Source organism: Lycium ferocissimum, chromosome 6 (genome assembly GCF_029784015.1).
Source record: "Lycium ferocissimum isolate CSIRO_LF1 chromosome 6, AGI_CSIRO_Lferr_CH_V1, whole genome shotgun sequence".
NCBI lineage: Eukaryota > Viridiplantae > Streptophyta > Magnoliopsida > Solanales > Solanaceae > Lycium > Lycium ferocissimum.
This window is the reverse complement of record NC_081347.1, coordinates 14,435,582-14,507,670: the sequence shown is the minus strand read 5'-3', so window position 1 is coordinate 14,507,670 and position 72,089 is coordinate 14,435,582. Positions and strand designations below refer to the sequence as shown.

At 35.8% G+C, this 72,089-nt stretch overlaps 3 protein-coding genes across 8 annotated transcripts in view; 2 read left to right on the top strand and 1 right to left on the bottom strand.

The window, feature by feature from the left end:
- The window catches only part of LOC132059391 (UDP-rhamnose/UDP-galactose transporter 4), a 5,440-nt gene extending 4,647 nt beyond the window's left edge, over positions 1–793 (bottom strand). Inside the window, exon 1 of one of the 3 annotated variants that reach the window (XM_059451996.1) lies at positions 552–793. The gene's annotated coding sequence lies outside the window, so the exon portion shown is untranslated. Of the gene's footprint in view, positions 239–551 lie in introns of those variants that run through there. The other 2 variants (XM_059451998.1, XM_059451997.1) reach the window with 2 other exon arrangements.
- A 43,457-nt stretch (positions 794–44,250) lies between these two features.
- On the top strand, positions 44,251–58,518 carry LOC132059390 (crossover junction endonuclease EME1B-like). 4 transcript variants are annotated; one of them, XM_059451992.1, is made up of 13 exons: positions 44,300–44,399; positions 46,945–46,984; positions 48,108–48,263; positions 48,374–48,444; positions 49,865–50,047; positions 50,131–50,284; positions 50,383–50,492; positions 51,868–52,043; positions 53,211–53,274; positions 53,396–53,514; positions 55,921–56,010; positions 56,869–56,983; positions 57,912–58,518. In XM_059451992.1, exons 1-13 carry the CDS (start codon positions 44,394–44,396, stop codon positions 58,092–58,094), a joined length of 1,467 nt encoding a protein of 488 aa, XP_059307975.1. In that variant the 5' UTR covers positions 44,300–44,393; the 3' UTR covers positions 58,095–58,518. The 4 variants fall into 4 exon arrangements, with proteins under 4 accessions (XP_059307974.1, XP_059307976.1, XP_059307977.1 ...); XM_059451991.1 differs by lacking the exon at positions 46,945–46,984 and having other exon boundaries at positions 44,251–44,399; XM_059451993.1 differs by lacking the exons at positions 46,945–46,984; positions 57,912–58,518 and adding an exon at positions 56,280–56,368 and having other exon boundaries at positions 44,251–44,399.
- An 8,745-nt stretch (positions 58,519–67,263) lies between these two features.
- LOC132061144 (uncharacterized) lies at positions 67,264–69,834 on the top strand. Its single transcript, XM_059454008.1, has 5 exons — positions 67,264–67,828; positions 67,987–68,126; positions 68,586–68,825; positions 68,943–69,328; positions 69,672–69,834. The coding sequence occupies exons 1-5, from the start codon at positions 67,264–67,266 to the stop codon at positions 69,832–69,834; spliced, it is 1,494 nt and encodes a 497-aa protein (XP_059309991.1).
- The last annotated feature ends 2,255 nt before the right edge of the window (positions 69,835–72,089 follow it).

Sequence of the window (72,089 nt, the reverse complement as noted above, 5' to 3'; positions counted from 1 at the left end):
AGAAACAATAAAAATCAGAAGTCTATTGCCACTATGTAATCTCCAGTTAAATACACTAAGATTCACATACTTCATTTCCTCAACATTTACATACCAATCCAACCATCAGCAGAGCAAAATCAATCAAATATAACAGATCTTCACAAGAACAAACAAACACTTCAATACTCCTAAAAATCACATAACACAAATCACACAAAACAAAAGAAAGAAAAAGGAAGAATCCATTCCAAAATCAAGAATCAAATACTAACAGATAGTAACTCAAGAGTCCAAATTCCAAGCAAATCACAAGCTAAGTAATGAAAACCCCACAAAAAAGAAAGAAACATACAATTCCAAAAACCAACCTTTAAGGGGAAAAAAAACCCAAAAATCCAATCTTTCAAGAAAATCAAAAAAAAATAAAAAAAAAAAATAAATCAAAAGCTAACTAATGAGAAACTCAAATCCACCCTAAAAAAACCCCAACATCAAATAAATCACAAACTAAAAAGGAAAGAACCCCAACAATTCAAATTCAAGAAAGATAACAACTTTAGTATACATACTTTCAAATGAATCCAAAAAAAAGCGCCAAAAAAAAAAAAGAAACAAGAACTGCTGCAACCTTGAAATGATCAAGTAGTTTTGGTTATATGGAAAGGGAGTTTATATGTGAATTGTTCAATTTGTATAAATACAAAGAATAGAACAAGGAAAAGAAGAGGAAATTTGGTAAACAATGGGAAAAGTTTGGATCTTTTGCATCATTAAGTAAGACTTGGACTAAGCAAAGAGTTGCAATGTTGCATTTTACTTCCTGTCTGCTTTCTTTCCTAAGCAAGCGCCACCTCCAATTACTTTTACTTGTCCATTATTAACTTCACTTACCTTAAAAATTAATAGATAAAATATATAATTTATCATAATATTTATATTAATTAATGTATAGTATCAATAGATTTAGAAAATGATTTAGAAATAAGTAACTAATATTAAAGGTAAAACAAGAAAAAAAAACTTTATGTTTCTCTTGATATGCTAAAGTGAACAAGTAAAAATGAAAAATTATTTTTCATATAATCCATAAAGTAAAAATGAACAGAGTAAGTACTTTTTTTTTTTTATCCTTCCCCTAATTTCTGTAATTAATTAACTAAAATTTATATTTATTACGAGAAAATGATCATTCATGTTTGGGGGTGGGTTCAAAATAATCCCTTAAGTAAGCATCACATAATTTTCTTCCTTTAAATTGTTCAAAAGTTAACACTTTTAGTCTGGTCAATTATTTACCAGACTATGTCTATTAGATTTGACGAGAATTTTGTGAAAAATAAATAATAAAGAAGAGGAAATTAGTGAAAACTCATTTAGAGGAACAATTTTTGTATTTTATGTTATTTTAAATTTATTTCTAGAGTTGGGTACAATTTCTAAAAGTGTAATTTCCTTTTTATATGTTTTTAGTGTCCAAAGGCGGTTTTTTGTGTTGCGTGTTTTAGAATTTGACGGAACTTTCTTTATGTTTATCATTAAATCTCTTTTTTTTCCATTGTTTATGTCAAATTTAATACACACATAGTGCTGTAAATATTTGATGAAGACTGAAAGTGTTAACTTTTGATAATTTTAAAAGGTCAAAACTGTTCAATAAATGCTACTATCTTGAACCTACCCTTAAATATGAGGGACTTTTTTTGTCATTTTCTCATATTTATTACTAATAAAATGATTCCTTTTCCGAACTTATTTGAGTTAGTATGTGAATTTAATAAGCCTTCTATAGATCTAAGAATTTAAAATATTAGTAGTTTTATTTATCCGTAAAGTTAATTGTGATTAAGATAATAGTAGAGATTCCTCTTTGATGTCTTGAGCTTTCTCGTGATCTGAAAATAATATAAATTAATCTACTTTCCCTCTTTAAAAATTAATAGAACTGACACAATACAGATCCATCTTGATATTTTGATCTTATTCTAGTTCAAACTTCATGTATTATTGTTAGTCGGTGAAAACATATTTTTTTGTGTTTGGAATTAATGGAGGTTAAAGTTGTCAATTCATTATGAAATACAAAATTCCACTTTATTTCTTTTTAATTATGCTTCTTCTATTTCATTTTATTAAGTCCTCTTGCTATTAATCTTGAGTCGTTAAGTGTATTACTTCTTACTTCTAAGACAATTAAACTTTTCATTACAATTTTAATATTTCCATAAGGTCTGGTAGTTGAAATTTATAGTGATAAATTCTTTTTTTCCTTTTCAAGCACTAGTAGTATGTGTTATAAAATTTTTATTTAATTATTCGAGGTCTAGTACGTAGTTATCCGATCAATCCAAATTCGTATAAAATAATCCAATGAAAAATATAAAGCGCATAATTGTTTTTTGCATCTAGTGGTAACATAATTATTTATAATATTATATCTCAAGTTTGCCTTTCTTAACAAAGTTCATGACTGAGACATAATTAATCATTAAGCACATAGGTGATCTTTTTCTTATTTATCCTTTTTCCTAAGTTTATGTTGTGAAAAAGATTAAAATGGACGCAGTCTCCCTTTGAATTATTCAAGTAGTGGTGTTATTCTATGAAGATTCCACTTTCTGTCAAAGCGGTCAATCAATTGATTCTTTAAGTTTCAACTCTCAAGTGTCATATAATAATGTGAACAAATGGCATCATTTTAAGCTTCATAATCCAATAAAAAAAGTTGAATTTAATGCCAAAACCTGTCTTAATTTCTTCGTGGTTTCATTAGAAGAATATTCAAATCATCGAACTTTCTTTCGAAGTGCCATATTGTTATTTTCATTTGGAACTTCATATGCCCTTTGATATTTCAGTCAAGCAGCTTTCTTCTTTGTCTTTTCTTTTTTATTAAATCCTATCTATATTCTATATATATGAGTAAAAAAATTAATGTATAGATAACTTTGGGGGGGGGGGGGGGGTTAATTGTATCCCCTTCCTTAGTTTATACTGAACAAATAAGGATTAATTTTATTTTTTTGTATATGTATTTTAGGTCGGAACAAATTAGTGTGGTGACATGCATGAGGGTGACAAAGGAAAAAGGGAAATAGAGTTTCTCATGCTTTTGGGGTAGTGGCCGTCCCCAATAGGAGGCTCGCGCCATGAGATACAATTAGCTCAGTAATAGAGAGTGTCATAGAATCTGGATTGCTTTAAGCTATATGGATAGTTCAATATGCTCATCAGCGTCTGACTCTGATCACAGATATGAAATAAAGAATTAAAGATTCAGATCACAGATACAATACTTACGTGTTTTTTAATTTTTTTTGGATCGACCGCTATCGCGTCGATTCGATATACATTTCATAAAAATACTCTTTCAACTTAGAACCTGTAGTACCTAAGTTCTAAATTTACCAGTATTATTGATGGAGGGGTCTGAGAAAGGACAAATGGCAATCGTTGGAGTCATTTTCTTTGTCAAAATTGGGACGTGAAAGACAGTGAGATGAGGCCCAATTTTGTCATGGTTGGCAAGATCTTATTTGATTTAGTATTTAGTATAACTACAAAAACCAAATGCTGTCAATTTAGAAGGTTGCGCTATTAATTCAAACCATGTCATGTCCTCCTCCGACTGCAATTGATGTTGCTTTTGGATCGTATGCAATTTCTTTGTTTTTATTTATGATCACATAAGAAATTTCATGTCAGGCCCTTGAGTATTACTTCACCATTCGATCTTTGCATAATATTGGAAACTTAAAATTAAAAAAAGAAAGAAAAGAAAACATACATATATAATATCTAGGATTGCATGAATTATTTTTAACTTTCAGAACTATAATAGCTATAAGTAAAGTGTATTCGTACTTTATGTTTGACTTATACAGAGTATATAATTAGTGATCTAGAAGTTCCTTTGTCAAGCAAAGCTCAAGTTGAGTTCATTTGCTATAGTTAGGAGCAAACTAACTCGAAATCTCGAATATTACTCCATGCTTTACTAAAGGAATGAGTGGATTCAACGTATGAACGTCAAATTTTATGATTTTTAGTATCAATTTCTTAATGTTTTTAACAAAAAAGAATTAAATAATTAAAAACTGCATAAAAATCATTACATATTAATATTCTTGTACATTTTAAAGTATTTAAAAAGCAAAAAGTTGAAGTGCAAGAAAAAAGGTTATTTAATCCCAAATAGTACAGTAAAGGGTGATTTCATAGAAGCTAAAGTGCTAGTTATTACCCTTTTTCTTTTCCTATATATTTTGATCTTTGTTTCTCCAGACCTTAAGGGGAAAAAACTAATATTATCGCCTTCAAATATAAAAAAAAACACTCTGACCATTAGTTAAAATGTCAACATTTGTGTCCCAAATGCTTAATTAAAGAGTTACCGTTTCCCTACTTTACTTTTTCATGCACTGTTTTACCCCTTTCCTTTTTTAATGTCTTTAACTATTTAAGAGTGGGGGTTGGGGAGGGGGAGATCACATAATGAGATTTGATTTTTCACCACATGGTGAAGAACAAGGTGTTCACACCATGTTAATGTCAATGTTGTTCTTTATATGCAAAGGAAAAATATTCAAATTGCCCTTGTACTATATGAGTAAACTTTTGATTCATTAATATCTTTGTCATTAACAAATTATTTTGTATTTGCACTTACCATTAATGGAAACTCAAACGTCGAATGGCTGGACTCCATATCCTAATTCTTTGAGAAAAGAGGTTCAATTTAACCGTTGACTTTTAATTATAATTTAAAATTATGTTTCCTTACGTTGAAGCTTTGCTAGGGGGCAAGAAAAACACACCTTTTGATAACGGCAAAGATAATATTATAGTATTAAAAGTGTAATGAAAGACAAAATTACTTAAATTTGACTAGTTAAGACACAAATTTGATCATTTTCCCTAAAACAAACTGCAAACGACGTCCAAAGGAGAAAACAACGCTTTGGAAGGAACTCTGAACCCCCTAAATGCCCAAAAATAATAGATAACAAAAAAGATTGAAAGGAATATCTAGACGGCATTTCAATTTATTTTTCTGTCGATCTGATCCCTTCCACCGCTTTACCTTTTTTTTCCCTGTCTAGTCTTCTTTCTTTTTGATTAAGTCCAGTTAGATGGTATATAAACAATTAAAACAATGCATAAACTCAATCCTCTATGACACCCTTTGTTATACGAACTTCATCCTTTACGCGTAAAGTACTTTAATTCCATATGTTTAGCACCTTTGTAATCTTTTTGACCAAACAAAAAATAACAAGTAAAAGGGTTGAAAAAAGAGAAGAACGCACTTGCCCTAACAAACACACATGGAAATTCTTGGAGAAGAATCATTAGTACTAATCAGCTTTTCTTAGAGTCTGTCTTTGATATTATCACTAATAAATTTTCAATGTCAAATTTGGGACTAATGGTGTCGACAATCCCAAGTCCAGTCCATAAAGTTCCGCAGTATACTTGCGTCATTGAATGCATGAAAAAAATGAAATAGGCATTTTGATAATGGCTTCAAAACATGCCAAATTGCATATTGAAAGATTTGTAAACTTTAAGCTTCCATTGTGGATGTAGAAAGCGAAGATTGCTTGTAGCACTCTTCCACGATATTGCAAAATCCTTGGGTGGAGGGAGGACCGGTTTATAGAAGTTAATAGGAACAAGTAACCAAAAGTGGATTTTCTAAATGTCAACACATCCACTCCCATGATGCGAATCCTAATATCCAATAACTTCCAAAAATAGATCTCTTATATAACGGATCTCCAATACGTGAGCATGTAATCCTTCGTTCTTTTCATACTAGGTACCTCATTTAAACTTTCTTTCTTTTAATATCTCAAAACGATAATGTGTCACGAGTGATCAATTCTCGGGTTACATCTAATATCTCCCTAGCATTACATGAAATGTCCGCAAAACTAATATCGGTTCTAATATGCTCAAGTGACACCCTCTTGTGCAAGTTTGAGCATACATCAAACTTCCACAATAAAAAGTGAGGAATTGACTCCATTTCTTTTCGTTCTACATGATTCTTTGGACAATGACGGTGCGACTAAATTTGTCCCCTTTTTGAATTGGAACAACCCTCTTCCCAAGCTGTTGAACAATTGTTCTTGTTAAATCTCTAAAGAACTCTTTCGATATAGCAAAACTTTTCAAGTTTGAGCATACATCAAACTTCCAACAATAGTCTCCGTTTCTTTTCGTTCTACATGATTCTTTGGATCTATCACGGAATATTGTTCATTTCTATCGCTTATCACATAGGATGCCTCACCCATATCTTTTATTTCAAAATTCTTAGAGAGAAAATCTTTCATCTCATGTAATACGCCCAAATCATTAGCAGCAAGCAGAATATCGTCAACATATATGACTAAGAATATAAACTTGCTCCCACTGATCTTTTGGTATATACACCGATCAACGGTGTTTTCCTTAAATCCAAAAGATGTGATGGTATCATTAAACTTTATATACCATTGTCGTGAGGCTTGTTTGAGTCCGTATATTGACTTCTTTAATTTACACACCATTTGACCTTTTCCTTTAATTCTGAAACCCTCTGGTTGGTCCATATAAACTTCTTCCTCGAGATCTCCATTAAGAAAGGCAGTTTTCACATCCATTTGGTGTAACTCTAAATCATAATGAGCCACCAAAGCCATAATAATGCTTAACGAGTCTTTCTTTGAGACCGGTGAAAAGGTCTCTTTATAATCGATGCCTTCTTTCTGAGTATAACCCTTGGCAACAAGTCTGGATTTATATCGGTCAATATTGCCATTTGAATCGCGCTTGGTCTTAAAGACCCATCTACACCCAATTCTTTTAGAACTTTCTCGCAATTCAACGAGGTCCCAGACTTTATTGTATTCCATGGATTTTTAACTCTTCTTTCATGGCATCAATCCATTTGTCAGACTCAGTACATTCTATGGCTTGTGAAAATGAAACCGGATCTTTATTAAGTCCAATATCAAAATCTGACTCTTGTAAATAAACCACATAATCGTCTGGAATAGCCGATTTTCTTTCTCTTTGAGATTTTCTCAATGGCATTGTTTGTGGCTCATTTGCGTCAGATATTTGTGAGTTAGTTCCTTCCCGGAGTGTTTCATTCAAATGTTGTTCAGTATTGTAAAAGTGCTCTTCGACAACGGGAACAATATTTGTTATTGGTGTGGAAGTAGGCACATTCATGAGCAATGGAACATTAACCCTTACCTCATTTATTTCCACACTTTGTCATTCGACACTCCCACTAACTTCACCATTTTCAATGAATCTTGCATTACCGATTTCAACAATTCTTGAGCTACGGTTTGGACAGTAAAACCTATACGCTTTAGATTTCTCTGGGTAACCAATAAAGTAACCACTTATTGTTCGAGAATTTAATTTCTTTTCATGTGGATTATAAATTCTAGCCTCCGCTGGGCAACCCCAAACATGCAGGTGCCTTAAACTAGATTTCCTTCCAGTCCACAATTCAAAAGGAGTCTTTGGAACTGCCTTACTAGGAATCCTGTTTAATAAATACACAGCGGTACTAAGAGCATACATCCACAAAGATTTGAGTAATGAGGAATTACTTATCATACTCCTAACCATATCCATAAGTGTCCGATTACGCCTTTCTGCAACCCCATTTTGTTGAGGAGTTCCTGGCATAGTATACTGTGCACATATGCCATGTTCCTCGAGGAACTTTGCAAATGGACCTGGACATTGTCCCGATTCGCTATATTTTCCATAAAATTCACCACCTCTATCTGACCTAATGATTTTCACTTTTCTATCTAATTGCCTTTCAACCTCATTGATGTACACTTTGAGGGTGTCCGTTGCTTGAGATTTTTCTTTCAGCAAGTAGATATATCCATAACGTGAAAAATCATCGATAAAAGTGATAAAATATTTTTCTGCAGCAAAAGATGGAACATCAAAAGTTCGCAAATATCAGTGTGTATAATTTCAAGAAGCTGGGTGCTTCTTGTGGCACCTTTCTTACTATGCTTGGTTTGCTTTCCCTTAATGCAATCCAAACATATATCAAGATCAGTAAAATATAGATTTGGGAGAATCTCATTCTTTACTAATCTTTCTAACCTTTCTTTGGATATATGACCCAAACGCCTGTGTCACAAGTAAGCAAAACTTTCATTCAGTGAACTCCGTTTAATTCCGACATTTTGATGTATAGCAAGAAGGGATTCAAAAAAAACATTATCGAGTTTTGATTTATATAAACCATCAATAAGAACACCAGAACCATAAAAAACAACATTCTTATATAAATTGAAACATCCATGTCCAAACTTAAAATCAAATCCAGAAACATCAAGTCTTGAAAGAGAAATCAAATTCCTAGAAACTGAAGGAACATAAAGAGTCTGTAATAGATCAAGGTGACGTCCAGTCTCCAAGATCAAACGATAAGTCCCTATGCCTTCAATTGGATCTTTCATACGATTTCCCATGAACAAGAAATCCTTATTTGGATTTGTAGTTTGGATCGTATGAAATGCCTACAACATAGTGGATACATGAGTAGTTGCACCAGAATCAAGCCACCAAGTATTATTAGGAACTTCCACTAAATTTGATTCGAAACATACAAAAGCACTAAAAGTACCTTTCTTTTCGAACCAAGCTTTACGTTTCGGGCAATCTTTCTGATAGTGTCCTTCCTTTCTACAGAAACGACACACATCTGCCTTGAGTTCCTTATGAGCATCCTGTTGAACTTTAGCAGGTGCTTTCTTCTTCTTGAACTTGTTGGCCTTCACTTTAAGTCCTTTACCAGCTCCTTGACCCATGAGGTTAATAGAATGACTTCCTTGTTTCTTAAGTCTTGATTCCTCTTGAGTAAGCATACTGGACAATTCACTAACATCCCACTTATCCTTAATAGTGTTATAGTTAATTTGGAATGGTCCGTACTCGCGAGGCAATGAGTTCAGAATAAAAGGCGAACCAAGAAGGAGTCATCCACTTTCATCCCCAAGGTCCGGAGTCTTGCTGCAATGTTAGTCATCTCGAGGATATGATTTTGCATACTACGCGATCTATCAAACTTCATGGTCGTGAGTTCAGCCATTAGTGTATCAGCGAGAGACTTATCAGCAGAACGAAAACGTTCTTCCACAAACTTCAGGTATTCCCTGGCACTTTAAATACGTGGAATAGTACTCTTAATGTTGTTGGCAATAGTCATTCGCATAAACATAATGCTCAATGCATGTTAGAGCGTTCCCATGCTTTATGGAAAGACTTCTCATCCTCACTTGTATCGGTAATAGCGACGGGTTTTCTTTCGGCGAGCCAAGTCAATCTCCATCACACCTAAGTGGAACTAGACTTGTCATGGCACTCAGAGAAGTTCAATCCGTTGAACACAGTAACATATGAAGCAAGCGAATGAAGAGGAATAGCTGCAAAATAGATATGCATGCTCATAAATTAGAAAATAATGTGGATTCAGCAAAACAATAAAAGTATATCGTAATTCTCCTTTGGGTGATACTACGACATACTATCATAATTTAAATGCCATTTTCAACTTTAACAGGAAATTAAATATTTTCAATCAAACATATACGACATCTTTGGATATACAATACATATTTGATTAAATAATATTAATTTACCCCATTATGTTCACTACTCATAGAATAATTGATTCACCTTTGGGCAAATCCTTAAGTTCTAGCAATAGTGAAAGTCAATTTATCCATTTATTTTCGATGCGGCATTTCATTAGTCTAATGGATAAATGAAAATTTTATGTATGCATATTTTTCTTAAACATACTAGTTCGGCCACTTTGGTGACTAACAAACTATATTAACATAAATGCACTCATAAAATAAATATCATATATTTTTTTTTTTTATGCATGTGAAAATTTTAAAAATTCTAGTTTGGCCACTTTGGTGACTAACAAACTATAAGCATGCTACATGCACAAAATAAACATAAATATTATGTATGTGCTTATTTTAAACATACTAGTTTGGCCACTTTAGTGACTAACAAACTATATTAACATGATCACATACATAAAATAACAAATGGCTTCAACAACTTAATAGCACAAAATAAATCATTTTATGGCCCCAGAAATAAATATTCAAACAGTCCAACAAATCAGACTATTAACATGAACAGACCATAACCTAAGTTCCGGTTTCTTAAAGGAGTTTACGAAATCCAGTTATAGGGAAAGGCTGATTACTTAAATTAGATAAAATCATCAATGTAATCTAATTTTGCATATGTATAAGCAAACAGTGGGCTCATAAGTATCAAATTCAATTTGTTTCAACTTTCATAATCAATTTAATTAATTTGTACATGATGGTTTGACCATAGACAAAAACCATACGTAAATTTAAAATCTTAAATAGAACTCATATTGAAAATCTTTATTATAAACATGAGTACGTAAATATGAGGAAAACACCCACTGAATATCCCAACAAAGAAAACAAATAAACAGAGAGCAGCCATGCATATTAATCTTTGTTCTTTCCGTAACTACAATAATCTGAAGCATTAATTACATCATACACAAACACACGTTATACTTATATGTGCTTAACATATATACTTTAGCGAAGGTTATCAGTTCAAATCCAAAGCTCTGATGCCACATGTAAACTTTAAGCTTAATGCATACCAGGATCTTGAACATGATAATCTTACAGAGAAATGTTACAGAAAGCGTACCTGATGCGGAAGACATTATCACGAAAGCGGAAGCGTTATTGTAGAAACTGGTTTCTACCTCCTTGCCCTAACCTTACGTTACCACAGCCGTCAATAATGGAAAAACAAAAATATATTGAATAAGTGGTAACCCTAATGGGTGGAGGGAGGACCAGTTTATAGAGGTTGAGACTTAATCCGGTACGTCTATCAAGTAACCGATCTAACGGATGAGATTTATTCTTCATTAAATATTATTATGGGCTTTACATTAATTGGGCCACATAAGAATAATAAAAAATTCTTACAAGATTAACGCAAAAACCTTTGGTTTCAATTTTTTTTTTTTTCCAACTTCAATTCATATACTCTTTTTCTTTATCAAATTTCAACCAAATCATCTCCAAGCGTCTTAAACCACAACCCTATTTAGCCTTACAGTTTAGTTATATCAGAATATCCCTACACATAAGTGTGAATTCGATAATCATTGTATATGATCTTCTTATTTCTCTTTCCCTATTCCTAACGTAATAGCTATTAGAATTTAAGAAAACACCATCTCCACTTCATGACCCCCCTCAAAAGTATAATAATACTCCTAATTAAAAGTAAATGAATGAAAAGAATAGCTAGACGTGTTTATATGTTGCTTATGGCAAATAGTAGGTTAAGAAGTCAACAACACATACATACATGCACACTCTCTCTATCTCTCTCACACACGCATATTATATTGAATGAATGAGCAATACTATAAGTTTTACGTCTGGAAGAAATATTTCTTTTGAAAAAAATAATTATAGTTCTTTCATTCTGCTCGACTCGTCTAAAAACATGCATTTCAATAATACTACTCCCTCCATCTCATATTACTTGTTCACTTTTTCCTTTACACTCCCTTTAAGAACTCATAAATAAAAGCGTATTTACTACATTACCTTTATCTCTCTCCAATTAATTGCATTCTAATTAATATTTATTACTTTAAAAACAATTAATGTTAAGGGCAAAGTAGGAAAAACTTAATTAATTCTATCTTGATTTTGTAAATAGACAAGTATTTTGAGACGGATATTTATAATAATGTGTATAAGTAATATGGGACAGAGGGAGTACGTGCTTAGACCCTAGGCGACTACGTACATGCATGGCGCTTGATAAGTGATAACGAATAATCATGTGTCAACTTTCACATTTAAACTGAAACTGCCTCAAGAAGTTTTTTAAACAAAATAAGATAGGTGATAGAGGATAATTTATATTTGTAGAGATATGTTTAGGAAATTTGGAAGCAGAAACCCCCTTCAAATGTATGCTCTTTTTTTCCCGTGATTTGCCCATAATCTCTTGGTTTAATTACAAAGATACTGAAATGCCTTTGATTTTTGCAGCGAAATTAATCCTCATAAGACGTGGGAAAAAGTAGGGGCTTGCGCTTTGGCTAAAGGCCACTTTCCAAATTCATTTTAACAAAAGGCCACAAGTCTTAAAGTGTTAGGTGAAAGGTTACCATTTATGACGTCAACAATGATACTTTAAAAGTTGTCAATCGTAGCACCAAAGTCTTGTAAAATATAAAATAATCTCAGTCCCAAAGTTTTGAAAAATACAAAAATAGTCTCCAACCCAACATTTTAATTACTCGATGTAGAAATTAAAAAATAATTTTCCCTCCAAAAGCTCTCGATTTCTCCCCTTGTTGATCCCTTTTCCGGCAAGAAATCCAAGCTTTTCATCATAAAACTAGTCCCCATTGTGAATAAAGCTCTCAAAAATCATTGAAAGGAGTTCAAATTAGTTTTTCCATTATTGTAAAAGCTCACTTTTCTGGCACAAATTCCAGCCTTAGCAGTGACATTGAAGTTCGTTTTGGGAGTGTAAATTTCTTGTGGTGTCATTGCTCGATTTTAATAGCACAATTTGTAACTAGTATGAGCTCTATCCCTGTTCTTTCTCATTCTGAATCTGGTACAGTTCATCGAACAGTCATAAACCATAGTCATTGATGACTCATCAACCAGTCATATATTAATCATAGTCATTGTCTAGTATAGCTTTCTTATGGCGTCGATTGCAGAATATGTTATAGTAGGTGGTGATTACATGGGTGAATGGGAGGAGACCCCAAAATGTTGGAATTGAATATCTGCGAGCAAGGTGACAGTGTTGATTGTCGTGCATCGCAATGGTACGTATAACGACTTGGTTGCGAGCGTAATGGAAGGCAGGGAGTTGAATTGTGAGCCCAACGACTTTCACATTAGTTATATGATTAATGTTCTGCCCTCCAGGAAAAAAAAACCATCATTCCTTTCATAATGAATGATAGGCGGGTGGGATTGTATATGCTTGACATTGATGCTGATTGTTCTAGGTCTGTTTTAAGAATAAATGTTGTTAAGAGGTCTCAAGCTTCAACATCAGCAACACCAACCCCACCCCAACCCTACCACAACCTCCAGTAGACGTCGATTCAATGCAACATGAAGGCATGGGTGATAGTCATTTAATGGATATAGATGTTCATGCTAGTGATGACAAAGAGTGTAATGGTTGTGCTGGGCAGCGCAATGGATCACGAACCAACCACAACTTTAATGATGGAACTGGTTTTTTATCATAGACAAACATTCGATAACAAAGGAATATTTAAAGAGTTTATTGAAGAAAGCTTATATAAAGACGTATTCAGTCTATATATCAAAAAGTTTCATTTGAATATACTCAAACCCAAAACAAATTCGAAAGGCTTCATCTCTCAAACCAACAATGGCCAGAAGAATAAGAAGACGAGCAAACAGACACCCAAGATTTCAACAACCATCACCCGACCTCCTATTGCTCCGCAATGACTATGAAAGGCTTTTTAGGGGCTTGGGCTAGGACATGGAGAGGCTGGAGAGGACTCTCCATAGGATCACAAGCTTTTTGCATGTGATTTTGGAGATGAACGAAGTAGATACCGATGCCCTCATCACTCTTCTTGCAACGACCTAGTTTAGTTTTTTAGTTTAATTTTATTTCATTGTACTAATTTTGCATAGCTTTTCATTTGTGAAAGTATTATCTGAAAGCGTTCGAGCTTCCATGTCAGGCCCTTGGTTGTTACTTGACCAATGGATCTTTGCATAATATTGGAAAATAAATCCAAAAAAAAAAAAAAAAAAAAAACAACAACAACAGACATAATATCTAGGATTGCATGAAATTTTGTGTAACAATCAAACTTGTAATAGATATAAGTAAAGTATGTATGTTCGTTATGTTTTGACTTGTATAGATAGTGTATTTAATTAACGATCTGTTTTCCTTTGTCAAGCAAAGCTCAAGTTGACTTTAATATTTGCTTGAGTTAGGAGCAAAATAACTCGAATCCAACTTTTTCCCCTTGGATGTCTTAAGTATTACTCCTTTTGTTACAAAAGGAAGGAAAGAATTCAAAGTATGAAAGTCAGATTTTATGATTTTCAATATGGATTCGCATATCAATTTCTTGATGTTTTTAACAAAAAATTAAATAATTAGAAACTATACGTGACTTTTTACATTATTAAGCTATTTAAGAATACATAAAAGTTTGAAGTCCAAGAAAAAAGTTGTTCATTCCCAAATAGTAGTAGTGCCATATATATAAAACGAAATGAAGTAGAAGCTAAGTGTTAGTGTATTGCCCTTTTTCTTTTCCTGTTTGATCTTTGTTTCTCCTCCTTTAATTTAAGGGGAAAATCAAATTTTATCGCTTTCAAATGTAAAAAACATTCCGATCATTATTAGTTAAATGTCAACATTTGTGTCCCAAATGCTGAAAGTGAGTTACCGTTTCTCTACTTTGCTTTTTCACAAACTGGTTTACCTTTGTTCTTTTTTTAATTCTTTAACTATTTTAATGGGAAGGGAAGTACATAATGAGATTCGATTATGCACCCCATGGTAGAAAATGAGGGGTTGATGGCAAGGTTGTCCTTGTTTATGCAAAGATAAAACAAAGGGAAAATGTTCAAATTTGTCCTTGTATTATTAAAAATTGTTTAACTTTATTCTCCATTACGCTTTTGTCTATTAATATCGTTCATTAACCAATCGTTTCATATTTATTTACCCTTGCCACTTATTCAAGCTCAATAGAGATACCACACATCCTAATTCTTCGAGAAAAGAGGCCCATATTTTATCCCTCAAATTTTGGTTATGATAAAATATCCTTATGGTGGAGCTCTGCTCGGGTCAAAGGTAAAATGTGACGTTTGATTTCCGTAATGACATAAGTGATATTAGACCAAATATTTAAATTAAAGATAAAGTATTGAACAATACAAAGGTAAATTTGACCATTTTTCTTAAAACAAATTGCAAAATACAACATCTAAAGGACAAATACAATGCTTTTGAAGGAACCAAAAACAAACTCCAATAATTCCCCTAAACCACTAAGACTAATCGATAACAACAAAGCTAAGAAGGAATAGCTAGACGGCCATATATATATGCTTATGTCAAAAGAGGAAGTCATAAAGATTAGGGAAGTCTATTGTATTAAAGTAATATCTTACCGTTGATCCCTAAAATGTCAACATTTATGTCCCAATCTTTCTTTTTTATTAAGTTCAATCAGATGGTATAACAATTAAAAAACGTGTAACTGATAGTAACTCGGAATCTCCATGAATAATATCTATAAGGAACATGGAAGCTTCATGGAATTTAATTAAGTAGTTGATCGAATGGCCGACATATATAGAAGCTCCATGGAATTTCTTTACACGCATTTTGTAGTATGATTAGTTATGTATTGCCTATTTTGTGAATGACCAAATATGGATCATGTACATAGAAAGGTCAACTATTGTAGATGCTAGTATTATATAATAATAGTAATGTTTTTTGAGCAAACAAAAAATAACAATTAAGTAAGAAATCTCTTAGCTAGAGTGCTTTATGCCGATTGGATTAGGCTAGTCATTGTTTTACATGCTCTTACTTGCACATGAACTTTGGATGCATTGATGAATGAGCATGAATAAAGGAATAGGCACACTTGAGATGACTGACATACACACACATAAAAAAAAAAAAAAATAAAAAAAAAAAAGGCTAACTATGTTGGTGTCAAACAAGTCACAAGATAACAAGGGAGTAATAATCAGGAAAAATCTTTTTAACTTTTACTAAGTACTAAATAATTTCTAAAAGCACCCGATTCAAAGGGAAAAAATGGTTGCTCAAAGAAACCCAATAACCTTAGTTATTGCTATCTAATTAAATGACTTTCAAACATAAATCTAGTTATACCAAAAACAGAAATATTCACATTCTCTATTTTATTGCAAATCTGATTATATTTTTTCTCTTCTTCCTTTTCTACATTTTTTCTTCTTAGATTTAAGAAAATGTTTTCTCATGTGTGACTATAAAATAGATTACGATAAATCTTGCAATATCGCCGTAGGTGCGAAAGCTTGTGCTCACTAAGTTCTTTTTGTCAATCTTGCAATATCGCCCGCCGTAGATGGGAAAGCTTATTCCCACTAAGTTTTTTTCTTTTCTCTTTTTCGAATCGAATAGTTCAGAACACTTATCGCAGCTAAGAATTCCATGATACTTATTTGCTTTAAAGATTATGTTTAATAATGTTATTAGGCAGTCATTTAATAGATATTTAAACTAATATGACAACGTGTATGATGAAACCACATGCCAACAAATTAGAAAAGATAAAACTATCGAAGGGTTCAGAACACTTATTGCAGCTAAACAATACCATGGTAGTTATTCATTTTAAAGATTATGTTAATAATATTATTGGATAGTCATTTAATAGAAATTTGAACTAATAAGATAACAATTATGTTGAAACCACATGCCAATAAACTAGAAAAGATAAAACTATGGAAAAGTTTAGAAACATTTTAAGAGTTCTATTTAAAATATAAAATATTACGATATATCTTTTAACAATTCTATTGCTACTTCCTCTTTAGCCAAATTCATTTTGTCACCTCAGTTAGGAGAAACATGATTAAAATTTAAACTTTTGTTTGTTATTTTCTCGACGCTTAAATTTCGAATTAATATGGCAGGCTTTCCATATGATATAGAAATCAAGGGGTAGAGAGATAGGTTGTGTAGTACCCGTTTATAATGTGTTGAACGATAAGATGTGAGAAACGAGGCTAAGATGGTTTGGTCATGTGAAGAGGAGAGGCACGGATGCTCCAGTGCGGAGGGTGTGAGAGGTTGGCTATGGACGGTTTCAGGAGAGGTAGGCGCAAACCGAAGAAGTATTGGGGAGAGGTGATTAGACAGGACATGGCGAAGGTTCAGCTTACCGAGGATATGACCTTAGATAGGAGGCTATGGAGGACACGAATTAGGGTAGAAGTGTAGTAGGTAGTCGTGTGTTGCCCTATTTAGGAGGATCATAATAGTAGTCCTAGTAGTACTTGTATAGTTTCTTGCCCTTCGACTTCTGTTACATTCTGTTATTTCTTGTAGTGCGATTAGTATATGCTTTTGTATATCGACTGTAGTTACTGCCTTTTACCTTATTAATATGTGATAGCTACTGCCTCTTTTTTCAGGCTGCTTTATCATATCTTTGTCGCTCTTGCTATTTTCATTTTAATACTGCTTTGCTCTTTTTGTCCGTATCTAACTTTTTTTTTTTTGTCACGCTTTCCCTTGAGCCAAGGGTCTTTCGGAAACAACCTCTCTACCTTCCGAGGTAAATGTAAGGTCTGTATACACTTAAACTTCCCCAGACCCACATTGTGGGATTTCACTAGGTATGTTGTTGTTGGTAATGATAAGCAAGAACGGTCATTTTTTACCATAAATGACACATACGCACAGGAAGTAGCTAGATATCTCACTACAAGAAAGAAGACATTTGGCAACAAATTTTTTTTGTTGTTGCCATAGATAGGTTATTGTTGCAAAAAGTACTTTTGGCAACAACATTCTTTTTTTGTTGTTGATAAACTTTTTTCAACGGCTGTTATTGCAACGACGTGCAACAACTTTTTTTTTAGTTGCCAAAAGTACTTTTTGCAACAATAGTCAATACCATATGGCAACAAAATTAAATTTTTGGCAACAAAAAAAAGTTCATTTTTAAAAGATTCATCATATATGCCAACAATAAAACTAGATTCATCATATATGCCAACAATAAAACTAAGTTGTTGCCAAATATTGACTTTTGCCAACTATATTATTTTTGTTGCCAAAAGAGTTGTTGCAATTTCTATACTTTCTTGTAGTGCCTGCTTCGGTGTCTATAAATGTTTGGCCATGTAAGTGACACATTGAATCTAGAAAAACCATTGGATCGTTGTGATGGGCTATGTGAAAGTTAATTCGAAAGGGAGATCCGCGGGTCGTGGTGATGGGCAGGGCAATGGTGAAACTTCATTTGAGGGGAGATTGTTCGATATGCAAATAAAGTACTATATTGTTAGCTTACATGAATAGGAAGCTACATATAAGGTGTAGGAATATTTTTAATGATGTAAGACTTTTTGAGAAAAATTATACATGCTTGATTCAAAATGAACAATATCACATTATGTTAAGCATATCTGAACGATTTAACTCAACAATTAACATATTATGTTGAATTAGTTCTAAGTTGTGGCAGTCCTACTTTTCCCCTTGTCATAAGAATTAATTTTTAGGTATAAAGAAAGGCATTTCAGTGGCGTTGTAATTAGAAAGAGTAATTGGCCATATTGCCAAAAAAAAAAAAAAAAATTATAATTTTAGTGGGTTTCTGCTTCCAAGTTCCTAAACATATCTCTTCAAATTAATATGAAATATCCTCTCTCACCTATCTTCTTTTGTTTCAAAAGTTAACTACTTGAGGCAGTTTCAGTTCAAACGTGAAAGTTGACATGATTATTCGTTATCAAACACGATGAAGTAGAGCCCAAGCACGTGTTATTGTTGAAATATAAGTGTTTTAAAACGAGCCGAGCATAATGACTGAACTACCTTTTTAATTATTCTTTACAAAAGAAATATTTCTTCCACACGTAAAACTTATAGTGTTGCTCATTCATTCAATGTGAAGAGAGAAGAACATTATATCATTCTCTCTTTAGCCATAAGCAAAATATAAACACGTCTTGCTATATATACTTTTCGCGCATTTATTTACTTTTAATTAGGAATATTATTATATTTTTGAGGATGTCATGAAGTGGAGGTGGTGTTTTTATATTTTTTATAAAGTTGGGATAGCTAAAGAGAAATGAAGAGAGAAACCCACCCTTATTGTGTCGGAGAGAAACCCACCCTTACTGTGTAGGAGATATTCTCTAAAATGTAAGTCTAAATGAGGTTGTGGTTTCATTTTTTTTAAGTAGACATTTGAACATAATTTGGTTGAAATTTGAATAAATAATAAAAACATTCCGATTTGAAGTTGAAGTTGAAAAAATATTATTTCAAATATTTGAAACCGAAACTTTTTTTTGTGATTTCTTTCATATGCAATTTTGAATTTTCAAATATCCCTTTTCAACTTAAACTTATATATATATATATATATATATATATATATATATATATATATATATATATATATATATATATTTTTTTTTTTAAATTTATTTAACTCCAATCAAATATTATCAAAAAGTCAATTTCTTTTTTTCTTTTACTATCAAGGATAATCTTGATATTACAATTAATTAATCCATATAAATGACGCAAGTGTGGGAAAGGGTGGTGGAGATGAGGGTGAGGAGAGGCGTGTCTATGTCAGAGAACCAGTTCGGATTCATGTCGGGGCGCTCTACTACAAAAGCCATTCATATTATAAGGAGATTGGTGGATCAGAGAGTATAGGGAGCGGTGGTGGATCAGAGAGTATAGGGAGCGGAGAGAGACTTGCACATGGTATTCATCGACCTAGAAAAGGCTTACGACAAAGTGTCAAGAGAGGTTCTATGGAGATGCTTGGAGGCTAAAGGTGTACCTGTGGTGTACATTAGAGCGATAAAGGACATGTATGATGGAGCCAAGACCAGGGTAGGACAGTAGAAGGAGACTCGGAGCACTTCCCAGTTCTGATGGGTTTGCATCGGGGATCAGCTCTTAGCCCGTTTTTATTTGCCTTGGTGATGGATGGATTGATACGACAAATTCAAGGTGAGGTGCCATGGTGTCTGTTGTTCGCGGATAACATAGTCTTGATTGACGAGACTCGCGCTGAGCTAGAGGTTGGAGTCTAAAGGATTCAAGTTGAGTAGGACCAAGATAGAGTACTTGGAGTGCAGGTTTAGTGGCGTAGCACATGAGGCTGACGTGGAAGTGAGGGTTGGTACCCAAGCCATCCAAAAGAAATAAAGTTTCAAGTATCTTGGGTGTATTATAAAAGGAAATGGGGATATCGACGATGATGTTACACATCGTATTTGTGTAGGGTGGATGAAATGGAGGCTCGCTTTCGTAGTGCTGTGTGACAAGAAAGTACCACCAAAACTTCAAGGAAAGTTCTAAAAAGTGGTGGTTAGACCGACTTTGTTATACGGGATAAAGTGTTGGTCAGTCAAGAACTCTCACGTTCAGAAGATGAAAGTCGCGGAAATGATAATGCTGTAGTGGATGTGTGGGCACACTAGGAGAGATGGGATTAGGGATGAAGATATCCGGGACAAGGTGGGAGTGGCATCGGTGGAGGACAAGTGTGAAGAGGAGAGACACAGATGCCCCAGTGCGGAGGTGTGAGAGGTTAGCCATGGACGGTTTCAAGAGAGGTAGAGGTAGGCCAAAGAAGTATTGGGGAGAGGTGATTAGACAGGACATGGCGCAGTTTCAGCTTACCGAGGACATGATCTTAGATAGGAGGTTGTGGAGGACTCAAATTAGGATAGAAGGCTAGTAGGTAGTCTCGCTTATTCTTTCGTACTAGTAGTCGTAGTTTTGCTCTATCCTTTATTGCCCTTTGATTTCTGCTTAAATTTGTTGGGTCCTGTACTTCGATTATCTTATTTATCTATGGTAGCTACTGCTCCTTTCTTTCCAGACTGTTTTATCATGACTTTCTCGCTTTTGTTATTTCTCATTTTCATATTGCTTTGATATGCTTGTCCTTATCTGACCTTTTTGTCTTGTTCTCTCTTGAGCCGAGCGTCTTTTGAAAACAACCTCCCTACCTTTCGAGGAGGGGGTAAGGTCTGCGTATACTCTACTCTCCCCAAATCCCACTGGGTATGTTGTTGTTGTTGTTGTTATATAAATGGCGCAACATTGGGCACTGTTTACCGCAGACTAGGTTGGAGTGATTATTAGTCTCTTTGGATGGGTTTTTAACTTATGGCTTATAAGCATAAGTCATAAGTGACTTTTGACTTATTTTTATTATTTTGGCTTAAAATAAGTGTTTAAAAGCACTTTTTTATCCTACCCAAACACTACAAAATTACTTAAAAACACTTCTTTATCCTACCCAAACACTATAAAATTGCTTAAAACTATTTTGGCTTAAAAGCACTGAAAATAAGTCAATCCAAACAGGCTCATATCCATTGAGATGCAAATTAGAATTCTTAATACTGTTCTCTTGAAGAAAAAGAAAAGAGAGAGAAAGAGAATCAAAATCCAAACAAATAAGGACCATAAGAAAGTCCCATTTGACATTGAAGCTGGAACTTGAACTTAGCTTCTGCATAAATTAGTCTTTTAAATTAAATGCTAAAATTTGGATTGTTCCCTTAGGAAAAAGAGAATAAAGATAAAAAATTCACAGATACTGAGGCTGAATCTTGCAACTGTTCTTTTTTCTTCTTGTTCTAACATTAGTCTCTGAGAAGTAAGAAATGGTTAGTTCGATCCTTTGCTTCATTTGAAGTTGACATTTAAGAGATGTGATTTATACATTTCCATGTTTTTCGGTTAGGGCAAGTGCGTTCTTCTCTTTTTTAACCTTCCTTATGGTGATGCGCTAAATTTATAGAAAAAGGAGCATTCTTGTCAAATCTTCATTCCCATGCGAGTATTTGTAACGAGACTCAATTAAGTCCCATTTTTCATTATAATTTTTTCTGGTAAATTTCAGCTTCTTTCTGAAAATTCATATGCTTAATTAATTTCTCACTTATAAAAATATAATAAAAGAATTGTGAATGGTTGTAAGTAAGCTCGTGCCATGTTGTGTGAACTTTGTTACATAGAATATATTCCTTTGCTTGAGTCATTTTAACCTTTTTCTGTCAGTGTCATCTTAATCTTAAAACTTTTATGTACTCTAGGCTATTTTCTATGCTTGAGTCATTTTAATTGTCTTCTGCCAGGGACCAGTGTCATATGTTAATCTTAATGTAACTTTATGTATTTTGACCCTGCTCTACGAAGCTTAGATATTAAAGAATTACAGTTGCTTTGTTTTATTAATCTGCTTGCAAAGAGAAATAGATATGATTGATATTGGACATTATTCACTTTCTGAAGCTTTCCTAAACAGTAAAGATTTATTTTTTATGAATGAATGAAATGCCAACTGAGATGGTCCAACATTCAAATATGTATAATAAATATAACTGGTCGCAAATTTCGTTTTTTTTCCTGATGCCATAATATTCTTCAACGGATGATTTTGCTTTATGAGTATGTTTCAACTGTTTCTTTGCCTCACTATATCATTGGTAATTACCAAGCTTCAGACACACAATTTAAATACTGAGTTACTGAAATCTGATATTCTTGGAAACACATCTTATGATGGGAAGGCAGAAGGAGCTTGGAGGTCGAGAATAACAATAGCCAATGAAGTTGTTAATAGGTAGGCTTTAAGTGCCTTTATGGTTGATACATAAAAAACGGCATGACAATTTTAAATCATTTTCAGTATCTGCTGAAGGGATCAGACCAAGTGTAATACATTGTGAACCAAGCGATCTTAAGATTTGGGCCTGTAAAATGAGGACTGTTTAGTAGCATTCATACATTAGCCAGCTAGATAGAATATTTGAGTAATTTTTGCTGATTTTTTTATGTGTACCGCCAAAGTAAGTCATTATTTTAACCAATTCACCAAAATAATACGTTTTTAAAAAAATTACCGAATTAGAATAAATGTATTCCGCAGTAACATATTAGGCATTATTTTATTCAAAAAATTCAACGAGCAAAAAAGTTAAAGGTTAACGGTGTTAAAGGGTAATAGGTTTCTGTGAGTAACGTTTTATGGTTAATACGTTACTGTGAGTAACGACTCTAAAGAATACAAAATCTGACATAGATTGATCTTAAAGTCGTAACTCAAAGTTACAACTTAGGGCTAAAATGTAACTGACAGTAACGTTTATACAGAATCTAGGCACGAGCAGTCAAATCCTGTAAAAAATTCTCAAATTGCAAACCCTTCTGATTGATATACCTATAAAACGTTACCGACAATATTTATTACCCTTAAAAAAAGTATTGATTAGCCTTACAAAAAGATACTGATTAGCCTTAAAAACTTATTAGAATTAAAAAAGTATTGATTAGCCTTAAAAATAGTACTGATTAGCTAAATAAAATAGCTGTTTTTCATTTTCAAAACAACACCGGCAGTGGAAAACTATATGAGCAGAAGTTGGTTAATTCTCCCTTTCAATTTTCTTATATATTTTAAAGCGCAAGATGGTTAAGACCCAAAAGAACTTAAAGATACAATATGTCTTAAGTTTACAACAATAACTACTAGCAATTAATACTTATATATATCACAGTCTTTTCATAAATGAAAATTAAAAAGCAACCATCTTTCATGTCTACTGCTTAATGAAAAGTACTCCATCTTCTAGAAGCAAAACAACAGCTAAATTTTGTCTCTCAATTCACTTTGCTAGAACTAAATTTGTATGAAGCAAAACAACAGCTAAGAATGGTTTCCATCAAGCTGTAGACTAAGAACCTGTTTGGATGGGCTTATTTTAAGCAAATTTATAAGTCGCTTTAGATAAGTTAAGTCAAACGGCCTAATTATTTTTTTGAGCTTATTTTAAGCACAAAATGACTTTAAAATTTCTTACCAAACATCAAAAAAAGTTCGAAAAATTTTTTAAGCAACTTATAAGCCAATTCAAACGGGCTCTAAGAGACTTTAGTGAATCATATATACTCCATAAAATAAAGCACTCAAATCAGCTAGGCTAAAATAAAGAGCTCAAATCAGTGTGAACATTGAAACCAAATTAATTAACCATAAAACGTTACTCACAGTAACGTATTAACCATAAAACGTAACTCACAGTAACTAATTACTTTTTAACACCGTTAATCGTTAATTTTTTTGCTTGTTGAATTTTTTGAATAAAATAATGCTTAATATGTTACTGCGGCATACGTTTATTCTACTCTTGTAAATTTTCAAAAGAATATGGTGAACCGAGTGAAATAATAGCTTACTTTGGTAAAAAATTAGTAGAGAAAAGTAGTCGGTTATCTTATCACGTTATTTTTATTATCTACTATTGGTTGCGGAGAGTCAGGAGAGTCACATTCGGTATCTTAATATGTATTATGCAAAAGTAGTGTATTTCAATATGAACCATTTTTTTAAGTGATCAACGAGGAAGATTCGGAAGTTGATACATTTTGATCTCATAATGAAGAATTGAATGTATAAATGGTATCAAAATAGGACACGTCAAGCTACCCTCTCATTACTGTTTTCCATACTTTAGTGGCTGATATGATATGAGACAATATCTTACTTTTAGTTGGTAATCTTTTCAAAATTTAGTGCTTTGCCTGAAAAAAGGGATCGTTTCAAATTCTATAATGTTGGCCCGTGTTTTGCACGGCCATGGAAGAAAGAGAATTATAAGGGGGGATCAAGTATTTAAGAGCACAAAATTTGTAAAATCATTGATAGAATACTAACTTTTTAATTTTATTTTTTAGTATTCACGGGAAGTAAGGAAATCCCTAAATGGAAAATTATATCTTCACTTACAAGTGGAGGTTTGAAAAGGAATATTTGAAAGATGATATTGTTGTAAAACTGTAGGAAACCACTTGATCACGAACAATATAGGAAATTCTTAAAAGCTTAAGACGTGTCAAAGATCTTAAGGATATTTCACCTGGTATAGGTGTAATCTCCAGGACTCAACAAGCTCTTTAAAGAGATTGAAATACGAGAGCAAACTTGACTGATTTTATTCAATGATTACATTTACTTAAATACAAGTAAATGTAATTTGACTAGATTTAAGGAACTAATTGAACAACTTGATTATTCAAACTAATTCAAAAAGTTAAACTAAATTTAGTTCTAACAAACTGATGACAATTGACAAATCTACTTCTGACAAGCTGATAACCATGAGTTTATCTCAATACACCCCCTCAAGTTAGGTGTGGTGCAACTACACCCAACTTGGATATAGGGGTGTTCATGGTCCGATTTGACTCGGTTTTTGTTAAAATCAAACCAAACCAATTAAGTCATTTTTTCTAATATTCAAACTAAATCAAACCATTAAAGTATAAATTCTATCGGTTACGGTTTTGTCGGTTCTATCGGTTTGGTTCGGTTTTTGCGGGTTTTTTTCCGGATTTTAAGAATGTACTAATACAAAGAATCTTTGAATCAAATGGTAACTAAATACGGTTTTGACCGTGATCCATTCAAATCTAAGAATCTTCTTAATTAATTCATTAACTTTATGTATGTATAGGCCTATGGCTATGGGTATAGGAATTACAAAAACATAACATCTACTTTTCATGATTGTAGTTACCTCCCTACATATAGCCTTTTGATATTACGTAGCCCCTCCGAAATTTTTGTTATCTAGACTCATCGTGTTTATGAAGCATTGAGAAGAAAGCACAAAAGTTAAAACGGAAAATGATAAACAGAAAGACAAAGTCATCTATCAAATCTTTTTAAATTCCAATTGCCATTTTCTTCCCTTTAATTTGTTACGGATAAAATGCTAGCTTATTAGTAGTAATTCAGATGCCATGTAAATGAGGGAACCGTAAAACTAAATAAGGTAGAAATTCTATTTTACTTTTAGCAAATTTCTTTTTATTTTACCTTAAACTTAAATGGGCTACACTTTTCGTTCTAATTATTTGAATTTGTATTGGACTTGGAATGAGCCAAAATTGTGTGTGTGTGTGTGTGTGTGTGTATGTATATATGTATGTATCGGTTTTGTTCGGGTTTTTTTGGTTTAACACCAAACCAAACCAAATGTTATCGGTTTTTTAAAATGTAAAACCAAATCAAATCAAACCAAGCCGGTTTTCGGTTTATCAAATCGGTTTGACTCGGTTTACCGGTTCGGATCGGTTTTTCGGTCTCATTTGAACACCCCTACTTGGATAAATATTGAAGAAGGCAGGCTGGCTTGGTGAGAATTTTTGCAACTTGGTCCACGGGAGAAAGGTATTTGACAACCACTTTGCCTGATTGCACACTATTGCGGAGATAACGGAAGTACATTGTAATATGCTTCATCTTACTATGAAAAACAGGATTCTTGCTAAGATATGAAACGACAATATAATCACAAAAAATACTTGGTGTCTGTGAGATTTGGTATTGTAGTTCATTAAACAAGTTTTAGACCAAAGTAATCTCTTTTTTTTTTTTTTTTTAAATTTGGGTTAACAATCAAATTTTATTGATACCAAAGTGATAATTACAAAGCCAAATAGAAGCAGACCTTCTATTTCTCAGAAATTCCAACTGCAGCTATCTAAGGAACTCATATTAATCAACTGCTAGCCTATCTATCTATCAACATTTACAATGCAAAAATTGAAAGCAAATAACATCACTGGCCTACATCAGAGACTCAAACAAGAAAATACTCAAGGCAAGTTGTTTAAGTTATCCGATGCAGTCCTCCATTACTGTATATCTCTCCCTCTAATGTAGATATAAAGAGCAATCTCCCTGCAAAGTCTGTCACATTGATTCTAGCTTGACTGGAATCTCAAGCTGTTCCTTTCTCTCCAAATAAGTGACACCACCATATAAAAAACACAACATGTGATTGCCCCTCTGCCAGATTTCCTCCTTGCCCATTTACAAGTCCACTGAAGTTCTTCATGCCAGCTACCAATAGTTCTATGAAATCCTAGCCAAGCCAACATTCTCCACTATAAACCTTGAGTAACAGGGCACTGAAAAAACAGATGATCAAGTGTTTCAATTGTTCCATCACAAAAGACACAGTCCATAGGAACATGAATACCAAATTTTTTTGCAGTCTATCCACTATTTCTAGTCTCCTCCAAGCTACTAACCATAGGGTAAATTTATGCCTTGGGTGAATATTTTGTTGCAGTACCATACTTTTCCAGTGGACTCTTTGTTAATTAAGCATGAAATGCAAATAGAGTTATTTAATAGAGAACTTGTGTAACGACTTGTTTGGTCATTATAGCAGGTCGTTATAATGTTTTTGACCCATTTACCCTAACCCTTTAACGAGTCCCGTTAATACGATTTTGACCCATGGGGATAGGCGACACGGTTCCCGAGGTCATCGAGCGAGTTCCAGGAGGTTTGTGGAATCTAAAATCTTAAATTGAAAAACCACTGACCAATAATTGACTTTTGGGTAAAAGTGGTCGTAATCGAATTTCAACAGTTCCATTAGGTCCGGAACGTGATTTATGACTTAGTGAAGTCATTGGTTTGGTTCCCAAAATTTGAGTGTGAATTGAGTCATTGGCGGAGGAACTAGTTAAGTTAAAGAGGTAGAGTTAACCATGGTCAACATCGGGTTAAGATGACCCCGTGTCGGTGTTTTGAAAGTTCAAAGTTTGTATGATGATTTTGGACTTGTCACAAGTTTTGATGAGATTCCGAAGAGTTTCAGATGGATTTGGGTTGTGTCGCGCTTGTATTCGATGTTTTCGCCGTAGTTCTTTGGAAATAAAGGTCACCATATTGATCAAACGACCTTTGTTTTGTGTTTCTATTGAACCATTAAATCTATATCATAATTACGAAACTATAGCAAAAAGAATCGTCGCATTTCACTTTCGTATGAGAAAGTTATGGTCATTTTAGCGCGGACAACTATTGCTGTACCTGGTGGGTCTGCCATAGCGGGGGTAGTTCCGCTATAGAGAGACCGCTACACCGAAACTTTGATCGCTATAGCGGTTGATGGGAGGCAAAAACTAACTTTATAGTGCAAATTTCGAAGCCACAGCATCAAAAACAGTTTTCAAGAAAGTGAGAGGCGATTTTCTAAGGCTAAGGTGAAACTCCTCTTTAAAGGTAAGTCTTAACCCTTTTATTGTTCGTTCTCTTATCATCTTTAAGTTCCATGAATAGTTCGTTCCCTTATCATCTTTAATGTTCTCTAATAATTGATGGGTTGTTGATTTTTTGGTGGATTAATCATTAATCAGGCGTATAGGTTATCACTTTCTAGTAAGGGAATTTGATTACCTATGGTGGGAATTGCATATTGAAACTTAGGGTTCTAATAAAAATGAGAACTTTGGCCTAAAATCTATTTGAAAGGGGTTAAATTGATTAGAAGACCCACGAACTGGAATAGTATGATTGTTGGGATTAAGATTATGACAAATTCACCATTAAGTGATGGTTCACCCAATTGAAAAGGGTAGAAGTAATTGGGTCTTCTTCCCCAATTGTTGTTTTGTTTGATTAGATGGTCTGTGGCTTACTTAGCATTGTGGTTTGTCGTTATTTACTAGACTACCATCGTTCTGAGGCGTTTCGAAAATAGAAGGCCCATGTGAAGTAGTTCGTGGCTCATGATCTGCATTCGAGGTAGGTTACGGCTTACTTTAGTTAGACTTTGATTAGCAAAACGTATATATTGTGTAGAATTGACGGGAGAAAGCGTGAATAGGTCTTCGGACAAGATATCTGGTTGGATATTACCTGAGTTGGTATGACTTCTGATTATGTGGTCTTGTCACCATTCCTCTATGTATTGAATAAGAGGTGTATTTGTTGTGATATGAGGAGGAAGGAGTTAATCTATGCTCGTGTTGTTGGTCAGGCTTGCCGCCTCGTTATCGTGATTAGGCTTGTTACTTAATTTGTCAGTGTTGTGACGCGTGTTGCACTCATTTTTCTCTCGTTATGTCATTTATCATCGAGAAAGAGAAGGATAATGATATTTGCCCCGAATCGTGTTGTATAATTATGATGACATCATGCATGGCATACATTCTCATTTCACATGTATGTTGATATCGAATTATGACTTGGTACTGATGATGATACATGAGAAAGTGGAGCACTTGGTGACACAAGACTTAGTTATGAGGTGTACGTGCTATATTTGGAAGTAAAGGGTGTCAAAGACTCTTTATGACGATCGAGATAGGTTGTATGATTTATTCCATGGTTGAGCTGATTTAGCTAAGTCCTGATATGGATTATGGCATTGTGACTTGCATTTTCCTTGGCATTTGATGTTATTGACTTATCATGCTACTTTGAATTGATGTTTAATCTTGGGATTCTAGACTTGAACCATATCATGAATACTCATTTTGCATACATTATATGTTTAAAAGGCACATCTGATAGGGGGTGGGTTGTGGCCTATCTTGATATATACTAAAGGCACATTTGACAAGGGGTGAGGGTGTGGCCTGTTTGTGAACTCACGATCCGAAATTTATTCCGGAGCGAGGGGTACATGGACTTTGCGAGTCCCCCATGGGTCATAACAATTGTGCGAAAATAGCTTTTAACATATGTGTGTACAGGTTTGAGGTATTTGGCCAGTGCATTGCATTGTACATCACTACATATTATTATGTATCATCATACGACTCTTTATTTCTGATTTGGTATGGTCGGTTCGTATTATTATGGTGGCATGGATCGGATTATGGACTGGGTTAGATTGCTGGGTAGTGACTCTGCCTAGGTCAGAACTTGAGTTGTGATTATGGATTGAGATTATTAGGGTTGTGATTATCGATTGAGATTATCGTGATAAGATAGACTTGTGGTTTAGAAGCTTCATCTTAGATGGTGATTCAGTTAAGTATTAGGTGCTTACCGGCTTATCTCGTTGATTCTATGCTTATATGCGTGAACTAATCTTAGTTGGCCTATGATGCTTATTCAGTACGTGTTGTTTGTACTGATGCTACTCTTGTTGTACTCTTCTTTTGAGTGCAGAGTTTGTTACTAGTTCCAGCTCCTGTCGTCGAGAGTGATCCGAGTCTACTTGACAGAGATTCCAGGGTGAGTTTTGGCTAGATCCGCAACTCGGAGACTCTTCCTTTGTATATAAATGTCTATTTTGTATTCTTGAGACAGTATTGTTATACTTGAGATTTTTACTTCATATCAGACTTGTATCTCGAAATAGTGATTCTTATACTAGTCCAGACGAGATTTTGGGGTTGTTATTACTTCCGCATTTATTATCTATATGATTCGAATATGTTAGCTAAACTATTGTCTATTTCCGCATAATTCTTATAAATGATTAAAATGACTTGAGAACGGTTCACCTACCTGGGGGACAAAGGTAGCATCACGATTCACGAATTGGGTCGTGACAACTTGCCATAGATCACCATTGAATTGAGGACATTTGTAATCTCACCTTGTGAAGAGTTTGCCTAAACCAAGTATTTCCTAGCATCCAATATTTATCTAACTACCCAACTAGCGTTAGTTGGGACAAAGACAAGATGGCACTGTGTTATTCTTCAAATAATACTCGTGCACCAATGTAAGCCAGAGACAGTCATTCTTTTCACAAATTGCCCAGAACTGTTTAATAATAGCAGAGTGATTCCATCTAACTAGGTTGAGTATATTCGGACACCCACTTTGGGGTTTGCACATTGTGTCCCAAACAAGGGATTTCCTTGAATTACAAGCTGATCCTGTCCACAGAAAGGACCTACAAGCATTGTCTATCAACTTGAGTATTCTCTTGGGCAGAATAAAAATCTGTGCCCAATAAGTTTGGATCCCAAATATTACAGATTTGATCAACTGTATCCTTCCTGTATAAGAAAGTAACTTTGTTGACCAAAGATTTAATTCTTTATGTGATTTTCTCTACTAGGGGCATGCATTGAGCTATAGTAAGCTTCTTAGAGGATAATGGCACCTCTAGATATTTTAAGGGGATTTCTCCCTCTCTGTAACCCAAGATATTCAAGATGTTATCTTTCAGTTCTGGTTTAACACCAGACATGTAAATGAAGCTCTTATCCATATTTGCTTCCCCGACTCCGAGTAGGCAAGAGAGACCTTGAAAAGCACCTGCAAAGAATCGAATAGATTTAACATCTGCCTTACAAAACATTAAAAGATCATTTGCGAAGTAAATATGTACTACCCCCAACATCTTACATCTTGGGTGGAATTTGAAGTCCATATGCAGTTTCAACTCAGATAGTTCCCTTTAGAGGTACTCCATTGCAATCACAAATAGATAAGGGGACATAGGTCCCCTTGTCTAATTCCCCTTTTCCCTTTAAATGGTGTGAATAGACTACCATTAAGCACCAACGAGTATGAAACTGTAGTAATGCACTCCATCAACCAATGGATAAATTTATATGGATATCCCAATTCAGTAAGCATTTGTTTCAAGAAACTCCATTCAATGGAATCATAAGCCTTTCTAAGGTCAACCTTCATCACACACCTAGGGGACAGTTGTAGCGGGTCGTATTTTTTTCGATTCGTATTTGTACTTGCCTCATTTAAAAAGGAAAGTGTCTCGAAAAAGTACGGTTGTCAATCGTACCGAAAAAAAGAAAAAAATACTTCTACGTGGATGGTGCTCTAAATGGACATCGTTTTAGAGTCGCCACCTAACTTATAGGTAAGTTAGGGAAACCAGTTTGAAAGGGTTTATTTAAAACATCTAAATTTTAAAAGAAACCAATCTATGCCAAAGTATGGATAAGGGTTCTGGTGATCTCCCGGGGAAGGTGTTAGGCACCCCGGTATTAAGGATCCGTAAAATACGGTTGACCTATAGGTTCTAATAGTATGCCTTGTGAATATAAATTATTTTTGATAAAAAACTGTTTTTGTTTTAGATTCCCGCAATAAAAGGTTAATCATTCATGCAAAATACAACACTTTCAAGAAATAAAAGTGGTAAAATTTTGCCCAAAATTGGGCGTTTTGGGTTTCGGATTAGAACACCTAGGTTAAAACCCGAAGGCGTTAACCTAAGTAAAACACTACGTAAGCCCACCCGAGTTTAGAAAAAGGTTTTTTAGTTTAAGTTTTATAAAAATAATTTTTTTTTTTTTTTGCATACTATTACTATCCATATTTTAACCATATTTTATATTTTTTAGATTTTTAGCCAATTTTAGTCCAAAAATAGTCCAAGTTTATTTAAGATGGTCAAAACAGTCCATAAAGTCTTTAAATCAGTCCACATCATCCATAAGTTCATATCAGTCCACAGGTTTCAAAAATATTCAAATCAATCCCATAATTTATGAAATTGATCATTTTTAGTCCAAATTATACTAAATCGATCCGTTTGAAGTCACAAGTTATATTAAAGTTTCCAAAATCGGTTTTGCACAGTTTTAGAAATCGAGTTTAGGCGACTTTAAATGTGGGATAACCTTAAGGGTTCCAATTTATAAATAAATACACAAGTATAGAATTTAAATGCATAAATAAAGAGATAAGGATATTGGGCCGACCAAGCCCAAATAGAAATAAATATGCAGCAGAGTATCTTTAAGGCCCAAAATTGCGTATGGTCCATGTTATGGTCCAAGAGAAAGGTTGAATCGATCTAGATACGCTAGTGGACCCCGTTAGGGCCCACTAACGGGTGTTTGGGTGGTCATGGATGAAACAGGGGTATACATAACATTAAAATACATTCGCAAATTAAACTCTCGAATAACAAAATTAAAGCCTACAATTATTACATAGCCCAAAAAATGAATTACAATGCTTTTGGGCCAGCCTACAATTATTATACTCAAAAGTAGCGGATAATTTATGCAAAAAGCCCATCAGTAGCCAAATATAACAATTATCAGATCGCCAAAACTAAGTACATGCCCAGAATTGTGGCCCAAACTTATCTTCTCCTTAAAATTTTCTAAATGTCATATTATAATATACACGATATACCACTTATATACTACTTGGTTTTCTTTTTAAATTTCTAAGTGTCAAGACTCTAGGATACATGATATACTACCAGTATACTACTAAAATATGCAGAGCAAAACCCTTTAAAGGGCATACCCTCCATATACACTTGATATACAACTACACATTCAGACCTTAACTCTAAACACCATATTCAGGTCACGTACATGCCATAAATTCGAGTTTTTGGCTACTGATCAAAGTTTAAACAATCAAGCACAGGCGCAAGGCTAATTATCACAGATTCAAAAATGCCACAGAGTAATTCATCAAATACAAGGTGAAGAAAACACGCAACTTTAGGCAATGTAAGGATAACCAAGGCAAGGCACACAAGTGTTTGAGACTCAAAAGATAGCAGTGGCAGTTGGGAAGAGCATGACCGGTTTACATGAATGTAGGATCAAACGGAATCTAACTAGGGTGTAATGGATTAGTCAAGACAGGATCAACAAGTCCTTAAGAGGGTGAAGCTAACATAGGTGCAAAAATAGTTCAAATTGCAATCATAGCAAATCACAAATGATAAGAGACTTATATAAGAGCAATTACAGATCCAAAGAGTCCTAAACTGTGGCCATAATGGGTTCATGATACTGTCCTAGGCTCAAAATACCATACTATACATATCATAGTCATAAGCAAGCAAGCAGAGGTGGGAAATCATGTATATGGGCAACAGAAATTCACAAGCCAGCTACAGAGGCAGGTACAAGTAAACAAGTACTATATTTGTTCTTGTAAAAGTAGTTTTGATTTCAGATTTAGCATGACATTGAGTGTCAAAGTTCAGAACCAAGCATAGCATAATCTAAAAGGGGGGCATAGCACACTTTAGATGATAAAACAAGTAGTGTTGACAGTGGAAAGACAAGGAAGTGCAACAGTATAAGATTGAGGGAAAGGCAACAGAAACCAAGCCAGCGGCCATACTCATAGCCTTTGTTTTTAAACTTCTAGGGGAAATTCAGCAATCAAAGAAGACAAAGTGATGAATTGGCCAAACATGAGTTCATTTTTAGTTAGCAAGAAACTGAATCAATGCCAGGAACCATTTTTAAGCTAGTCTGCACTCATTCAAAGGTCATAGTAGCAAGTAGTAGGTTCAAAGTCATTTTCAGGCTAGTTTTAGTTAAAACAGGTCAAGATATAAAGTAATGCAAGCCACGAGTTCATCAATACTCCCAGGCTTTCAAGTTTAGTCAAGGTCCAGCATGATCACGGAGTGGTCTCAACTAGTCACAAAAATCATCTCAACACATAGTGAGTCTTATGGGGGCACTAACAGAGTCTCAAAAGATAGTCTAACTGATCTCATTCCCAGAACTACACAAATAGGCCAAAAACACAGATAGAAATCCAAATAGGATCCAACATACCACAACAAGAGCAAAATGGAGCATGATACTATCTCAGGTCTTTCAATAATGTATTAGACATTTGTAGTTTCAAACAAGCAAATAGGAACAAGAATAGACATGAAACAATCTCAGATTTTTACAAATGGACAACAAAAGGAGGGATATCACCAAACAAAGGCCAAACCTAATCTTCTTAAAACAGCTTTTAGTCTTGTTTAATTTTCATACACTTAGTCTTTAGGTGATCATGTTAAACAAGAAAAACCAAACAAACTGTAAGCAATACCAATGTAAAGAAAGCACAAGTCATATAAGATAAGTAACTTGGACACTACAAATAAGTAGAGCACAAGAAATATACCAGGCATTCAGAGGAAAAGCAAAACAATCACCTATTGGTCAATCCCAGACCCTCTTATTCTAATTTTAAGACAAGCAAACAGGTTCTATAACTCTCATATCTCATATCAATATTAACAATTCTCAAAACAAGATCACTAAATGCATACAAGACTCAAGACACTAAAAATTCTTCATGAATTAGCAAGACAAGTTACAAATTACTCAAATTTTCATTTTTAACCAGTTATTCAACTTGGATGATCTTAGAAATCACTAAATAGGTTCAAAGAAAACATTTTTTTTTCAAACACTCAATAAGGTTCAGAGGTAGTAAGACAGTACAAACCAGAACAAAGCAGTCATAGGACACACAAGTTCTTCTTTTATACCTTTTTAAAGTCATTTAGCAAATGGGAAATTCAGGTCCATTTTAGGGACTCACAGAGTTAGCAAGGTTCTCTATTTTCATAGCAACATCCAAAGTCAAAATATTCAGTATTTAGGAAAATCTTCAACAGACCAGTTTTAGAAGAGTTTGAAAGTCAGTTTTACAAGTCTCTTGGACAGATTTCAAGGGCAATGGTCTAAGTAAGGCTAATAGGGGACATGGTCTAGTCTAGAAAGGATTTCAGGTCAAATTTCTCACATTACAAGTCACACAATCAAAGGCAGTCACAAACAAAAGATTCAGTAGTTCAAAAGGAACTAGAAGGAACTCATAGAGGATACATGGCACCTATTCTAGAATTATCAAAGGAAAATGGTGATCAACACAGTTAAGGCAATACACAAAAAGGCAAAATGGACAATACACATATTGAAGCTTATTCTAAAACAAGGAGGGGAAGTAAACTGAACTAACAAAGGAAGAACCACTATTTCTAAATCATTTCTTAACTCAATTCCTAAGCTTTCTTAATATTCAACCTTATAGTACTAAATGTTTGAACTGTGATCAAACTAATTAGACTTAAAAGAATACACATTATAGAACAAGTAAGTTTAACACATTTAAGACACACAAAGAAGGAAAAAGCAACTTCTACAAGTTCAGGAATCACATTCAACCTTAAAACTGGTTTGAACCCCCTTATACCTATTTCTGAAAAAACACAATTCAATTTTCCAACTTTTTGTAATTTAAATGACCTCAAACAAAACAAGTATTGAAACAAAGGGTATTTTTGGACTAGTTTGTTACTTAAGCTCTCAAAATCTTCAAACTAGAACACATATGAGACTGCATAGACTTGTAGGACTATAGTTTAGCAAAAACAGGTTTCAATTTTTAGACTTAGTCAATTTCAGGATCTCAAAAATTCCACAACCCACATAAGATAAACTTATACTCCTATTAAACTACTTAGGCAATGTTAAGAATCATCAAAGGTATCTAACTTTCATTTTAAACTCTAACCTATACTTATACAGTTTTGAAATCTTAAAATCTATAAACTACATTCCAAAATAACTCGTGCCTCTTTAAAATCATTTTTTGACAGAACTGGAAACTTTACAAATCAGAATCAAGATTAAGGTCTTATAAATTCACTAAGTATCAAGTTTTAACAGTTTTAGTAGTAAAAAATGAATCACAAGCTCTGTTTTTCAAATTCAAACTTACACAAGAAACTCAACTTTTAAGAATTTCATTTAAAAAATTTAAAACAAGGTTTCATAATCTATTTTAAGAACTACCTTACTCATTTAAAACTGTTCCAATACTTCAAACAATCACATATTTTAAAAATGGACCAAACTTACTTAAGCAAGTTAACATCTACTCAGTAATGAAGGAAAAGGTTACCTTTTATACTTAAGATTAAAATATGTTCTAAAAGGGCATATTCCTAATCCTAGAAGCATTTTCAACTTAATCATATTTGCCTTTCAAACTATTCAAACAGTTTTCCTAATCTAACTCATAATTTCAAACCATCAAACAGTGTTTAAGAAGATATAAGAGCACAAACTAAGACAGATTTTCAAACAAACTAATATTATTTAACAAGAGTCAAAAGTAACTAACTTAGACCAAAATATCAATTCTACTTAACTTAGTATTAAGAAACCTAATCTAAACTATCTTTCTTCATTTTTTATTAACTTAACCAATTCGAAATTACTTAACATTACCTAAGTTTAAGCTTCCTTACTTATTTTCAATTTCAAATCACAAAAAGGACACAGAATGTTCACTTAATCGATAAAATAAAATCAAACTAATATGTAATCATGTTTTCAAACATCACAATCAATAGATAATCATAAATTGAAATGAAAACAAGGATTGAAATGAAAATTTACCTTTTGTTGGGGCAACCTAAAGATCAAAAGGGGATTGGTTCAACTTCAAGCAACAAAAACCCTTCTCAAATCCTTAAAATCGCCTTTTCCTTCTTATATTTTATATCCTTCTCTCTCTCTCTCTCTCTCTCTCTATATATATATATATATATATATATATTGTATTTTTGTATATATTTATCAATTGTATAGCTAGTGCGGATGAAACATAAGGTCTTTTTTTTTTTGGGAGTAAAAAATATGGACCTCTAACTTGTTTACAAACTTGCTATTTATAGCACAAAATCTATAGGAATCCTAGGATGAAATAGAAGGACACCCGGACTCAATTACCCCCCCCCCCTCCCCCCCCCCAAAAAAATCCCCAAGATTCGTACCCTATCCCTATTTCAAAATAAAATCAAATAGGACAAAATGAAAAACTAACAAACTTGTACCCTAAAATCCAATAAAATTCACAAATACAAGGAATAGTACAAAACACCTCATGGTACAATTCCAACGGTGCAATTGTACCAAAGTTTTACCAATGGGATAATATCCCCAAATTCGAACCCAACCATTTGGAATTTGTGAAAATTACCCTAGGTCTTCCACACCAATGCGTGTGGTGCACAAGATAGCTAGGGACTCGAGGTCCCGCCCATGGCAACCATCACGCGTGGATAAACCCGAGCAACATCTACAAAACACGGCTAAAAAACGATGTAAATAACTAAATTAAACGAAATTAAACCTGGTAATCACAAGAACACATGAGAGGACATAAAAGCCTTCTTAATTTGAGTCAAAATGACCCAAAAACTTGCCGTGAAACGCCACCAGAGGCGGTCCCAAACCCTAGCCGCCATATCGCCTGAAAGAGAAAGGAGAGTCGGGGTTCGAGGAAATGAAGTGGGGGGTGTGGAAGTTTATTTTTAATAAACTTCCATCCCCCCCCCCCCCTTTTTTTTTTTAAATCTCCACCCCTTAAGTTTTTAAAACATTTAAGTTAACCCCCCCCCCCCCCCCCCCCCCCACACACAATTTAAATCAATTAAAGACTATTATAAATACGCGTATCACTAAGTAAAATAATTATTTAGGCTAATTAAAAGTTAAAACTCGCAGATTCAAAATATTAGCTTTAAAACAAGCCTAATATTGACATAGTTCCGGGCATTATTTTAAATGTGAAAAATGCGGTCAAAATGAGCCGTAATTCATACGTTGTTTTAATCAAAGAATTTTTCCAAATTAGACAGAGCCGGATATATATCTTCTTTTCAAATCATATTTGTGAAAGTAAATAACTAGTAATTTTCTCGTAATTGTCAATTTTTGTGAAATAATAAAAAGTCATTTTTGCAATTTTCTCGGGATTTTTAAAATTTTAAAATTGAAAGGAAGTATCCTTACTCCGTCTTTGATTCGGGAAATTTGAAAATTTAAAATACGCATCTTATGAGGTGAAAATTAGGTGTCAACAACAGTCCTTTCCGAGAGTACCATTTCCGCACCTCATGACTGGATAAGATGTTATCTATTAATGTTTCTTCCTTCTATAAAAGCAGATTGTGAGAGGTTGACAATATGACTAATGACCTCCTTAATTCTGTTTGTTAAGATCTTAGTTCTGATCTTATAGATGGTAGTACAACAGGCTATAGGTCTATAGTCTTTTACATGAGTTGGGGAAGGAACTTTAGGAGCAAGAGTTCTAGCAGTACAACTTACAGCTTGAAGTAATTTCCCAGTTCCAAAGAACTCTTGGACAACATTAACGTCATCCTCCTTGACCATAACCCAATGACAAGTAAAGAAATCAACTGGAAAACCATCAATACCTGGAGATTTATCATGTGGCATTCCTTTGATTGCATCTAGTATCTCTTGATCAGTTACTGGCCTAATTAGTTGACATTTCTATTGGTATGAGAGACATGGCCCCCTTCTGATTATCTCCACATTTGGACTGGGTAGACTTTCAGCAACTGACCCCATTAAATTTGAGAAGAATTTGATGAACTCAGCTTCCACTAGATTGGGTTCTTGCACCTTGTTTCCTAAGTCATCATACACAGATGTGATGGCATTCCTATAGGTTTTGATCTTCAATTGAAAATGAAAGTACTTGGTATTAGCATCCCCACAAGTAATCCTAGTTGCCTTGGATTTCTGCCTAAGTACTTGTTCCTCAATGTCACACCACTTCTTGATTTCTTTTAGCAACTCTTTATCCTAGTCAATCAAAACAGGACACATAGGTTATGTTTCAATTTGAGCTTGAATCATTTCCTGATTTTGCCTAGCTAGGTGTAGTTTTTTGCCATAGGAAGCCATATAAGTATTCAATTTGAGCTTGAATTATCTCATGATTTTGCCTATGATAAAAATGCGAGATAATTCAAGCTCAAGTTGAAACACAACCTATGTGTCCTGTCTTTTTGCCCCTTCTAATCAGGTGCATCAGACAAATTGTTGTGCAAATTTTGAGCAAGTTGGGTCATACAAAACCAAAAATTGCAGAGAGTCTAGTCGGAATCGAGCTCCAAGTATAAATTTTAATATCTTTGTTGAACACAAATTCTGCCACTGATGTTCACATAATTAGAATATGGGGTATGGGCGGTATAGGCAAATCAACTATCGCCCGAGCTGTCTTTGATCAACTACATGGAATGTTTGAGGGCGGCTGCTTTCTTGATAATGTTAGAGAAGTACATCAAAATCTAGACTACAAGCTTTGGCGTAAAAAATTGCTTTCTGAGACACTAAAAGTGACTAAAGACAATCTTTACTCCAAAGACCAATTTGCCGATGAACAGGCTGAGCTATAAAAAAATGATCATTGTTCTTGATGACATGGATCAAGATGAGCATATAGAGAATTTTCTTGCTGGAGGGCACAAGGGGTTCGGGGCTGGCAGTAGAATAATTATAACAACAAGAAACAAGCAATATTGGCCCATGGAGTTGATCAAGTTTATGAATTAGCCTATTAGGGATTAATGAGGCTTTAATGCTATTCAACAAGTTTGCTTTCAAGGAAACTCAACCTATGGGTGCTTTCGAGGAACTAGCGCTACGCGTTGTGAAATGTGGGGCGGAGCCAAGTGGCTGCCAGGGTGTTCACCCGAACCCCCTCTATAAAGATTACCATGTATATATAAGGTTAAAATTATTTTTTATATATAAATAGTAGATGTTGAACTCCCTTGGCTTCCTCGTTTCTTACTCTTTTATATTTTTGAACCCCTTAGTGAAAATCCTGGCTCCGCCACTGCCTCCCACTAGCTCTCAAAGTGTTGGGATCACAAAAGAGAAAAGGAAGAATGGGAGAGTGAGTTGAAGAGGTTGGAAGGCATTCCTCATGATGATGTAATAAGGAAACTTAAAAGTGAGCATTGACGCATTGAGTGATCTGGACAAGAAAATATTGCTTGTTTCTTAAAGGGGAAACAAAGGGATCGGTGATCAAGAAATTCAATGCTTTCGGTTTCAAACCTGAAATTGGAGTGCCAGTGCTTGTTCAAAGATCTCTGTTATCCATATCTGATGATGACACATTCCAGATGCATGATAGTTCAAGAAACCGCTTGGTACATGGTTCGCCATGGACAAACTAAAGAGAAATACATCAGGTTGTGGATTCCTGATGACATATGCGATGTTATGTCACAGAAATCAATAAGTTTATTGACTAGCTAATATAGTATATTGAAGTGGATCAACTGATCCCATCATTGCCTGTATTTTCTTATAAGAATCAACTAACAAAGATTCAATAAGAAAGAAAACCCAGAACACTAAAAGAATATGTGAAAAAAGAAGATGTATTTTTTTGATTTGTATATATCATCCACCCAATGAAAGAACATGAATTTATATAGGTAAAGAATACTATCTCCTAGAGGCGGATGTAGCACTATATCTATGGGTTCAATTGAACCCCATGCTTTCGGTGCGGGGTATAAAATTATGTGTAAAAATTTACTAAAATTACAACAAATAGTAGATATGAACCCATAACTTTAGAAATATAATGGTTCAATGCTAAAAATCTAAAAGGTTGAACTTATAAAGTTTAAATCCTAGATCCGCCTCTACTATCTCCTAAGAGTGAAGTTGTGAGCAGATTAATGGCTCCAACAGAAAAATAAAGACTAAATGACAATGAAGAGGGAAATGGTATGTTTTCATTGGTAAAGTAACGAAACAAATTGAATTAGGATAATAGGCTAATCAATGCTTTTAATGTTGATCGATAACAAATGCCAATCAGTGCGAGAAATTGCATAAGAAAGTAATTGGCATATAAAATATTCATTAACATGTCTTTAAAGAAAGAATCTAGACAAATATTTTTCAACAATCAACATTACCTTATACTATAAGTTTGTTGATTCAAATCATTGGTGTTAAAGATCATAAAGATTGTGGTAGTGTGATAAATACTCTTTTATTTTTAATTAAAAATTTAGTACTGAAAATGAATTCACATTTAGTAGTTGAGTGTTATATCTTCAAAGTGAAAAAACTTTTGATGCAAATCTAAATTAATTGAATTCCAAAACATATATCAAATACCAAAAGAAAAAGACATTTTTGAGACCTTTTGTCTTTTGATGGTCTAAAAGAGTAAAAGTTATGAACCAATGCAAACTATATATATATTTTTTTGATTTCCTCCTCCTTCACATAGCAAAAGGAGATCAAACAAATTCAATTTTAATTTCGCGAATGTAAAGCTCGAGTGACTGAATACTAAAGATCAAACGAAAATATCTTTAGTATTCAGTCATAGAAAAGTATTTTTAATGGAAAAATACATCAACACTTAATATAATTTCAAATATTTAATTACTAAAATTATTTTATTTGGTATAATTATTATATGTGACTTAATTTCTACCAAACAACAACAACAACAACAAACCTAGTGTAATATCACAAGTGGTGTTTGGGAAGGAAAGATGTACTCAACCTTAGTCCTACCTTTATGGGTAGCGAGTCTATTTTCGATTGACTCTCGGCGATCCTGATCCTTTATTCAGACTTTAGACCCAAGAATGTGAATGAGCTCACACAATAAAACATATTTGTTGAACATCATTTCGAATAATTTTTTTTAGCATTTGGTCATAGAAAAAAGTAATACACTTGATATAATTTATAATATTTGAATTTTTAAAAATCTTTTATCTGGTATAGTTATCATACATGACATATCTACCAAAAGTAAAAACAGTAAAATAACTAAAATATAATTTCTCAACTGTAAAATATATTTTCTACGACAAAAAAAAAGAAAGAAAAAAACTCCCTTCGTTTTAATTTATGTGAATCGTTTTGAGATACGAGGGTTAAACTTTATAACTTTCCGCTAATTTTAATATAAAATTTTCAAATTATTCAGAAACGACATAAAAAATACTTTAAGTCATGTTAGTTTATAATTCAAATAATTTTAAAAAAATATACAGAAAACATGTCAAAGAAGGCTCCTCCCCAAATAGTAGAGTAATATTTGCTTTATCCATCTTTTTTTTTGCGCGGATTGTCCTTCATTTTGGGTGGTCTTTAATTTTTGCCCTTCGCTTAATACTCCGAAGTTGTGAGTTCGAATATAAATTCTACCTTATGAATTTTTTTTAGAGAAAGGCAAAAGGTAAAAATCTCTGATTTGAGGAGCAAAAATTAAAGACCACCCCAGTGAAAGGGCAATTTGCCCTTTATCCATTACACAGCCCTTTAAGGGGTTTTGCGTATTTCCCTTGCCTTGTTTTTTCCCGCTCTAAGGCTGAAGCTTAAAACCCTTGCACCCTTTGAAAAAAAAGAAACGTATTTTGTTGTTGTTTGATGAAAATGTCTCAGGCGATCCACGTGGACATTCTCTCGGACGATGACGACGATGGTGGCAAGCGAAACGAGACCGTTGATCTGTCGAGTCCAGTGACAATTCCATCAAAGAAGAAACAAAGAAGGGAAAGTGGGTCTACTAATTGGAATAACCGTGTTTTGATAATTGAAGACGACGATGATGATACGACACCGTTTAAGCCTTCAAATTCTACTCCTTCCTTGGTGGCTGATACCCCATCCATGTCTGATTTCTCATTTGTTAAATGCTTGGACCCTAATAAGTCCTCCCGTAAGTTCCATATTTCTTTATCCTAATTTTAAATTTGAAGTTGTGGAATTTAAGTGCAATTAGGGTGTGTTCGCTACCAAGGAAAATGTTTTCTAGGTGGGTTTCTTACTTATTTTCTTGTGTTCGTTAAGTACGCAAATACATATTATTCTTTGTCCTTGTTTGCAATTTAAGTTGATACAAATTGTGGGTTATTGCTATTTGTTTTGTATATTGCTATTTTGCTATCTTATTTTAGTTTGAGCCAAGGGTCTATAGGAAACACCCTCTCTAAACAACATACCCAGTGTAATCCCACAAGTGGGGTTTGGGGAAAATAGGCAATAACTATTATCTTAAAACCATTTGTTTATAATCTAGATAAATACTATGAGAGGTGGGGGTAGGGGTGGGGATAGGGGCTACGGGGGTGTGGGCGAAGATAAGGTGTGTTCATATTTCTTTATCCTAGTTTGAATTTAAGTTGATAGGAATTGTGGATTATTGGATTTTAAGTAATTTTTCTGCAATTAGTATGGAAAATTACATAGTTTTGGTTTACGCACGCTAGTCTTTTTACTATAGATGATGTCTCATTGTAGAAATTAATGTGGATTATACAACATTTGGACCCGTTCCATTTCATTCTTTGTTTTATTTAAGTTCTTTTGGCTATAGATTTTCCTAAAATACAACAATGTTGGACCCTTAATCCTCGTGTGAGTTCATATTTCTTTATCATAGTTTGAATTTGAGTTGATTGAATTGTGGATTATTGGATTTTTAAAGTATTTTTTCAGCAATTGATCTAAAATTACAGAGTTTTGGTTTATGTGTGTTAGGGGGCGTTTGGGCATAAAAGTTGTGAAATCTGAAAAAAAAAAAAAAAAAAAGTAGTACTATTTGTTTTCAAGTTGAAAATGGTATTTGGAAATTGGAGTTGTGTTTGGATATGAACACAAATTGGAGTTGTTTTTGAATTTTTGTGAGTGATTTGGATTGAAAATTGTGAAAACAGCTTTTTGGAGTTTTTCGAATTTCGGGGAATTGCAACAATTCTATGTCCAAACAGTTTTCCGGAAAAACATTCTGGAAAAAAGTTCTATATTCCTTTGTTTCTTTTTGTTGTTTGGTGTGACTGCTAAAGGCTTGATTGTGGATTTTCTCCTGTACTGGGATTTATATTGCAATTTGCGTCTTTTAAGTCTTTAGAGATTTATGTACTCAATAGTAGTCTTTCTTCTTCAATAAAAGGAAGAAAGGAAACAAGTGTTGACAAAAATTATATCTTCTTCAGGTCTTGATTTGACCCCATCCATGGTTGCTGAAACCCCGGCATCTGAGCTTCCAAGATATAGTGCTCCAATAGTCAGATGTACTAAAGCTAATGCTGATTTGCAGAATTTCTCTTCTTCAATTATAGACCACAACAAAGATGGCGGTAAGCCTTCAACTAGCCTAATTTGAAGTTTTTAATTGAATTTCAAGTTTTGAGACATCAGAGTTGCCATTGTGCTGGTGAAAGCAACTTTACTTGGGCTTTAGAAAAAGTGAAAAAGGGCCCAAGAGTAAATGTTTGATACCAAACATTTCACTTCTACTTAAGGGTTAACAAACTCCCGAAGCAAAAGTTGGACAATATCTTAAATCCTATAAGAAAAAAAAAAATCTAAAACATAGCAAATAATACAAGCGACAGAAGATCTATAGAAAATGAGCATTATTATGTGGACAAAAGATGGAAAGATCTGGAAGTAAAATTGGGGAGAGTTCATATATAGTTCTTTAGGAGAGACCTTTGTGCAAGTCAAATGTGTGAAAAGTGAAAACTCTTCGCATCCTATAAAATGTGCAGGAAATAAATTATATGGTTTCTTGGGTTAAGTTGTAGGTCGTAGCAGTTAATTTATGTTAGTATTTATCTATTATTTATTCCTTCTGTCATTAGTTAACATTATACGTCGGTCACTTCAGTTTCCGACTCAACAACAACAACAACAACAACCCAGTGAAATCCCACAACGTGAGGTCCTAGGGAGAGGCAGAGTGTACGCGGACCGACTCCTACCAAGGTAGACGGCCAAGTTTTCGAAAGACCCTCGGCTCAATAAAGCATAAAAGCATAAAAACATAAAAGAGAGGTCGATAAGGCCAAGAGATTCAAAGCGATATGAAAATGCAAATAACTAAAGCGACTAAGCCATGATGAAGGCTTTGTAAAGAGCAATAGCTATCACGATAAAATAAGATAATCAAAATACGTAATAACAAATAGTAGCAATCAAAGCACAAGAACTTATATCGCGATAAAGTGACCACTAATATGAAAGGATAAACGTTACTATCTACTAGCCTTCTCACCCTAATCCGAGTCCTCCATACCCTCCTATCTAAGGTCATGTCCCTGCAGTCGAATCGCGCTATATCCCGTCTAATCACCTCTCCCCAATACTTCTTCTACGCCCACCCCTACCTCTTCTCCGAAACCATCCATGGCCAACCTCTCACACCCTCCGCACCGGGGCATCTCGTGTCTCTCCTCTTCACATGTCCAAACCATCTCGCCCCGCTTCCCGCATCTTGTCTTCCACCGAGGTCACTCCCACCTTGTCCCGATAGCCTCATTCCTAATCCTCGTCACTCCGGCGTGCCCACACATCCATCTCAACATTCTCATCTCAAAGCAACTTTCATCTTTTCGAACGTGAGAGATCTTAACGGCCAACACTCCGCCCCATACAACATAGGGGCCTCTAACCACCACTTTGTAGAATTTGCCCTTAAGTCGTGGTGGCACCTTCTTATCACATAGACACTCGGAAGCGAGCCTCCATTTCATCCACCCTGCCCTAATACGGTGTGTGACATCATCGTCAATCTCCCCACTGCCTTGTATAATAGACCCAAGATACTTGAAACTACTTGTCTTCTGGATGACCTGGGTACCAAGCCTCACTTCCACACCAGCCTTTCGAGGTGCTTCACCGAAGCCGCACTCCAAGTACTGTCTTGGTCCTACTCGCCGAATCCTTTACACTCCGCAGTTTGACGCCAACCCTCCGCCCTTAGGTTGACTCCGCTACGAGTCTCGTCGATCAAGACTATGTCATCCGCGAAAAGCACACACCATGGCACCTCACCTCGAATATGCCGCGTCAATTCATCCATCGCCAAGGCAGCAACAAAAAAACGACCCAAGAGTCGATCCTCGACGCAACCTCATCACAATTGGGAAGTTCCGAGTCTCCTCCTACCGTCCTTACCTTGGTCTTCGGCTCCCTCATACATGTCCTCGATCACCCTAATGTACGCCACAGCACACCTTTAGCCTCCAAGCATCTCCATAGGATCTCTCTCGAACTTTGTCGTAAGCCTTTTCCGTGTCGACGAATACCACGTGTAAGTCCCTCTTCCTCTCCCTATACCGCTCCACCCGCCTCCTTACAAGATGGATGGCTTCCGTAGTCCGAGTCCCGCATTTAATCCAAACCGGTTCTCCTCGAAATAGATACGCCTCCTCACCCTCATCTCCACCACCCTTTCCCACACTTTCATAGTATGGCTTAGCACTCGATACCTCTATAGTTGTTGCAACTCGGGATATCGCCTTGTTCTTGTATGTGGGGATCAATACACTCGACCTCCATTCTTCGGGCATCATTGCCGTCTTAAAGATGACATTAAACAACCTAGTCAGCCACTCCAAACCTGTCGAGCCCGCAATCTTCCAAAATTCTCCAGGAATCTCGTCAAGTCCTCGTCGCTCTTCCTTGCGCATCCTACGAACAACACCCTTAACCTCCTCAACCTTAATACTCCTGCAATACCCAAAATCGCGACGCCTCCCTGTATGTTCTAAATCTCCCAACACAATGTCCCTGTCCCCTTCTTCATTCAAGAGTTTGTGGAAATATGACTGCCATCTCCGTCTAATGTGAGCCTCTTCTACCAATCCAGAAGCTTGACCGTTGCTTTTGTTGATCTAGCATGCTATTACAGTTGCTTTGCCTTCAAGACAGTACTACGGCAAGTTGAGGCTTAAGCTTTCATATTAGCTTGTAAAAGAATCATTTCCAGGCCCTTCTCTAAAGATCATATATGGTTTTGCTTCTTTAATTTTACTAGTTAACTGTAGAAAAAACATGAAATGCAGTTACAAATATCTCCGGTCTGCTAATAGAATGTGCCTTAAAATAAGTGTACCATATATCCATTCACATTCTGTTCTCAGGAGTCAAACCCATTTTCTTTGTGCACTGTGTTTGCCTTTCCAAATGAGAGCCTTGGAGCAATGGTAAAATTGTCTCAGTGTGACCTGTAGGTTATGGCTTCGATCGTGGAATTAGATACTTGTGTCAGGGTAGGCTGCCTACATCACAGCCCTGTGGGCTGCGGCCCTTCCCCAAACTGCATGAATGCAGGATGCTTTGCGCTCCAGGCTGCCCTTTTAGTGTGTTTGCCTTTCCCCTGGACATATATCATGTTAAACTAATACTAGGAAACTTCCATAATACTTATCATTATAACCTGGATGTGCGGAAGTTTGGTTTGCTCTTCGTGCTGCATCACTCTGCCTGCTCCTATGAGTTGTGTTTGATTATTCAGATATTTTCTGCAAAGGCAGATTCTTGGTGTGCCTCGTGTCAAGGTCAGCCATAATACTTTGAGCTAGTTAGGCGCACTCCTCATATGTGTTTTTTCTCTGATGTAAAAAGGGGATGGTTAAAAGGATATTTTAGTCCTTACAGTGTGTTTGTTAACCCAAAAAGTATGGGCACATTGGCTTTTAGGTTTAAGTTTATACGAAACAAATAGGAAAATGACAAACCTAGCTTTGACATACTTGCAGATTCTTCTCATTTGGTGGTCTAGTCTGGTTTTCCTATTTTCTTGGCATACTACTTAAGAAAAGAAATTGTCAATCTTCCAAGGATTCCGTTTAGCCTCAGAGTTTTGTCCGCACCTTTCCTTGCACAAGTGGACTGCTTTAACTCAGAGGAATTTCTTGCACCATTTTCTTGGTAGCTTTTGTTGTAACCAGTTTTATTAATTAGGTTTGCATGAACTGCCATTTGTGAAATTTTTCTGGTGCGGTGTGTTTTCATCGACTTGAACCGGTGGCTCTTCTTAAATTTAAGCTTTCCTTCAGGAATTGATGGAGTAATTTGTTTGGAGTCTGATAATGAATCTGAGAATAGTGGTAATTATGGTGCCTGGAAGGAGGAGGAGAAACTTTGTTCCCCGGAGGCAATTGTAAAGGAGACAGAATTGAGCTCCAGACCTTTTGGGTCCACCCTTTCTCGTGGTAAGCTACTAATGTTTAATCTACTGGTGAATAAGATTAGAGAATCAAATTTTCCATTGGCTGGAATTTACCGTCAGGCTATTCAACTGAGACGGAAAATTGTTGAACAGGTTTTGACAATTTTATGCGAATGCCAGAAGATGTTTCTCATCGAAATTTGAGTGAAGCTGGTCCTTCTCTGGTGTGTCTGCCTTGTTAAAGTTTATTATATTATTTTTCAACATCTTTTTTTTTTCTTGCATAGTAATAGGCTTTCCATTCCATTCTTCTTCTTAATATGAATAGAAACACCCCCTTCCACAGCTCCCCTCATCTTGTGCATGTGTGCCCCTTAAAGAAGCCAGCTTTTATCAGGATGTTGCATTATGGTATACCATTCCTTGGAACACACATTATCCACAGAAGCTTGTGTGTTTTTTGCGTGGATAACTCACAAGAAGAAGCCAATAAGAAGAAAGCCATGTTCAATTAACTTTAGGATTTTCTGACACTTCGACTACTGACTACATCACTGAAAAAAAGTTGATTTGACTCCTGTTCGACTATGTAAGTTAATACAGATACCTCATAACTTGCTTCAGGAATATGGGAGTGGAACCATATACTGCATGTAAATTGGAATGTGAACAAGTGAGCTTAACAGATTTTTGAATATTCAATTCAGCTTCACTCGCTTATCCTTGTAGTTTAAACTGCTGTTCAGTCGCTTCTCAAGAAAAAGCTTGAAGTCGAGCTTAAATTCTCATCAATTCCAATCAAATTCTCTTGATTATGCTATCAAATTAATCTCATATCTCAGGGTTCAATCAAAGAAATATTGAATAAAAGTGAGATTTAAAAAATGAGTCAAAAGGTTGTGGAAGAAAAGAATAATTGGCAGACAACAATAGCAATGAGAAGGTGCGGCTTAGATTGGACTGGAGAAAAAGAGAGGGAGAGGCCTATATTAAGCAATACCTTAAGGAAGGAAAAACAGCACTGATGGAGAGGGAAAGGGAGAAACTTGGAAAAAGAGGTGAGGGGAAGGAAGTGAGAAGGAGGCTTAGGGCTGTTGAGCATTGAGGACTTGAGGTGGAAAACGTAAACCCTAAGTGCTCAAACTATATATCTTTTTCCAAAGAAAATATGGAAGAAATTCCTCATGAACAACACTTAGTCAAATGGTCTTAATAAACTCGGCTTGTACTAAATAAATGAACTCAAGTTGAGCTTAGATTAGCAGAGTGAGTTTTGTTCGTGAACCACTCATTTCATTTAAATACACCTACTCATACACTGCAAATATCCAAACTGTACTAAAATGGTTTGAACCTCTAGGGTTTTCTTATTTTGTCAGAAGAGTAGAAGATTTCAATCTGAATTAAAGATTTGTGTACCCTGGGGAGCTGAGCATATCCCGAGCTCATGAGTGCAGATTCTGCCAAATGAGAAAGGCATCTGAATATTATAAGTCTATTCACAGACGTGCCTAAATAATTAGCGTGAAGGATAAGGGTTAAGACATGTTCTTAATGTTTGTATCTTTGTCTAGACCTTTTCTAAATTCTATACTATGAAGGGCTTGTCTCTATTTAAATTTTGATGGTGCAATTTGCTTACAGGACCATTGGGATCCTGATGAAGAAATAGATCCTTTGGAGCCAAAAAATGAGGTCTCAAGACCAAAAGGAAAAGGTAAAGGCAATAGAAGTAACAGAAGCAGTGGGGATGAAGCAACAGGGAAAAAGAGAATGTCAAAGGAAGAACAACTTCGCCTAAAGGAAGAAAAGAAATATCAGAAAGAGGTAAGCCATCCTACAAAAACCTATTTATTTGGAGGAGTTTAAGTAATTATGGCATATAAACTAATGTATATTCATTAATACAGCAAGAGAAATTGCAAAAGGCAGCCGAAAAGGCTGAAGCTGCCGAGAAGAAAAAGCTAGAAAAGGAAAAGCAGAAGTGGGAAAAGGGAAAGTTTGCACATAAGTCTATTGTAGCTCAAATTGACACTAAAGTTGTGGAACTAGGCTCAATTGGAGGTAGATTTTATTTCTCTGTTAGTTTCTTCCCCACCCCCTTCCATGTGTCCTTAATTGCGTATAAATGACTGTCTTACATGGAAATGTTATCAAGTCAGGCCATTTGCTAACAAGGCTTGCGGAGAAAGGTCTTTCCTACCAAATTAAATCAAATCCAATTGAAAAATCTATTGTGTGGTCAATGAATGTCCCAGAGGAACTATCTAAGGTAACTTATTCTTCAGAAATTTGGCAGATTTCAGTTAACCTATCATCTTGAACTACTGGACCACCTTTTAATAGTTGTTTTTAATCTCATATACTTAAATATTGTTCCCATTTAACTTTCAGTTGAATAATAGATGCTTAACTGACTGTATTTAGTGCTAAAATATGTGCATCTTTATGTGATATCTATTTGGATGTCAATTATCTTTGAAAAAGCAAATTTATTTTCTTCTGATGGTAATATTTGGGTAGTTACTTGTCACAACCCAAATCTAGGGTGGTGACATGCCCTTAGTGGGTAAGACACCCACGCAAGCCTTTCTGGGGTTCTACAAAAATTGGACAAAGTTTCCTTTGCTTCTAGGGCTGTCCATATTTCCATGTCGACTAAATTAGTTCCACTATAACGCTTATCAAAATAAGTGATATCCATTACTATGCATTCAATTTTAACACAATGATACTATGTCAATCACCCGATACCATAAGGAATTCTAAAACATACTTATAAGTCTCACATCAACCAAGGTACTTACCAACTAATGGAGCAACATAAGAGTTCAACGTTTAAATATCAAAGCAATATAAATAAGTCATGTCGGCCCTTTCTTTCGAGGAACTTACTCGTGGGGGAAGGACTTATCCTTATTCTTTGGTCCAACAGATTCTATTAGTATGCTATCGCCAAAAAATTCTGATAGTAAAGTACTTGGTGCTTTTCTTGATCAAAAGTAAAGTACTAGAAATCGATGTCTCTTACTTTTTACTTGATATCCTCAAGTACTTCCTATTCTTGAAATGTTGACGTTTCTTTTCACTGTTGCAAACCCGGGACTAGCAATTTAAGTTTTTAAATGAGGTGATCACATGGAAAATGGTATAAGAGAAACTTATGAATAGTACTTTACCTTATTTAACAAAAATAGTGCCAGAGAATGCAAATGTCATATTTCCATATATTAGAGCAAGTAAAAGAATCAAGCTTGCATGTGAACGCGTGTGGTGTGGACCTACACAAGTAATAAAAGTGTCCCCGCTCTAATAACAGAGTTTTTAAATGAGGTGGTTACATAATTCAACAGTCAAATACTAAGAATAATATCAGATGTCCATTTGGGCTTTGAAAGAGCATATTGCTGGTGTTAGGGTTTTGATAACTGCGTCCAGCTGTTTTTCTTGTACTATGCAAAAGTTTGTCTTGCTGGTCTCTGATTCATTCTTTTGAGCTTTCTACTTGTCATGTGTATGATGGCAATTGTGTATGCTAGTGCTGCTACAATATCAAGTTTTTGAATAGGTTCTCTAAAGCTAAGGGTAGCTATTCTTTCTAGCTTTTGCAATTTAGTGTGGTCATTAGATTCATTATTTTTGCGCAGATCACATCTGATGTTATCGATGTTCCATATGTATTATTAATATTTGAGGCCGAAGAGTTTTGCAACCTTGTAAATAGCAAATCATTGATGAGTCATGTTTCCCGTGTTCAACGCCTTTATCCTCTTCATACAGTTTGTTATCTCACAAACAAGCTTTTGGCATACATCAACAAAAGGTTGACGGTAACTTCATTTTTGTCCTTTATCTCAACTCTTTTTCACTTTTAAGTTTGTTAAATTTCCGGACTATCTTGGGATTGAGGTGTAGTTGTTGTTATTGTTAAGTTTGTTAATTTATTTTCTTGTGAATGTGTTTCTTCTTTGCTATGTACACACACACACACACATATCTTCTCTGTTCTCCATTTGTAGAACTGTTGCCGTATTTTCCTTTTCAGCCTTTTTTTCTTCATGTATGACTGAAGATCCTGAATTTGATCATTGGATTGTTGACTACATTTGTTGTCCATCTATAGAACTTTCTATTATAGGTGCCTTTCCTTTTTCAATTTTCCTCTCTTCATGCCTGACATGCTAGAGAGATGAAACACAAGTTGTGATAGATCCTGAATTTAACATTTCGTTGTTAATTTTCTTTCTGTTGAATGTTAAGTAAGATGGAATGAAGCTTTGAGGAGCAAATTGTATTAAGTACAATTATGATGCACCTATTAGGTTTCTTGTGGTTTTCTATTGTAATGCTTTCGAATCATGTGCTTAGTATCTAATTGTTCTCTTCAAGAAAGAAAGAATAAGTAGCAGCAAAGTCCCTGGGGGATTTCTTGGTTTTAGAAAAAAGTAGCAGCACGTTGAATTATTAATTGAAGCCAGGGAGAAAAGTTAGTTGAAATAATTCTAACTGAATGTTTATTTCCATTTGCTTTATTTTAGAAGTATACAGAAAAATGCAGCAGTTCAAATTTGATTTGTTAGGCAACTCCTCTGGTACATGAGCCTGTTGAATTGGTATGACCTGGGTATGTGTATTTCATAGTCGTTCTTATTACACAAATTATTTGCTGGTTACAGAACGTAATCATCATACATAGCATATTTGATACTTGTAACCGAGTCCATCTAACATAGAGCATTCTAATCTTGGGCATATATTTATGTTCTTTTTGTCGGTGGAATACTTTGTGTGCCCTAAAAAGGCTGGCTTGTGAATGTTATTTTCTTTGTCATCATATTTTGCAAGTCTAAGCACTTCTTCTGTCCTAAATCCTCATGTATAGCTCAAAGAAACAACTGGTCAAGGCTTCAAGATCTCTAACGCTTAAGACAGCAGGAAAGATATTTAATTTTCTACGGTACCTAATAATTGTGACTGCTATTGGTGATAGGGAACAAGGTCAATACAAGGACCCTGCCAATCAGACTGGTTGGAAACGGCCACTTATAGAGGAGGTTGTTGCAACACTGATTCTTGTAATTATTGAAATAATTAAGTATCTTATTCATGTAAGCTTGAAATTCTGGTGCTATTCCTTGGGTTTTGAATTCCCTTTTTTTTTTTTTTTTTTGGCAGGCTCTGTGCAAGTTAACAATTAATTTTGTTAAGGTGCATTCTAGGCACTGTGTCGATGAAGCTGAATTAGCTGAACATGTAGCTGGGCTGACTTGCAGCCTAGCTTCCTGTCAGTTTCGGTATGTCATAGTTATATCTCAGTGAACTTGTATTCTTGGACAATTCAATGGATGCCATATATGCAAACATCTATATAATATCAATGTAATGGCTTGCAAGTAATTTGAAATAAAATTTGGGCTAGTTAATTGATTAATACCAATTTACAAAAATAAATTGATTAATACCCAACTGAATTGTGAATTTGTGAAGTTTCTTATACTACTACCTCAGTGTTATCAGAAGTGAAAAAGTGCAAAAAAGCTCTAAGGTCTGTTAGGGCTTTAAGCGCACATAAAGCATGGGCTTTAATGAAAAAAGGCGCCAATAAAGAAAAAAACACAAATATATATGTTTAGTCCAACACTAATATTTATAAGCATGAATAACAAATTATGGGCAAAGAAATTGAACTTTTTTTACGATAAAGTGAAGTATCAATTGTTTAGTGTCTCCTCTTCAAGAAAGCTCATTCGCAAGGAAAATTTTTTCCTAGTGCGTTGATGATGAAACTGAAGCGCAAATTAAACGAGACGAAGCACTCAACATGTTTTGAGCCTCGCTTCAGGGCTTAAGCGCGTCCTTCAAACACTTTTAACTACCGGTTGTCTACTACAATTCCTAATTAGGAAAATTGAGGCCTCTTGTTTACTATGTTCTTTTCAGAAGGAAAATATTTGCTCACATTTTTTCCTGTTCTTTTCGGATGAGTGGGCAGGTGGTTCAGGGATTTCATCCCCCTGAATGCAACATCTTTTTTGAGTTTTCCTTGTTTACTGCTACTTGAGTAAAAAATGTGGAGTGACCTATTAAGCTTCAATTAGAGGAGTTACTAATCCCGGGGGTGTTTTGGGGGTGGGGGGTGGGGGAAGGGATCTGCAAAGCTTGTAGTTACATTAAACAGCAAGAACCGGTTTCTGCGTATTTTCTTTTGGAAAATTAATGAATTTAAAAAGGTAAAATATATTTATATATTAAAAAAAATACCACATGGACAAAAGATATCCATGTCGCAGCGAGTGCATCACACCTCCTTGGGGTGAAGGCTACCAAGTAGCCAAGTATAGAGGGGTTATTAGGATAAAAATAGTTTAGATGTGCACTGAATAAATGGTGCCAAGTTTAGGGGGGTTTCCCGAGGTATTATGCCAATCTAAGTTGTGCGGACTCTTCGTTTTTGATGCCGCACCCATCTTGATATGGGACGGGAGCGGGAGAGGAAGCGGGATACGTCTTGGATACGGTCAACCAACTTCGGATACTTCGATCGGAGTCCATGGACAAATTTGGGGGGAAAATTGAGATTTTGATTTCTCAAAATGAAAGATAAAACACATTTAAGACATGGTAATGGCATACCTTCAATATTATAGCCCTTTTGTCTCATATTCATTGCTTCATGTTTCAGGCCCAACAGAGAGAAACCAATAATTCAATGGGTCGTGTTCTTTATAGCTCTATTTTTATAATTTTGAATTTTCTTAGCCGAATCCCCGCACCCGTATCCATACCTGGATCCGCACCCCCAAATCTAAAAATTTAGATTTTGCCGAATCCGACACTCCAATCCTTACCTGTATCAGGTACCCGCACCCGAGTCCGAGCAACTTAGATGCCAATAAGTTTTTGATCGAGTTGCAGTTGTACACAATTCAATTAAATATCTACTGACATTCAGTATTTAACTGATGCATAGCTTTATGGTAATAGACCGTTACATTCATAAGACATGTAAGTGAGCAAACGAAAAAAGTCAGAAAGAATTCCACCATAATCATTTTGTTGGGTGGAAGCATAACGAAAATAAACCTAACATAAAGTTATGGATGATTAATATAATGTTAGTTTGCAACATAAAACTCCACATTACAAATGTGTTCCTGCATAGCTAATAAAACATTTGGTTTCCGGTTTACAACTCCACAATAGCTAATTTAACAATTGATTTTGGCATGAAACTCTGTTTTATTAGTAGTGGTATAATTTATCCAGGCATCTTTATATTATTTTATGTGGAGTAAAATTTGAATAAAAATACTTATACTATTAGTAATACCTAGAATGATTATGTAATGATATGCCCTCAAAGTAGGTAATCCCTGCATAAAAATTCCTGTATTGTTATTCATTTATAAAAGTCTGTACATTATTATTGATTGAGTACGAATTTTTACATTATTATTCCACTGCTAATGGAATGTGGCCAGAGAGAGTACTATACTCGGCTGAATGGAAAAAGTCGTTTTATGTCATTCCTGCTCTTGGTTCAAATGAGATGGTGATGCTCGCGACATTTCAATATGCAGATGCCTAAGGACTTCCGTTCTCTGGGCCAGCTGCCTAGATTAAATAGAGATGATAAAGAAGTTAGTGTTTCCTTCTACTGTTTCATATGTCATTGCTAAGATGTTCTTGGTTTTTCACAGAGACAAGTTAACAAGACTATCTGTTAATGCGAATGGTTCTCTTATTCCCAAGGATGCCGTTGACAAGAACCAGATAAAAAAGAGCCCATGGTAAGTGCTTGTGCTGTTCTCCATTTTAGAAGTTTGGATTTCCTCAATGTCCATAAACATGTGTAATGGAAAAAGCTGAGTAGGTTTTCTACCGAACTCCCAAGGCTGTGAATCACTCACTATCTTGGCCTCAATTGTTCTCTTACCAAGAACCTTTTTTTCCGGTTGAAATAGTAACAAATCTATCTTCATTGTTACCTTTTCTGTTTCCTTTTTAACCTATACTGCCTTGAGAAACCCTCTAATTGAATTGTCTTCATGTTGCTAAGCTCTTGCACTCATCTTTTAGAGTGTATTGAAGCAAGCAAGATCACAGTTATATGCAAGGAACATGTTTCAAGTTGTATCTCTATCTTGGGTTAAGTTTCAATTTTCTCTTTTTCTATGTACTTATTTTATCATCACTCCTGATTGACTTAGAGAGATTTTCATCCTTTACTGCTGAGTTGTACCGTCTTTCCTGCTTCATCCAACAATGATGTTTGAGATCCCAAAAAAGAGCAGCCCGGTGCACAAAGCATCTCGCGTTAGCAGGGTCCGGAGAAGGGGCGCACCCCAAGGGGTGTGATGTAGACAGCCTACCCTAATGCAAGCATTAGTGGCTGCTTCCACGGCTCGACCCCAATTTAGCAAGTTTTGCCTTAGCTAGTTTGTACTGTACTATGGGGCTTCTACTTGAACCGTACTTTCATAACGGTGAATTGTGTGTTAAATGGTAAAAGTAAGCTACTTTATCACTTAAAACTTTGAAAGCTTACCCGTTTTTACAAGCGTTTCACCCATTTAGCCATCTTAGATGCTAGGGTAGTAGTGGCTGCTCCATTCTTATTGGATTGCATGAATTGTCATCTCTTGCAGGTTGAAAGCATTGGTGGCTATTCCAAAGGTTCAGCCACGATTTGCCATTGCCATATGGAAGAAATATCCCACAATGAAATCTCTTTTGAGTGTTTACATGGATCCGAGTAAATCGGTAGGCAACAAAATTTCCTCCATCTTCCCCTCGGAAAAATATCTCATTTGCTGATATCACGGTGCAACTTCTGGTTCACTATTTTTACTTTCATGGCTTTTGCATATATGGCAAGATAATATCAAGAACGGTACTTCCTTTGGTCTTGTTACACTACCATCTCTCTCCTTTTCACCAGCGTATTCAACTTAAGATTTCGGATTGTATGAAGACCTTTCTAAAGAGGGTGATTTTTTTATTTTTTATTTTAAAAAAAAACTGCATTAGACTAGCATATATTCAGTTCATCTGAGCGAACTGAGGAGTGTATGCTTAAGAAATGTCATTTACTAGTGGGCGAGTTACCTTATGGAGCTGTTATTGTCTGGTAAATGTAATTCATTTCTTGTTCAATGAGGATACTGTTAGCCCGTTTGGATTGGCTTATAAGCTGGCTTATAAGCTGTTTTCAGCTTTTTTGAGTGTTTGGCTGGCCAGCTTAAAGTCATTTTGTGCTTAAAATAAGCTCAAAAAAATAATTGGACCCATTTAACTTAGTTTATCTAAAGCAGCTTATAAGCTGAAAACAGCTTATAAACCAAAAAAAATAAGTTGGACTACCCCAACTTATTTTTTTCAGCTTATAAGCTGCAAACAGCTTTAAGCTATAAGCCAATCCAAACGGGCTCTGTTATGCAAGGAGCCATTCAGACAATTCTGTTCAAACAAGAGCTTGATACAACCATAAACATACCCATGTAATCTGTGCAAACAAGATGTTGATAATACTGAAAATTGAAATGTTATGGGAACACGTACACTTGCTTCGTCGTGTCGTACTTATTTAGTCTCTTAACAGTGAATGGAAGGCCACATTTCATGCTGTAATATATGATCCTTTGGGGAAAAATGAGTTCCTAATATATTTTTACTCTTGAAATTTTTTCAGGTGCATGAGAAAGAATTTCTGCTGAAAGATTTGAGAGTGGAAGGGTTGTTGAGCGATGATAGAAGATTGGGGGAGATCTGTTCGAAGAGAATATACAGAATATTGATGGCTCAAAGTGGAAGCAGCAAGACAGATGACATTGAGTGTGGAGCTGATCTCTTCAGCCAACATTCTGCTGAATGATCTATATATAATCTTTTTGGACATTGGCGGTGTTTGACTAATTTGCGCGCCCCTCAACTAATTCAACGGACAACTTGTCCGGCCCACAAGCACAGGTATCCAAGGCAATCCTACCTACCAAGACTGGAGCAGACCAAGTCACACCAATTTTTGTAGCTCAGTTTTGGACGTGTGATCTCTAAGTTACTTCTATGCCTGATCCTTTTTCTTTTAATTCTAAGAAAGACAAATCCGTCAATAATACAGATGATAGGACAGGGCTAAGGCAGTAATCTCGACGGAGATTAGGATGAGCTTTGCATTAGGCAATCGACTTGGGGCACAATGATGTATAATGTTTATTACCCTCGTAATATCATGCTATGCTCCTAACTGATCGAAATCCTTCATAGTTCATATCAAGGTTCTTTTGATTTGTTTTTCTCTTTCACTTTGCTAGACTCTTTTTTGTTTCCTTTTCGTTTAGTCCTAATCTGGGGATTCCCTGTCTAAAAAGAGAATTAGTATTTCAATTGCATTAATCCTTTTTTGAGTTGCTACTGGTTGCCGTTAAAGTAGATAAAAACCTGGCTTTACAGCCTTGCAGAAGATACTTGTTTTTGATTAAGTTGATTCAATGCTTGATATTTGTTCGGTCGCTTAGAAGTTCGTTAAGATTATTTGTGATGTTTATTCCTCTTAATCATTGATTTTGGTGTGCCTAACTAGTCTAACGCAGCAGTTTTGAGACCACAAATCTGATAAATATTTCTGAGAGCAATAAATGACATATACTACAATCAAAGCTAGAGCTTGACTCTTAAGATTTCATTACTTGATAAATACCTTCTCCATTCATTTTTACTTGTCCACATGTGACTTGATACTCTTGAGAAACACTAAAAAATATCACTATTTTACTATATCACACATAATTACTATTAATCATCTAAATAAATTAAAATCATTCATACTTTAAAAGTTGTGCAGCCACTAATAAATTCTGAAAGTTTTCAATCCAATAATTAATAATAAGGGTAAAATAGGTACGAAGTGGTAAATTATGTCTTGATTTTTCAAACTGAACAAGCAAATGTGGACATTTATTTGTTAGTATACTAGACAAGTAAAATTGGACGGAGGGAGTAAACTTTTTTTTTTTTTTTTTTTTTTTTTTTTTTGAAAATTGAAAAAGAAATAAGACGTACGCACATATATATCAATCTACACTATCACGCACTTGGAAAAAGTAGTAGGAAAAGGAATAAATATAGTGATAATTTGATTTTTCGTCGCCATAGTAAATAGGAGAGAAGATCGAATTTAATTCTTCGTTTTCATAAAAGCTTAAAAAAAAAAAATATCAATTCGTGCATTTCTGGTTTGTTATGACAGTGGTGCTTAGTTTATACAAGTAGGTTATGAGCTCCATCAAGTCAAAAAGAAAATTGCAAAAAAAAAAAAAAAACCCATAGTTTTTTCATTTATTTATTTATGTTTTCCATAGATAATTACTCTTGGTACGGGGAAGAACTGCAAGTAAATATTTATCTGGCTTTTGGTATTTACTTTTTAACTTTAACATTTAAAAATAAAATATAAATTATTTTATTATGGTTAAGTGATAAATGTGAATATGAAAGACCATTATCTTGCGGTAAAAAGTTTGACTTCTAATTATGATTTATATTTCTACCATTTAAGTATTTAAATATGAAATTATATTTTAAAAGCAATTAAAAAATCGACGACTATTTGTATCAAGATTTTTGGGAGTGTTTTGTTAGCGAAGTTCGTGAATTGTTGAAATATATACATCGAGTTTGTCATCAACAATACTACACACATGGTAAATAAGACGCCTTGCTGGTGGGAAATTTCATACAACTTGTTGAAAATCGTCGGGCAATTAATTGCTCACAATTAATTGCCCGACGATTTTGAATTTAATTATTGCAAAGTAAGGACCAATTTCGGTTTTACAATTCATACATTTAATGTTTTTCTTGCTCCCACACACTAGCAAATCTCTTTGTTGCTCTCTATTATTTCTCACTCGCGCTCTCACTTCTTGCATACTTGCTTGAGCACTTCTTACTTGAGTGACTTTACTTGCTCTCACTTTTTGAGCAGACTCTTTTCTTGAGCACACTTACAACTTAAATGGACCACCTCTATTTATAGTTGGTGATGGAAGGATTTAGTAAGGAGTATTTACTACTCTCTTCTAAAATATTCCTTATTGCCTTTTTCTAGTGATATTTGGCACAAATATCGATGTTCAGCGTCATCTTACTTCTTGTTTTTAGTACTTTAATTGCATTTTCTATGATGGAATCATTGTATTCTTGCTTATGTTGGTATATTTTATGTATTTAGGTACAATGAGGACAAATGATTGGAAACTGAGCAGTTTTGGGTGATTTTGGAGGTGATCCTGTGTGCACGAGTTAACGAGAGGAGCTCGCGACACTTAGAAGATTTTTTGGACGACTGAAGGGAGATGCGCGTTAGGCCCGCGTCACGCAAAAGGCATATCCACGTGAGACCTGCATCGCCGGTAGAAGACGTGAAAAATAGCTGCAAACTAATGCAAATCAGAAAACTTAGAGGACACCCGCGTTGCACATGCGACGCTGGTGTAACGCGAGCAAGCATCCAGTTTCTCCTATTTTGATTAGGATTTGGTCGAATTATGTTAGTTTTAACCCTAGACTATAAATATATGTTTTATTAGCCGTTAATTGTCACGACCCGACTAGGGGCCATGACGGGTACCCGGAGCTGACTACCGAGCACCACTCATCCTGCTAGTCATCATGCCCAATCTTAACATAATGATCTCAAGGGCAACATATGCCTACTTATATACATATACAAGAGCTCTTGTGGCTACAAAATGATATACAATTATACAACAATGAATTCGTGAGACCGTACTACCCACACATATGCATCTACGAGCCTCTAGTAGAGTACTAGACATAAGGACGGGACAGGACCCCGTTGTGCCCTAAAACATATGTACACAAAATAATAAATCAAACGACACCTCCGGAATAGTGGAGTGCTCTCGTAAGTCCGTCGATCGGCTCATGAATGCGGGTCACCTCCTCTCACAGTGGGCATGAACACGGCGTCCAAAAGAACGTCAGTACGAGAATTGTACTGAGTATGTAAGGCATAAACAATAATAACATATCAATGAAACAATGAGACATCAAGTAAGGAACAACCTGTAGCTGACTGTCACTTAAGACTGAATAATGCATGCTAACTTACTTCATAAACATCATCATAACATGTATGCATATATATATAAGCTGCCCGACCATATAGGTACGGTGTGATCATCATTAGCCCGCGTCCAGGCCTCCCGCGTCCGGGGTAACCATCTCGTGCCGCCCATTGGGTGTACGCAATGCCTTATCATCGGACATGGTGTATACGCCCCCGCCTTAGCGGTGTCTGCCCGGCCATGTAGGCACGGTGTAATATCATCATCATATGCTTATCATGAGTCATGCATAAAGACTCAAATGCAACTATAGCTCCATCGGGGTGACGTAAGGTCGTGAACCCGCGATTCCATTATGGAGTATTCATAAGCATCCTGCCTCACCTTGGAGGAACTAGCATTATAAGGTGAGTGTAACACAAAGAACAACATCAAAGAAGCATAATTAGGATCATCAGCTTTGTAGAGACATCATATCATGGGCTTTATAATCTTTAGACTTAAACTCATCATCATCATTATCATACTTGTAACATATCTCATTTCTTTATCTCATGTGAAGCCATTTATAATCATAGACTCATAATTTCTGGAATGTAAGAAAGTCATGGAAAAATCGGAGGATTCATCCCATAGGAGTCATGCCTTAGAAAGAAGGGACTAGCCTTACATACCTTTTCGTTTAGCTACTCTATCACTTGAACGTTCTCCTCTAATATTCACGTTTCTACCTTCAAGAGAGTTCATACTATATTAGATAATCGATAACATAAGCATGCTTGAGTTAAAGCTAGAGAAAATTGGGCAGCATCTCCTTTGTTTATACAACTTTCTCCATATCATATATCAACTTCCAAACATCAATAATAACATTCATAATATCATAAGCAACAATCTTCGTTCACCTTACATTATCCAAGTCTCCCAATTTCGCTTCAAATCATCCATAACCATGGTTATAGTACAATATTACATTCATTCCTATATAATGTTTATCCCATGTTCTTAATGTCATTCATAACATAATTATAATCACAACATATCAAGAATCATGACTCATTCCAAGCTACTACTCAAAAATGCCACTATTCTCATACTTATGACCCATCTTCTACCTCCCTTCATAATCCAAGTCTTTCAACCCCTCAATATTCTAAATAACATGAATTGATCATAAAACTTACCTTTGATAGTATGGGAATGAGCTTTAGGTGGAAACACTTCACTTGAGCAAAACCCTAGTTCCACTTCCAAAGAGATTTCTTGTCTTGGATGAACCACCAGTAGCTTCTTGCACTTGATTTCCTTGGTTTGATGAAGTTGATCCTTAATTTCTCTTGGTTTCTTGTAGATGAAGTGTAGAGAGAGTTCTAGAGGGTTCTTGAGGTGTGGAGTGAAAAATGAAATGAAATAAATGAGGTTGGGGTCCCTTATATCAACTTAAAAAAAATCTGTCCCGACTCGGTTATACGGACACACATACGGTCCGTATAATTTATATGGGCCGTATGTGTGATCGTATATTTGTTCCAGTGAAGGCTCCAATTCTGCGCAGCTTATACGGTCTAATATACGGGCCGTATATTTTATATGGTCCGTATAAAGGACCGTACAATGCTCAGTTCTCCGAAACTTAACCTCTTCGACTCGTTTGATCTTTAATCCTTATGGAACCTTCTTAACACTTGTTTAACACTTCCTTAACAATCTAAGAGATGTTATAACTTTTATTTAAGACATCATCAAGTCAACATTAGTTCGGTACCTTGCAAATCCTTTCCGATACACAATGTATACCTCGCCTTTCTTGACGAACTTTCTTCTCTTGCGTCACACATCTTTGAAATCTCAATTAGGACCATTAAATACTATTTCTTACTTATAGAAACATCGTATAATTTGTACCCTACGTTAGTCCATTCACTGTGCAACGACATAAAATTTTCGGAGGTGTAACATTAATGACGTGCTGAGATTATTCTAAGACTTGTAAGCCGTCATCTTTACTTTCTCTCTCTAAGTTTATTTTATTTTCTTCTTTTCAACCCTAGATTATTCATGAATTCTTGTTCTTCGTCTAGAATCATGAGTAGCTAAGCTTCTTAATTCTAGGGTTGTGGCGAAAGACATGATAGTTGGTTTGGCGACAATTTTTATCGATTAAATTTCATATTTTGAGTTGCTTATTTATTCTTATGCTTAATTGTTTGATTATTTGGCCAATAGTTAGACACTATCTGTGGTGCGTGAATTGGACTTGAGAGAGAGAATTCACGTACGTAATAAGAATAAATAGAGTTTGTTCGATATTATCGTTTCGCTACTGAGGATAGAGATAGACCCTTTAGCCCTTCTTAATTGAATACAGAAAAATAAATGCGTTCTCATAAAGTTACAATTAACCCGTCAACTAGTAACCCAGGAAATAAGATAGGTAGAATTGTCAAAAAATCATCTGCATTGTCGAAAGCAATGACCCTGAAACTTTCTCTCATCTGATAGACCTTACAGTCTTCGTTACAAGTTTCTCTGATCCTGCGCCACGCTCATACTCAATTGTTTACTTTCGGTTTTAGTTTAGTCACAACAAAACACTTTGATTGTCACCTTCTTGAATAGTTACAACGAAATTTGAATTAGTTGAACAGTATAAAATCTAAGTCTCTGTGAGTACGATATATGAACTTAAAAATCCTATATTACTTGTACGACCGTGTATACTTGTGTGTGGGTTTGGGAGCAATAGGTTTTTGGCACCGTTGCCGGGGACTTAGAAAAATTACTGTTTTTCTAGTTTGGATTTTTGAATTTCTAGTCAAGTTTTTACTCTGGTTCGTTGGTTGATTTGTGCTCGTTCAGATGAACTCTCTTGTTTATGCCAGGCACTCGAAGTCAAGGAAAAGCCTTAGCTGTCTTTGATCCGGAAATTGAAAAAACTTTACACAAGCAAACAAAGCTGGCAGAAGACAAGCGAGCGCCCGAGTTGGTTGGCAACACTGAAGACGGGAATAGGAATATCATACGAGTTCCTGAGATGGCACAAGAACAACAGATTCTTTTGTCCAGTTATGGTAGACCCAGCCTGGCAGCTATCGCTAAGGCTATCGTCAAGCCTGAGATTATTGGAAATTTTGAGCCGAAAGAAGGAACAGTGCAGCTGGTGCAGAATACGTGCCAGTATATGGGTAAGGCTCATGAAGACCCGCATAAGCACTTGATCCAATCGTGGATTTGAGCGAGAATTTTCAATATAGAGATGTCCCAAACGATTATGTGAAGCTGTCCTTGTTTCCATTCTCATTGATTGGTGAAGCGAGGGATTGGTTGACAAATCTTCCTGCTGGTTCTATCACTTCTTGGGAGCTATTATCGAATAAATTCATCGACAGAGTTTTCTCACTCAAGAAAACAAAGGAGCTGAGAGGAAAAATTGTGAACTTCACTCAGAGACACTCCGAATCTTTACTGCATACGTGGGAAAGGTACAAGGGTTATTTGCGGGATTGTCTACATCATATGCAGTCGAAGCAGATCATTGGGAACTATTTTGTAGAAGGGCCAAGGCATGAATCAAGGGCCTTGTTGAATGCTTCAGCTCAGGGGCAGATCTTAAAAAAAACTTATGAGGAGATAAAAGCTCTCCTTGAGGGCGATGTCCGAAGGTGCTTATAAGTATCAAGAGACGAGTCGCACAGGGGTTCCACAGAAAGCCGCTGGGGTTTTTTAAGTAGATGATGTGGCAGCTATTCGGGGAGATATTGGGACAATTTGTAATCTTCTAACGAGAGCGCTTCCTCAATGTCGGCAGATCCAACCAGTTCAACATATTCGATTGACGACATGCGAGAGTTGTGGTAAGCCTCATGCTTATATTAATTGTCCTCAGAATCCAGAATCAGTCTATTATGTGGGGCAACACAATCGTGATGGTGGAAATCAGGGAAACTATTTCGGACATAATTATAGTTAGCAATACAGAAAGCAGGATTTCTTCGAGCAGAACAATTATCAGAAGCCCCAAGCCTATATAGCTGGAAGTTCGTGAAAGACATAATGAAGCAGTTCATAGCTCAACAACAAGTGGTTCAGCAGTAAAATCAGAAAGTGCAGAGCGAGATGCAGAAATTTATTCATGAGCTCGAATGTCAAGTCCGGCAGATTGCACTTGCTCAGAATGTCAGACCACAGGGGGCTCCTTCGAGTGATACTAAGAAGAATCCAAGAGATTGTAAAACAGTCACCTTGAGGATGGCAGAGAACTTGAAGAAGTGCCACCAAAGAACAACAAGAAGGTAGATGTTGAACTCATTCTTGCTCAAAGAATTGAAGCTGAAAAAAGTCCCGAGAAAGTCTTGCAGCAGCCTGAACGTGTGGTGACTAGACCACCTAGATGCAGCCTGTAAGAAATTCCTTGACATATTGAAGCAGGTATACATCAACATTTCTTTGGTAAAGCTCTTGCAAGAAGTTCCAAAATATGTGAAGTATATCAAGGATGTTATTGTAAATAAGAGGCGCTGGACAGAATTTGAGACTGTGGCACTTACTGAGGAGTGTAATTCTAGAGTGATGAGCAAGATTCCACCAAAGCTGAAATATTCGAGCAGTTTTACTATTTCTATCACTATTAGTAATATCGAGGTTGGGCTGCCATTGTGTGATTTGGGTGCTAGTATTAATCTGATGCCCACCTATGTGTTCTGAACGTTGGGGTTGGGTGAGCCAAGGCCGACAACAGTCACTTTGCTAGCTGACAGATCCCTTCCATATCCCGATGGTATAATTGAAGATGTTTTCGTAAAGGTGGGTCCTTTTATTTTGCCGGTTGATTTTATTATCCTTGATTATGAGGCAGATAAGAATGTCCCTCTCATCATAGGAGGAGGATTCTTAGCGACTGTCGATGCGGTTATTCAAGTCAGAGATGGGAAGATGTCTATGACAGTTGATAGGCAAGAAGCTACTTTTGATGTTTTCAAGGCTATTAGGCTTCCGCCCCATTATGAAGAATACAAGATGATTACAGCTGTGGAGCCCGAGCTCACGAATGCAGAATTAGTATCACTTTCTAGCTTCTCGAGATCCTTTGGAGATAACATTGGTGTATGGTGAAGACTTGGTGGATGATGAAAACGTCGAGGAGTGTCTTCAGATTCTTGACACTTCTTGTGCGTATTTACAAGCTAACACCCTGTTTGAGGAGTTAGACAGACCAGAGTCGTGGAAGAAGCCGAAACCATCGATTAAAGAAGCTCCCGTTCTGAATTAAAAGCCATTATCATCCCATCTGCGCTATGCCTTCTTGGGTAGTGGTGACACATTGCCTGTAGTTTTTTCTGCTTATTTGTCTGATGTGCAGGTTGAACGTGTATTGCGAGTACTAAGAGACATAATCTGAGTTTTTGGGTGGACGATAGCTGACATCCATGGCATCAACAGTTCGTTTTGCATGCATAAGATAATATTAGAGGAGGATAGCAAAGCCAGTGTTGAAAGTTAGAGAAGGCTGAACCCAATCATGAAAGAGGTGTGAAGAAAGAGGTGGTTGAGTGGCTTGATAGCTGCATTATTTACCCCATCTCAGACAGCAAATGGGTGAGCCCTGTTTAATGCTTCCCGAAAAAAGGGAGCATGACTGTGGTGAAGAACGCGAAAGATGAACTTGTACCTCAGAGAACTGTTACGGGTTGGAGGATCTGCATTGATTATCAAAAGTTGAACACCGCAACCAGAAGGGATCACTTTCCTTTACCTTTCATGGACCAGATGTTGGATCGATTAGCTGGGCATGATTATTATTACTTTCTGGATGGTTATTCAAGTTACAACCAGATTATGATTGCACCAGAATATCAAGAAAAGACCACTTTCACATGACCATATGGAACTTTTGCATTCCGAAGGATGCATTTCGGTTTATGTAATGCTCCAGGTACATTCCAAAGATGTATGATGGCTATTTTCACCAATATAGTGGATAACTATGTGGAGGTATTCATGGATAATTTCTCGATCTTCGGGGATTCTTTTGATGATTGTTTGAGCCATCTTGATGTTGTGTTGGCTCGATGTGAGGAGACTAATTTGGTGCTTAACTGGGAAAAATATCATTTCATAATTCGAGAAGGCATTGTTCTTGGGCACAAAGTATCCAGTAGGGGCATTGAGGTTGACAAGGCTAAGATTGAGGTGATTGAAAAATTGCCACCTCCCGTTTCTATTCAGGGAGTACGAAGTTTTCTTGGGCATACAGGCTTTTATCAACGGTACATCAAGGACTTTTCCAAGGTTGCTGATCCGATGTGCAAGTTGCTAAAGAAAAATGTAAATTTCATTTTCAATGAAGCCTGTCTGAAGGCTTTTGACAAGCTGAAGGTGAGGTTAGTGATTGCACCTATTATCATTGCACCGGATTGGACCTTGTTGTTCGTGTTAATGTGTGATGCAAACGATTTTGCTGTGGGGGTTGTCTTTTGTCAGAAAAGGGACAAGATTTTTCATCCTATTTATTATGTCGGTAAGACACTTGAAGCAGCCCAAATGAACCATACAGTCACAGAGAAGGAGTTATTGGCGGTTGTTTACGCCTTTGACAAATTCTGATCTTATTTGGTGGGGACCATGGTGATTGTTTCTACTAATCACATTGCTTTTTGGTATCTATTTGCTAAGAAGGATGCGAAGCCCAGACTTATTCATTGGATGCTGCACTGCAAGAGTTTAATATCAAGATTCTTGATCGAAAGGGCACAGAGAACCAAGTAGCAGACCATTTATCGAGGCTGGAAGATCAAGAACATGTTGATGAAGATGTGGTAATTAAGGAGACTATCCCAGATGAGCAACTTTTTACTTTTTAGACAGCCGAACTACCGTGGTATGCAGACATGGTGAACTTTCTGATAAGTGAGGTGTATCCTCCCGATGCTAATCATTAGAAGAAAAAGCGGTTCTTACACGATAGTAGGTTCTACATTTGGGATGAGCCATATCTCTACAGAGTTAGCACAGATCAGCTGATAAGGAGATGCATTCCATAGGAAGAAGTCCCTTCGATTCTTGAGAATTGTCACTCGTCTCTATATAGGGGTCATTACGCCGTAGATAGAACAGCTACAAAAGTACTCCAGTCCGGATTTTGTTGTCCAATATTGTTCAAAGATGCTCATGAATTCGTGAGAGCATGTGATAGTTGTCAAAGGACTGGGAACATCTCAAAATGGCACGAAATGCCATTAAATGGCATCCTGGAGATCGAAGTGTTTGATTGTTAGGGTATCAATTTTATGGGTCCCTTCATACCATCTAAAGGGAACAAGTACATCCTTGTGGCTGTCGATTATGTCTTGAAGTGGGTGGAAACCATTGCACTTCCCACCAATGATGCTAGTGTGGTAGCAATATTTCTGAAGAAGGATATTTTCACAAGGTTTGGAACCCCGAGGGCCATCATCAGTGATCAAGGTACGCATTTTTGTAATAGGATTTTTGATAAATTGCTGCTCAAGTATGGGGTAAAACACAAGGTAGCGACCGCTTATCATCCCCAGACGAGTGGTCAAGTGGAGGTATCAAATCGAGAAATTAAGAGAATCTTGGAGAAGACTGTGAGCGTGAGTATGAAAGATTAGTCGCTGAAGCTTGATGATGCTCTGCGAGCTTACAGAACAACCTACAAAACTTCCATTGGTACATCTCCATATAATCTAGTTTTTGGCAAGGCTTGTCATCTACCGGTTGAGCTTGAGCACAAAGCTTATTGGGCGATAAAGAAGATGAATTTGGATTTGGTACAAGTTGGCGAAAAGAGGTTGTTACAATTGCACGAGTTAGATGAATTTCGCTATCATGCATATGAGAACGCGAAACTGTACAAGGAGCAGACAAAAAGAATTCACGACAAGCGCATCCAACCTTATGAGTTTGAACCTAAGAAGTTGGCTTTGTTGAATAATTTTCGATTGAAGATTTTTGGCGGGAAGTTGAAGAGTAAGTGGTCTGGACCTTTTGAGATAGCGTGAGTAACAACACATAGAGCAATTGAGTTAAAAAAGTTGAATTCTAACGAGTCATTCTTGGTGAATGGGCAGCGAGTGACGCACTACTTTAGAGAGGTCACTGATCGCGAGAGGACCTCGGTGGAACTGGAAGAGGCTTGAGAGAGCCTGCGTCGTGCCACAACGTTAAATCAAACACTTTTCAGGAGGCAACCCATGTTTGTAAAATTAGCAATTAAGAAAAAAAATGATGAGAAAATGGGAAAATTGCAAAAAGTGTCATGCCTCGTCCTTAACTAAGGTGCAGCTTAAAAGGTAACCCAAGATTTTTATAGTTATATGTCACTATTGTTCATGTTGCAGGAATAGGGAAGGAGCAGGAATGCAAAACATGCGAAAAGAATCAAAAAATCGCTCCAGGTTTGTCATTATGTGTTGCACTCGTGACGTGGGTCTAATGCCTGAACAAAATCTGACTGCAAGGAGATTTTACGCACTGGACCCACGACGCAGGACCAACGCGTGAACAGAAATTTGACTTAGTTGTTTTTGCACGTTGGGGCGAAATGGTTTGGATGATTCTATGCCTATAAGGTGTTTGATAAAAGTCTTGAAAGAAGTTTTTTTGTGAAAATTGTGAATTCTTGAGTAGCAATGGAACATTAAAACAACAATATGAACCCTTGGGCATCAATTTCCATCATAAAAATTGAACTTTCAATGGGTTGGAGCAAATTTGTGAACCACCAACCCAAAATTCCTAAACCATGAACTTGTTTTATTTTGGTATTTTGCTTTTATTATAGCAGTAGTTAAATTTTTTCTTTTAAATTTGTGTAATATAGTTTAGAATAACTGTGGGGTAGGTTCAACTCCAATTGTGCGAAAATGATGTAATAACCATGCTTAGGGCCAGGAAAAGTGAAAGGGCCACACACTCTAGACATGGATACATGACATAGAATTAAGTGTGGGGTTGTTCCACTACCTTCTTTGATTATTGAATTTTACTTAGTGTGTGGTGTGATGTTGTTTTGCAGGCGAAATGGTCAACACAAAGAACAAATGGAAGTCTACTACTACCTCCTCCCAAGGCACAAAACGAGGGAGAGCGAACTCCCCAAAGGCTAAAAAGACAAATCAAATCACTATCGGGGGGGGGGCGGTGGTAAGCAACCAACCACTCCTATGCCTCGAGCTCCACCTTCGAGGCCCAGACCAGATATTTGAGTATCCAAGGATTGGTATGACGGGTTCAACCCCGTATCAGGGTACATCCATGAACGAGCCATAAATAGCACCCTATTGCAGTGCTGGTTCAGGAATGTATACAATAGGCTCGTGAAATGAGGTGCGTATCAATATTTGAGACACCGAGGCCAGTCAACATTGATCTAGTCCTTGAGTTCTAGGCCAACATCACGTTCGATCGATATGGCACATGCAACTGTTTATTGCAGGGGAGGGGATATACCTATCTCGCCATCCTTATTGTGTGCACACTTAAGAGTTCCTGACTATCCTATCTAGCCGCTGCTGGACTTCATTCACAAGCTTGATTATAAGGCCATTCAGGAAACCTTGTGTGGCATTGATTCCAAAGCTTCATGGGCCCGTTAAGCTGAAAAATATGGAAAGCACAAATACCTAAAGATGAGTAATTTCAATCAGGAAGCGCGCGAGTGTGGTTGCGTTTATTGAACTACCGGATTTGGCCATTGGAGCACTATTTCGAGGTGCAAAAAGAGTAGATGTGCATTGTCTACTTTCTTATGAAGGGGCAGCTCGTAAACATAGGGTATTTGATGATGGAAGAAATTAAGAAGGTCTGAGAGCACATACAGCCGAGATTGAATTTCGGTAATACTCTCACGGCGTATTTGATGAACCTAAATGAAAGATTGGCAAAGCCGTATGACAGAGTGTTAGCACCACCTGAGGATGCGCTTGACATTTCAAATGTCTGAGCTCCCGAGTTGAGTAAGAAACAGCAGCTTACTCCCGCGGAGGAGAGGTCAGCCTAATCCACAGTGCTGGCTCAGCTCTACAAAGGTATGACATTGGTGGCTGAGCACTTCGAAGTAGATTTGTCTAGTGTATTTGCGGCAATCCCGCACACCCCGTACTCCCGAGTTCTTATGTGGGATGAGGCCAAGTTAGCTGCCGATGAGGCTGTGAACTCGACGGACTTGATTGAGGCCGATAGAGCAGCAGAAGAAGAGGTAGAGTCACATATGGAGGAGGACAATGAAGATGTTGAAGAAGAAGCCGAGCCGGTTGACGGCGAGGTTGATAAAGAGGATTACATTTAGGAGAACGACTAGCCCCTAGTGGGCCCCAGGGAGTATCTCCTGCCTTACTTTTGTTTTTACCTTTTCATATGCATTGAGGACATTGCATGAAAGTAAGTGTGGGGTGGGAGTACGTCTCGAGATAGAGGATGATTATGCCGTAGGATTTTTTTTTTGAGGACTTAACTTTTTTTTTTAATTAGTTAGGACTGTTCTTAGAGAGAGAAAAAATGCAAAAACACAGAAAAATTCAATTTTTTTTTTTTTTTTAGATTTGTTAGGCCCTCGGTAGTGGAATAATTCATCCGTTAGGATTTTGTTTCTTGTTTTTATTATTTTTAGTCGTAGAAAAGGCTTTTCCTGATAATGGGTGGATGACAACCTGCTTGAGGAAAAATTAGTCCATAGAAAAGACCATTCAAATGCTAGGTGCTCGGGTTAAGTGAACATTGGCTTATGAGCAATCCATGTTGCTTGTGAAAGCATGCTG

Bases quoted from the DNA above. Each gene is read 5' to 3' on its own strand.
- LOC132059390 (XM_059451991.1), top strand. From the start codon at position 44,276: ATGGTTGCTGAAACCCCGGCATCTGAGCTTCCAAGATATAGTGCTCCA. The intron at 44,400-48,107 runs GTAAGCCTTCAA...GCTTTCCTTCAG, and splicing joins AGACCACAACAAAGATGGCG to GAATTGATGGAGTAATTTGT. The intron at 56,984-57,911 runs GTAGGCAACAAA...AAATTTTTTCAG, and splicing joins ACATGGATCCGAGTAAATCG to GTGCATGAGAAAGAATTTCT.
- LOC132061144 (XM_059454008.1), top strand. From the start codon at position 67,264: ATGGCTATTTTCACCAATATAGTGGATAACTATGTGGAGGTATTCATG. The intron at 67,829-67,986 runs GTAAGACACTTG...TTTGCTAAGAAG, and splicing joins TCATCCTATTTATTATGTCG to GATGCGAAGCCCAGACTTAT. The intron at 68,826-68,942 runs GTAAAACACAAG...ATGAAAGATTAG, and splicing joins AATTGCTGCTCAAGTATGGG to TCGCTGAAGCTTGATGATGC.